At 41.2% G+C, this 72,089-nt stretch overlaps 1 protein-coding gene across 3 annotated transcripts; it reads left to right on the forward strand.

Moving 5' to 3' along the window:
• Positions 1-15,828: 15,828 nt before the first annotated feature.
• On the forward strand, positions 15,829-34,827 carry hic1 (hypermethylated in cancer 1). Of its 3 annotated transcripts, none has more exons than XM_034169155.1 (3): positions 15,829-16,051; positions 23,502-25,840; positions 34,818-34,827. In XM_034169155.1, the coding sequence occupies exon 2, from the start codon at positions 23,519-23,521 to the stop codon at positions 25,730-25,732; it is 2,214 nt and encodes a 737-aa protein (XP_034025046.1). In that variant the 5' UTR covers positions 15,829-16,051; positions 23,502-23,518; the 3' UTR covers positions 25,733-25,840; positions 34,818-34,827. The 3 variants fall into 3 exon arrangements, with proteins under 3 accessions (XP_034025046.1, XP_034025045.1, XP_034025044.1); XM_034169154.1 differs by lacking the exon at positions 15,829-16,051 and adding an exon at positions 16,510-17,364 and having other exon boundaries at positions 23,486-25,840; XM_034169153.1 differs by lacking the exon at positions 15,829-16,051 and adding an exon at positions 16,510-17,364.
• Positions 34,828-72,089: the final 37,262 nt, after the last annotated feature.

The raw sequence follows: 72,089 nt of genomic DNA on the forward strand, positions 1-72,089 counted from the left end.
ATGAGGAGAGACCAGGGAGCAGAGACCACGCATTGGACAACCATGTGCTCCACAGACGCACAAATGACTGCACTACACGTGCATGCATGCACGCACACACCCATGCATGCACGCACGCACGTGCTAATAGAGCAAGCAGAGCCTCCACTCTGGGATCAGATCCTTCTAAACACAGTTATTACTAAAACATGTATGTATTTCTATCCACAGCTTTCAGAACTAGAATGGCGCTCAAAGAGCACAAACACCTTCCTCAGGGAAACTGTCGTATCACCTTTACGAATTAGTATAGAGGAGGACATCAGATCTTTATGATGTCATGAGGCCAGAATGAAGATCAAAGGAACTTTGAGGCAAAGCAGCAGGAATGACCACTAATGTGCACAAAGTACAACACTGGAGACAAACAAACTTTTTTGTTGTTGTTATTTTAACTTTAAAAAGTTAGTATACGGACTATCTCAAAATTTGAAGTTGACTGAACTTGCAAAGATAAGCTGAAGTAACTTTCTGGAACACAATTCTTTTAATGTCATAATCACGAGGGGTTGATGTAGAGATCGACACTGAGTGACATGTAATTCAGGAAAACTAAAACAAAAACGTGTGCCCGCACATGAAAAATGCACCAGGTCATTTCTTTTCTCTTGCTGACGTTCTTTATTAATCACTTCAATTGCTCCAGGATATTTGGATCATCTCCATAATGTAATCAATTTGTAGTGCTGACGTCTGCCATTACAAAACAATAGAAAGTTAAAACAAAAGGTGAAAAACGGTCCAAAACGGTGTCGAGTTGAGCTCCCCGTAGCGTAAATCGACAGTTACGTGTGTCGAGATGAGTTCCCCCGTCAAAACAAGCTACCTATCGCGTTTCACTTTCATTCACTGAATATATGACTCTTGACAAAGTTAGCTTATTTTGACAGGCAAATAAATTCATAAATTGTTCATCAGAACGTAGTAATCTGTAAAATGTACTCATGACAAAAAGATAAGTATTCTTAACCTGGAGGCGCCTTTTTTTATTATTATTGCAACAATCGTTCATCACAATAATCCTCATTTATTTGCACCTCAATGTCCTTTGGACGTTATCGAACAGATAATTTATTTTATCATATACCTATAAATGATATGGCAATATGACTGGATAAAACACTAAAGAATAAATAGCAATACACCCTTTTTGCGGATGGGTAATATTTTTCATACCACCCGAGTAATCAGCCAATCCGGACAGCGGAGCGGCACCATGACGAAGAGGTGCGGTCAGAGGAACTGTGAAATACTGGTGAGTCAATATTAATAATTTCTTACATGTCCAACCTCGTAGGTTGATCGTTAAAATTAAATTCGTTAGTTCTAAAAGCCATAATTATTTATAGGAAAACGTTCTATTTTTTTCTACTAAGGTTTGAACTTTGAGTGTTTACACAGGAGAGAAAAGGGAGAAAATGTTAATTCCTGTTTAAGAAAAGTGTATAAAGTGTGTATTGAGGGGTTTTACAGCCTTAAAACATCTATAATAATTGTAAAAAAATAACGCTACTTCGCGGATTTCGCCTATCGCGGGTTATTTTTACAACGTAACTCCCGCGATAAATGAGGGACCACTGTATATGATAAAATCGTTATCAAGTTTTCACCAATGAATATGGCTTTTTACACCCTTCACCCTTATCCTGTGGATAAATGTATGGTTGTATCCTGTGGATAAATGTACATCCTCCTGTGGGTTCACCACCTGCAGAGGGGGCCATGGGGGTTGGGTGCAGAGAGGATTGCGTGGCGGTCGAGGGCAGGTGGCCCGGTGGCCCTGCGGCCCGGTCCATGCTCACAGCCCCTGTCTGTTGGGACGTGGAATGTCACCTCGCTGGGGGGGAAGGAGCCTGAGCTTGTGTGGGAGGTTGAGAGATACCGACTAGAGATAGTCGGGCTCACCTCCACGCACAGCTTGGGCTCTGGTACCCAACTCCTGGAGAGGGGCTGGACGCTTCATTTTTCTGGCGTTGCCCATAGGGAGAGGCGGAGAGCTGGGGTCGCATTGCTTATTGCTCCCCAGCTCAGTCGCCATGTGTTGGAGTTCACTCCAGTGAACGAGAGGGTCGCGTCCCTACGCCTTCGGGTCTGGGACAGGTCTCTCATCGTTGTCTCGGCCTACGGGCCGAGCAGCAGTGCAGAGTACCCGACCTTCCTGGAGTCCCTGGGAGGGGTACTAGATAGCACTCCGACTGGGGACTCCGTTGTTCTCCTGGGGGATTTCAACGCCCACGTGTGCGGCGACAGTGAGACCTGGAGGGGGGGTGATCGGGAAGCACGGCCTCCCTGATCTGAACCCGAGTGGTGTTCAGTTGTTGGACTTCTGTGCTAGTCACAGTTTGTCCATCAAGAACACCATGTTCGAGCACAAGGGTGTCCATAAGTGCATGTGGCACCAGGACACCCTGAGCCGGAGATCGATGATCGACTTTGTAGTCATATCATCTGACCTTTGGCCACATGTCTCAGACACTCAAGTGAAGAGAGGGGCAGAGCTGTCGACCGATCACCACCTGGTGGTGAGTTGGATCCGCTGGGAGGGGAGGAAGCCAGTCAGACCTGGCAGGCCCAAACGTGCTGGGAATGACTGGCGGAACCCTCTTCAACTCCCACCTCCGGGAGAGCTTCTCCCAGATCCCAGGGGAGGTTGGAGACATGGAGTCCGAGTGGACCATGTTCTCCACCTCCATTGTCGATGCGGCCGCTCGTAGCTGTGGTCACAAGGTCTCTGGTGCCTGTCGCGGCGGCAATCCCCAAACCCAGTGGTGGACACCGGAGGTAAGGGATGCCGTCAAGCTGAAGAAGGAGTCCTACTTATCTTTGTTGGTAGGTGGGACCCCAGAGGCAGCTGACAGGTACCGGCAGGCCAAACGTGCCGCAGCCCGTGCGGTCGCAGAGGCAAAAACTCGGGTCTGGGAGGAGTTCTGGGAGGCCATGGAGGAGGACTATCGGTCAGCCTCGACGAGATTCTGGCAAACCGCCCGACGCCTCAGGAGGTGGAAGCAGCTCTCCACCAGCACTGTTTACGGTGCGGGTGGGGAGCTGTTGACCCTGACTGGGGATGTTGTCGGGCGGTGGAAGGAGTACTTCGAGGATCTCCTCAATCCCGTCGTCACATCTTTCGAAGAGGAAGCAGAGACTGGGGACTCAGAAGCAGACTCATCCTTTACCCAGGCCGAAGTCACAGAGGTGGTTAGAAAGCTCCTCGGTGGCAAGGCTCCTGGGGTGGATGAAATCCGTCCTGAGTACCTTAAGTCTCTGGATGTTGTGGGACTGTCTTGGCTGACTCACCTCTGCAGCATCGCATGGCGATCGGGGACAGAGCCTCTGGATTGGCAGACCGGGGTGGTGGTCCCTCTGTTTAAGAAGGGGGACCGGAGGGTGTGTTCCAACTATAGAGGAATCACACTCCTCAGCCTCCCCGGTAAGGTCTATTCCAGAGTACTGGAGAGGAGAATTCGACCGATGGTCGAACCTCGGATTCAGGAGGAGCAGTGTGGTTTTTGTCCTGGTTGCGGCACACTGGACCAGCTCTACACGCTCCATCGGGTGCTCGAGGGTTCATGGGAGTTCACCCAACCAGTCCACATGTGTTTTGTGGATCTGGAGAAGGCGTTCGACCGTGTCCCTCAGGGCACCCTGTGGGGAGTGCTCCGGGAGTACGGGGTCCGGGGTCCTTTGCTAAGGGCTATCCGGTGTCACGGTCTGAGATTACCACCAGTCTGAATTTACCAGGTAAAATGAGACTGTAGCAGCCACAGTCTGAACTTACCACCAGTCTGATTTTACCATCTTGGTATATTGAGACTTGTGTGTTACTGACCCTGGTCCAAATTTGCCAAGCAATTCCACAAGAAGTAAACAAAAAGATATGTACTTACTGTATTCATCCCAAACATGCTTCTTGGACTGGTTCCTGATGTTGCGATGGTCCTTTTTGTCTGTATCACTGGAGTACTTCCCAGTCTGTAGGAAGACTATCAGTTGGGACATTTTTTTCCTGAATGTTGAAAATCGCTGGTTTCGCTCTTCTTTGGGGTGTGCGTTTTCCTGACATTCATTTTGAGGCTCAGAAACAAGTGATTCCTCCTCCATATTGAAGATCGCCGCAAGAAATGGTAATAAAAAAAAAATCGATCACAAATATAGTCCCACTTCAAATTTTCTGAATCAAAAGTGTGTGTTTCAAAATACGTCTGCTCGGTTGAAGATCGCAGCAAGAAATGGTAATTCTAGACCTTCCGGAAGTTGACTGCGAAAAAAAATAGATTTGCGCATGCGCGTGGTAAAATGAGACCGGCGCAAACTCAGACCATGACACTGGTCTCTGTACGACCACAGCAGGAGCTTGGTTTGCATTGCCAGTAGTAAGTCAAACCTGTTTCCAGTGCACAGGCTGCCCTTTGTCACCGGTTCTTTTCATTATTTTTATGGACAGAATTTCTAGGCGCAGCCAGGGTGTAGAGGGGGTCTGGTTTGGGAACCACAGAATCTCGTCTCTGCTGTTTGCGGACGATGTGGTTCTGTTGGCTTCGTCAAATCAGGACCTTCAGCGTGCACTGGGGCAGTTTGCAGCCGAGTGTGAAGCATCCGGGATGAAAATCAGCACCTCCAAATCCCTGGCCATGGTTCTCGACCGGAAAAAGGTGCTTTGCCCTCTTCAGGTTGGTGGAGTGTCCATGCCTCAAGTGGAGGAGTTTAAGTATCTTGGGGTCTTGTTCACGAGTGAGGGATGGATGGAGCGTGAGATCGATAGACGGATCGGTGCAGCATCTGCAGTGATGCGGTCGTTGTATTGGACCGTCGTGGTGAAGAGAGAGCTGAGTAGGGGGGCAAAGCTCTCGATTTATCAAACGATCTACGTTCCGATCTTCACCTATGGTCATGAGATTTGGCTCATGACCGAAAGAACGAGATCGCGAGTACAAGCGGCTGAGATGAGTTTCCTCCGCAGGGTGGCTGGGCGCTCCCTTAGAGATAGGGTGAGGAGCTCGGTCACTCGGGAGGAGCTCGGAGTCGAGCCGCTGCTCCTCCGTGTCGAAAGGAGTCAGTTGAGGTGGCTCGGGCATCTTTTCCGGATGCCCCCTGGACGCCTTGCTGGAGAGGTGTTCCGGGCATGTCCCATTGGGAGGAGGCCCCGGGGAAGACCCAGGATACGCTGGAGGGACTACATCTCTTGGCTGGCTTGGGAACGCCTTGGGGTTCCCCCGGAGGAGCTGGGGGAGGTGTGTGTGGATCGGGAGGTCTGGGCGGCTTTGCTTGAGCTGCTGACCCCGCGACCCGACTCCGGATAAAGTGGAAGAAAATGGATGGATGGAAGGTATGTTATGTGTCGACGCGGATTGAGGAGCGGACCTGCGTCTGACTGAACCCAGCGCTAAAATAACCAGAAAGCGTTCCAATAACAAAACAATTTATTTTCCCCCTTTTGTGCAATACTCGGTGTACAAACATAAAGCGCGTCTGTCTGGCAGAGTGAAGGACGGCGCGCTCTCCAGCACCCAAAGGGATCGAAGCCCGGCACCTCTGGACCCACGTTCACCGCCAAACACCCCCCAGGTGAACACGACAAACCGACTCTGTGAAGGATAGAAAAGGTGAGGTAAGTCAGCAGCTACAACTAATATCCTTCAAAGGCACACACTATCAGCAACACATTCAGGTCTGAATTTAAGCTTTATGTAAATGAGCAGCTTCTCACAACAGGTGGAGGACCATCTGTCTGCACGCCACGGCCGTGAGAAGCAAGCTGCACAACTCTCATCAATATTCACATATACTGCGTAACAAAATACCAAATTACTGTTAACAATTATTCAGACAATCAAATCACCTCTGATGTGTGCTGACAGCATGTGTCCCTCACCCGTCCTCCCTCATAGGCACGATGTGTCAAACCCAGGCGCGGTCCTCAGCGTCTCCCAAACGAACATCACAAGGTCGAGTTCCCGGCAATTCTGCTCGAATCACACATGGCTTAAATGCAGAACGCCATCTCATTATCTGCTTCAGCTGAAAGTCTTTAAGGTTGCACGTGAGCATCATCCACAGGTGCTGCATATCACGTTGATGAGGGTGAAGGACTCTTCTGCCAGCACCTTCTCCACAGACAATAAATCAGTTTGCATACCACCTGGAGAGCAAAGAAAAGAAAAGAACACCAAAATGTCCAGCCAAACCCCCCAACACACAACAGTACCCCCCCCTTTAACGGGAAGCCTCCCGGCGACCGAACAGACCAGGTCCAAGAACAGCACCTCCCTCCGGGGTCCTCGTCAGGAAGCAGACGGCGTAACGCTCCCAAGGTCCACCGCAGACAGCAGGACAGGGTACCACAGCTGGAAGGCTGGCTGGCATCAACAAAAACCCCAAAACAGTCCCAAGTACAACCCAACATACAAGAAAAACATAAAACCCACCCAAAACCACCCCAGGGGACCGTCCCATCCAACCCCGGGAAGAAAAGAAAAACTCCCAAATGCAAAAACCCAACACAGCCCCACAAACACAATACAAACATAAATGCACAAAGAAAAATAACAAACAATCCCCCCAGAACAACTTGCAGAGCCCAACACCTCCCAGAAGGCCATACCCCAGCCTATCGGGAAGGGTGGAACTACCGAAATGATGAACGGCAACAGATCAGCCCACCCCTCTGACTGAGGTATGTTCCCGCTGCACCACACCCCGGCAACACCAATGACGAACGGTACAAAGGCCCACCGAGGCTGGAGTGGAACCGGGCCCTAACCAAACCAAAAAAAAAAACCCCTGACAAACCCCCCTAGGTGCAGAGGTCTTCTGAGAACGCTCAGCGTGACCAACCTGCACCACCCCACAACCCACAAGACGAACGGTCTTGGGGCGAGTGAGGTTGGGGTTAGGGAAGCAAGGAAATAAAAAATAACAAAACAAAACGACCCCAGACCCAAACAGAAAATATCTAAGTACAAATAATAAAAACCAACGATCAACTGAGTCCAGCCGAGCTCCGAACCGCATGTCGTTCACTCCACCAGAACCGCCTCTGAATCCTCAAACAATTTATAACCCCTTTCAAAAAAAACAAAACAGCCCAAATAATTTTTTTTTTTTTTTTTTTTTTTTTTTTATGTGCATTATTTTGCCTGTCCCAGAACACCTGGAGATACGTCACCACTATTTTTCTTGACACTTATGTGACGGGGCAATATAGCGGCTTCAGCTCGTCCGAGCTGCATGGGCTCATCCGCAAGAGGAGCCAGAGGTCCCGTCGGAGGAGTCTCAGTGGGGCGAAGAAGAGGCAGCCCAGATCTGTGTCGGGGAAAGCCCCGAGACGAGAAACCCCGCTCTGATGGCCGCCCTCTCTCACGTCCATGCTCCTTTATCCGATCATCTAGACGAATCACCTAAGATATTAGCTCATCTAAGTCGTTTGGTTCGTCACGGACTGCTAGCTTGTCTTTTAATGCATCATTTAAACCATCCACAAACACTCCTCTTACAGCTGCGGCATTCCAACCGGACTGAGCAGAAAAAATTCGGAAATCCACGGAATACTCCGCCGCACTCCGCCTCCCCTGCCTGAGATTCAGCAACCGTTGAGCAACGGTATGAGCAAAAACCAGAGAACATTGCATCAAAAACGGAGCACAGGCTTCAACGATTCCCGCATAAGGCTCCGGATAACAAACAATCGGTTTGGAAGCCGAATCTCTGGGTGACGGAGTTATCTGCACCGGTATCGATGGTGCCGCAGCTGGAGCAGCAGGAAGCAGAACGGCTTGCGCTGCAAGCTCTGTAACGCGGGCATCTGTTTGTTTAATTTGGTTTGCGAGATGCTGTAATTGCTCCCATATTTTCTCCAAGTGTTCTTGAACTCTTTCGGCAAATGGAACCGCCTCTGCCGCTGGGTCCATTTTAGAATGGCCGGGAACTACTGTTATGTGTCGACGCGGGTTGAGGAGCGGACCTGCGTCTGACTGAACCCAGCGCTAAAATAACCAGAAAGCGGTTCCAATAACAAAACAATTTATTTTCCCCCTTTTGTGCAATACTCGGTGTAAAAACATAAAGCGCGTCTGTCTGGCGGAGTGAAGGACGGCGCGCTCTCCAGCGCCCAAAGGGATCGAAGCCCGGCACCTCTGGACCCACGTTCACCGCCAAACACCCCCCAGGTGGACACGACAAACCGACTCTGTGAAGGATAGAAAAGGTGAGGTAAGTCAGCAGCTACAACTAATATCCTTCAAAGGCACACACTATCAGCAACACATTCAGGTCTGAATTTAAGCTTTATGTAAATGAGCAGCTTCTCACAACAGGTGGAGGACCATCTGTCCGCACGCCACGGCCGTGAGAAGCAAGCTGCACAACTCTCATCAATATTCACATATACTGCGTAACAAAATGCCAAATTACTGTTAACAATTATTCAGACAATCAAATCACCTCTGATGTGTGCTGACAGCATGTGTCCCTCACCCATCCTCCTTCACAGGCACGATGTGTCAAACCCAGGCGCGGTCCTCAGCGTCTCCCAAACGAACATCACAAGGTCGAGTTCCCGGCAATTCTGCTCGAATCACACATGGCTTAAATGCAGAACGCCATCTCATTATCTGCTTCAGCTGAAAGTCTTTAAGGTTGCACGTGAGCATCATCCACAGGTGCTGCATATCACGTTGATGAGGGTGAAGGACTCTTCTGCCAGCACCTTCTCCACAGACAATAAATCAGTCTGCATACCACCTGGAGAGCAAAGAAAAGAAAAGAACACCAAAATGTCCAGCCAAACCCCCCAACACACAACAAGGTATATGATAAAATCGTTATCAAGTTGTTTTATCAATGAATATGGCTATGAATATGAATATGACCATATTCATTGGTGAACAACTTGATAACTACACAATAAATATATTAGTTTTAGCCTACAATAAAATGTGCTGTTGTGATTCTGACATTTTAAAGCGTTTTGAAACTTGTACACAGTTTTTATTAATCATTGTGATATTATCGTTAATTTGCAATTACTATGTCCAAGGTAATCATGACAGAAAAAAAATCAATATCATCCCATGTGTAGCATACAAATTGATAAATTACAGTGTACACTTAAACGACATTTTGTTAAAACAGCTAATACGGGTTGTAGCTCAACTCAACAGGTGAGGTGTGAAAGCACATGTGCCCAAATACGAAAACCAACAACTAGCACAACAGCTTTTTTTGTTGTGGTGGCTGTTGCTTAATTAAGATTTTTTTTGAACAGTTCGTCACAAATCAGACTTTGTTCTTGGGGAAGTAAGGTCACTACTGAAACGTTTTTTTGTGGACAGCTTTAATTTTGCTTGAACACTCCGGTTATGCCCAAATTATTGCCAAAAACCTTAAACATTTATTAAACCCTGGTATATTTGGTCTCAATCAAAACAAGTGCTGAATCAATTCTGTTCATGCTGATTTAATGCAGCAAAAATGTGCACGTTATCATGCCAGGGCCACAAAATTACCACACCTGTATTTGCTTGTTCCTGTTTTACTTTCCTCTTTGGTTTTTCAGGCATCAGGATGAATTTTTACAAAACAAATCACAAGATCTTGGCCTCAAATATATGATAATCAGTCACATTGATTGATTATAGTTATTGACAGCTGGTGGGACCATAGTGATCAGGCGGTTTTGGCACATCCAGTGGGGTTGACGTGCACTGTTTGACCCGCCCTGGATGAACTGGAATAGTGAGGAAACACCCAACCAAAGCTCACGCCTTGCACAGTAAAAAGCCCTAAAGCTGAGCTGCTCATTACCATGAATTAAGACACGCCCATGTCCCAGTATGGAATCTACCATTCAGTTATTGGTGGCAAAGTGGGCAAAATGTTTGGTTTGGTGGGGCGGCGACTGTAAGCATCTGGACATATATGCGGCCATGTCTGCTGCAAAGAGACTGATGAGGGGAAAAGAGAGCATGAGAGTGCAGGGGCAGTGCCATTTTCTTGGTTTTGTTTTATGACATCAACATAAGACTGCAGGCTGCTTTATTGGAAAAAAAAACCTCTCTGAAATTGGAAAAACATCCTTTGCAGTATGATAAAAATGGCACCACAACATAAAAATCCAATAGTGGATTGCACAGAGAAAGAACTTAGACCCTTAAATATAAGATCTAAACCATCACTTTTACAGCCAGGTGGGGATTGATCCAAGAGCATGTCCAAGTCTGTGACTCAAGCTCAAACAAATAAACCTACATAAGGTGGAAGGAGTGTGTCAGAGTACAATGAATCTGTGTGCTGAAAGAAAATTAGTGAGGGAAGCCACCAAGATATCCATGATGCATTCACACGAAGGTTGGAAAACTGAATGATTGCTACCTGCAGCAGCAGACAACAGATGATGAATGCAGACAACGCAACTTTGCAGTGTTAATTAAGTGGACAATAAATGGACATGGCATAATACCATTTTTTTAAATTATACGTATGTCCAACAATATCTCTGCAACATTTGGTGCTTTCACCAAAAACATTTTGCAATCATTTCACAAATCTGCCCCACTGCTGAGGTCAGGATGTCTGAGTCAGCCTCAGTCTGCTGTAGGAGTTCATTAAATGTTATTATTTTACATTTCTTGGTTTTATGAGGCAAATTGAGATGGAACATATGATAGAATGAAACAAAGAAAACACAACAAAAAGGAGAGAAAATGATATGAGTTATACACATATATGAATACGCTGCACACAAACCACAATACACATATGACACTGCTCTGGTGCAGATTGTTATTCTGAAACTGGAAAGTTGGGGCATGAAATAACACGTACTTGTGTGTGTCAAAAGTCACTAAATCCCATTTGCAAGCTGGAGTCCCACCTCCAATAAAGAACAATGTTCTCTGGTATTCTGCCTTGAGTATTGTTTGAAAATTGCTTGTTGCACTTCATATTTTTAAGTTCTATGAAGTTGAATACTGCCAGTTGAATCAAATGAAATATGAGTTCAATGAGTCAATTTTTTTACATTTATCTGCATTCAAAAGCTACAAATAGATTATATTATATTATATAGAACTTTATTGATCCCTTGGGAAGACTCTGTCAGTCAATTGAGGTTCCAGCAGCATTGAATAGCAGCACACAGGGTAAGAAGCACACAGAGTATCTAAAATGAAAAAAAGAAAAAACAATTTGCAAATATAAATACAAATACACAATCTAAATACCAGACATACCGATCAATACTGGTTTACTGGCTGCTACTGTTCCTCTCATTCTCATCCCCGGCCTCTGTCTTCTTGTTATAACACTAACTTCACATATTTGAGTTCTAATAAGTTGTCATTTTTGAGAATATAAACCTACATCAATTTTTTTTAGTTCAGTCATCTTGCAAACTTACTGGGGTTTGTAGTGCAGACTGCCAACGTTCCAAAGATGCGACGGTGTGGACACCACCACAAGGCGAGTGGTAAAGAAAGAGACCAAGTAGTACATGGTGCAGAAGTAATGTGACTTAGCAAGAAGAGACAAGTGCTGTCAAGACCAAAACAAATGGCAACAACATCCTGTCCAATGTCAGAAGGCACACGAGGAACTAAGGCTGTGTCTCAAATCAGGGTTGTGTTCTATGAATATCTGACCTTCAAAGACTGTGTAGGCCAAACCCACCCTTTCGAAATGAGATGGTTGAGTCCACAGAACATTTTGTGATTGCATCATTAGCTTATCCCACCCCTATCCCGAGTGACCTAACAACTGAGACAACTGCATTTTACAAGCTAGTGTAAGTTGTGTTGTAAATAGCGCAGGGGGCCTAACCCACACTTTAGTATCCACTTTTCAATACTTATTTATACTTTACTTACAAACATTACATATTTGTACTTGAACATATGGCATTCAAAATAGTCCTTTTGTTTATTTTTTAATTTACCAACCATTTTGTCTTAAAAATCACTTGGGATTGTTTTGGCCATGATGGATGTGACCATTGTAGCCTTTGTTTTTGGGGGTAAAGAAGGCTGCATTCATCAGCCACATTCCAAGGAGTCTTCGAAATGAGACACTCTAGCTGCACTACTATGATCCATGTGGAGGATGAAGGATGCGGCCCCTGAATTGTCCATCATAGACCATTGTTGAGGATAAATAAACCACCGGTTTGTTCTTGCATCTGTGACAAGCAGACAAAGTTGAGCATTTTTGGACTTTTGATGGCAGGTACCATCCTGATGTGCAGAAGGTGCTCCTCTCACAGCCAGCAGGGAACAAATTTTCCATCATCTTCTCATGGAAAACAATAGAACATCTGGTTTACCGTCTGCTGCACATGTATGTGGCAGCTTGAAGGGGTAACAAGCTCCAGTGGCTGTGATTAGAGAGACAAAACAACAACCATTGTCTGCTGCTTCACCAGTCACAGCTCCATGGAAGACACATGGAATCCTGCTTCAGGTTTGCCAGAAGGTGCACTGCAGAGCCTGGAAACGAGGTGAGGTTTTTTTTATTTTATTTTATTGGCACTGTAGGTAAGTCAGAGGGCAGCAGTTTAGAAAAGTTGCACTTGAATGACACTGATGTCTGTTTTATGGCGTTAAGATGACTTTTCGATTGCTCTGTGTATTGTCCGGTCCTGAGCTGACAGCTGTGAACTCCCTGGCAGATGGAAACGGAGCAATAACAATATGATTGGAGTAGTCGTCATTCAGAAAATTGAAACGAGGTGGTTTGGGACCTCAGAGAGCCACAGAACCTGCAGCGTGTCTGCTCGCAGATGTCTGAAGAAGTGTTCATCCCCTCACTTTGTTTCGGAGATATATGCCATGTGTAAATCCTGCAGCGCTTGGACAAAAGGTGGGAAAGGTGTGTGATTTAGAGGGTGACGGCAGAATACTTGGCCTGCCTTATCTCCAGCTCTGGATCCTTTCTGGGATGGGCGCCGTGCGTTCCAGCTTTAATCCAACCTTTCAGTGCAAGCAGCAAATTGGAGGTTTTTCTTTTTTTTTCTTTTTCTCAGTTCATTTAAAGTTCAGCATTTCAGGTTTGTGCGCTCCAGATTATGGTATTTTATATTGTGTTTTGACTGGCTTAATTCGGGTCTCTGGAGGCTGATTGATTAGGCCGATAAAGTCGGTCCAAGCGCACAACATCTGCAACCAGACACACAAAGAAATACAGATGAAACACCGCTAGTCTCCGGCTTGTCGGATGTTCACATCTTGTGAATTCATCAAACTATGATTCGAGCAGCGTTTGTGTCTTTGTTTCTGTCCTCCTCTCAGGTCCTTTGTTCGATTTACATCGACTTTGGTATGTGGGTGAACACCAACCCTGGAATTACCTTAAAAGAGGTTTGTTTTCCAAAGGTCAAGGTTATTGAGGTCAAAAGTGTATGATTTTTCACTTGATGTCTCCTAACTTGGCACACATATGTAGATGAGCTCCAGAGTTGCCCAGCGAAGCCAAAATTGACAAATGTCAATCACTGGGAGTCAATGTCACTGGGATCAAAGGTAAAAAAAAAGGAAAGAAGAAAAAAAAAATCAAACTGACTTGTACCAAACGTGGCACAGGTATGGAGGTGGATTCTGAAATCACCCAGGAATAATACAAGTGGACAGAGGTCAATTATTGGGGTCAAGGTATCTGAGGTCAGTGGTCTCCAAAAACCAAAACAGTTTGCACCAAACTTGGCACACATATGTAGATGGGTTTTGGAATTGAACTGGCAAGGCCAAATTTGCCACAGGTCAATAATTGGGGTCAAAAAGCAAAGCTGGAGTTTTGACTCCTATTTGCATCAGAAATGGTGCACATATAGGGGCAGGTTGACCAGCAAGATCAAAATTGCCAAAGGTCAATCATTTGGACCAAGGTCATGTGTCTGCCTGTCTGTTTGTTGACCTACTCCTCCCAGGTCCTTCAGCTGATTTCAACGATTTTCATGCTCATGGGTACTAGTAGCTTTTATTGTGATGATGTCACACACCGTTTGTACAATGTGACGACATTTGTGATTTCCTGGATACAAAAACTGTTTTTGGAACACAAACTGATGCACGCTGTCGCATCCTTGATTGATTGTATCTGTCGTCCTGCACAGGTTGTCGACTTCTGTCTGTGAGGTTATCAACAGTTCATCGTGGAAACCTGGAAATGAGACACAATACCTCCGTCCAGTCCACCGGGATCTGACTGCTCGCACCGCGACAAGTAATGAAACACCAGCGCCTTGAACTTGGAGTATTTTAAAAGTCAGATCCTGCTTCATGAGATTATCAGATGTTGTGACAAAAAAGAGCTCCCCCCCCCCTCGCCCACATGCACACCTCACCCCTATCTCCTGAAAAAAAAAAAGCTTGTTTGTAATGGTGCACTGTTCATGAACTGGAGATTGTAATAAGTTAAATGTAGCTGTGAGTTTGTTTTAATGGAGCCATGGACATGCAGTCAATCAGTGTTCGCAGATTAGATTAGATTAGATTAGATTACATAGAACTTTATTAATCCTATGGGAAGACCCCCTCAGTTAAATTGAGGTTCCAGCACCATTGTATAGCAGCACACAGGGTAAGAAGCACAGAGTATCAAAAGTAAAAAAAACAAACAAAAAAAAACGCAAAATGTAAATACAAATATAAATACCAGAAATACTGTCTGCTACTGGTTACCACTGTGTGTGTGTGTGTGTGTGTGTGTGTGTGTGGAGGTGGTGATGGTTCACCAAACAAACAAACTCATTATTGAGCATTATTGCAAACATTACCTCCTTGGTCCATAAGTGCAACATTAAATACTGTAAAATCAACAAGAGGACTCCAAGTACATACTTTAGAAAAGGCCAAAGTTGTTTTGCTAAAATACATATAGCATGAACATGAATGGACGACAACAACAATAAAAAGAAAAAAAAGCTGCACTCAGATCCATATCACCTCAAAATAATATTAATAATATTAATGTATACTTATATACAGACAGGATTTCATAAAAAACTGTGAAAGAATAAGACAAAAAAAATATCAAACCATATAAAATTAGTACTTAACAGTAATTAACAATGGAAAAAATACAGAAAACTCATAGTTACAGTAATAACATACAAATTATTATAGATAGCGGAGAACAGAAAAAAGCATTTGTCATAACAATAACAATAATCATCATTTTATTTATAAAACACTTTTATGGCATGCTTAAAAACTGCTGTACATTTGAATCTCTGGAATGGAACTGCAGTTCCTGTCTATGAAATGCCCATGAGCAAGGCACTAATGTCCACATTGCTCACGTTAATCAGGTCATTGTTGCATGTAGGTAAGTTTGTTGGGGCCAAAGTGTCTACAAAATACACAAATAGAAAATAGATGTAGTTCTTAACCAGGGGCCTTTTAACCAAATCGTATTATAATCCATTGATAACAAACAAGCAAACCACAAAAAAAAGATCAATAATAATAGTAAAAATAATAACAAAAATTAAAGGTTATCTATCTATCTATCTATCTATCTATCTATCTATCTATCTATCTATCTATCTATCTATCTATCTATCTATCTATCTATCTATCTATCTATCTATCTATCTATCTATCTATCTATCTATCTATCTATCTATCTATCTATCTATCTATCTATCTATCTATCTATCTATCTATCTATCTATCTATCTATCTATCATATTTTAGAGAAATCGTAACGAATATGCTGTGAATTTGTATCTTTATTTTATTTTTTTCACTGAGCTGTATGATGTGGTTCTTCAGTGAGGGCGCTTTACAACCATCCCACCGTGAGGTGTCGCTGTGCGCGTAAAGTCTCCGCCGGCAGCTTCGGTCCGACCCGGAGTCCGTCACAGTGAGAAGTGTCAGATAGTTTGGATAAGTGGTGAGAAACCCAGCGGATGGAAGAGGGCGAAAGCGGAGGAAAAGCCGCCAGAGAGGAGCGACGGCGGAGCGCAGCGCAGCGCGGAGGTCTTTACGCGCAGACACGCGGCCGCGGCACCAGACATGAGTCCGAGGTGAGTGCGTGTGCGTGACGGACGGCACACCGGGTTACTGCCCGGTTTCAGCACGTTCAGCGTGTGATGACGACACAGCATCACACCCGGAGATGATCGCAGCGTCTCCGCTCCGGAGGACCACATTTTACGCGCAAAGACAGAAATGACACTGAGACTCATATCGGAAAGAAAACGTTTCTAAATATTGACAATAGATTTTGGAGCAGCAGAAAATGGGACATATTAAATATTAAATCAACTTTTTATATATAAAAAGAGAGCACGTTCCTCCTGAAAAAAAAATAATAATCAAAAATGTATATTTAGTGGAATGTCAGCCTCCAGATGTTTTTCTGCACATCAGGTGTTCTGAGAGAGAGAGAGAGAGAGAAAGTGTGTGTGTGTGTGTGTGTGTGTGTGTGTGTGTGTGTGTGTGTGTGTGTGTGTGTGTGTGTGTGTGTGTGTGTGTGTGTGTGTGTGAGAGAGAGAGAGAGATTTGAAAAAGGTTTAAAGTGGCTCTCAGTTTCCACTTAGATAATTTGAGGGTTTCACAGAGTGAATTGGGGGCCTCTTACACAGCTCCAGATGTTCACAGTGGAGGTCCTGAGGAAAAGTGAGACGCAGCATGTCCGCTTTTACAATGCACTTCATTAAAATCGACACACAGACCTGCTGAAAAGTGTGGCGACTCACACATTCTGATTTCATTTTCACCCCAGGAAGAAGAAGAAGAAAATATATTAAAATGAAATGAGTTGCTGCGTGGATTTCATTCGTACAGGTAGATTATTAAAATATTAGAAATAAGAAAAAGCTGCCTGTCTCTTTAAGACGATGTGTTGCGAAGTTCAAGTCGGGGTCACTTCAAGTTCTTGCCCTCGATTTTACCTTTTAGTTTTATTATAGACTGACATCACACGGGGCGCTAAAACGCTTAAAGCGCGCAGGGGGCACCATTATCATCCCGGTGCGCGTTATTGCGCACGATTCTAAAATAACCAAGGATATAAAAAAAGGGAAAAAAAAAACAGGAAACTGATGCGTGTATTTTTATAGGAGGAGGAGAAAGAGAGAGAGAGAGAGAGAGAGAGAGAGAGAGAGAGAGAGAGAGAGAAGTGGGAGGGAGGACGGACTTCAGGAGCGACAAGAAATTCATATCAATTAATAATAATCCTAAAAAAAAAAGGAGCTGGCAGACGCGCGCGGAAAACTGGCATGGTTTTTGGAGGCTGGCAGTCCAAAGCTGAGACGTCAGATATGAGTCGTGCAGACTGCGGAGATGATCATTAAAGGAGACTTAGATCGGATGGCAGAAGACATCGGGCATGCAGGTAAGCGCGCACATGATGGAACGGTGACACTTTTGGTTTTACGCACTGAAACCACTAAAGCGCGCACTGCCACAAACGAAAGGATGGCATTTATGGTTTTACACGTTAAAATTTCGCACTGCTAAAAACGAAAGGATGGCATTCATGGTTTTACGCACTAAAATGCTCACTATCTTTAAATAAAATGATGGCATTTTAAAGTTTTACGCACCAAACTGCACATTGCCACAAACGAGAGAATTTAATTTTACACATCAAAATCGGCACAGCTAAAGAGCCCCCCCCCCACCACGTTTAGATTTGCTGCGCATTTTAGTGTTCAGAGTTCAATTTCATATTTTCAATGTTTAATCTGAGTAGATTTATTCTACATTAAATCATAAGATAGCTTTAAAAATAAAGATAATCAAAGTCACTAAGATGATGCTAAATGTTTGTGCAAAGTTTGATGTTTGACCATAATTTTAAAACGTTTCTTGAACTCATTTTAACTGGAAAAGAATGAACATTTAGAGACAAGGAACTTCAGCCTCCTCAGTAATTCTATAATAACTTTTAAAGGGAAGTAACCCCCTCTTTTCAAATAAAACAGACGTGTTGTGTGTGTATGTATGTGTGAGACATTGATAGTGTCACTGCCCCAGCGACTAAGAATATTTGGAGGCAGATTTTGTAACTTGATTCTTTCAGAGCTGTGTGATACACCTTGTGCTTACACGCACAATGAGCTGAAAATGGTCTGTTTCTTGGGATGATTAATTGAGATTTTGCAGGAGATGAAATGATGCGTGTACGCCACAAAAATCAGTAAAACTGATCCAAAACAGCAGCAACATACAAACATCACATCCTGGAAAATAGAGAGAAAATAGACAGCTGTCCTAATTTTATATCTTACCAAATGTTTTATTAATTTAAAATATAAAGGGATTGCAGTTCCAAGAAAAGTGGCACAAGTACACAGATATGTAATGTTTTTAAATATTTGCATACATTAAATGTGGTATTTTGGAATATAAGTGATCACTTTCATCTTAAAAGGGCTGTGTTCATTCTGTTAACATTAAGAAGCAGTGTTGTAACTCTGCGGGTATTTTTAAATGTGTGATCAATTTCAGATGCATCGAAGCAGGAAACAGATTCTTTGCTGACCTCACCAAAACTCATCAACAGTGTAAAAGCTTTTCGAACTTAAAAGTAACCCACACAGTCTGCTATTTCACAGCTGTAGAGATCCTCAAGCCTGCAGTCCAGCCTTTGTGAATCACAAAAATATGACATGGACATTTAGTGGAAATAAAGTGATATGCACAAAATAAAAGTCATTAAATTTATTCTGGCTTTGCCTCATAAATTGCACGGGGATTTCATGGCTCCTAAAATAAACAAGGCTGCACGAACATGGGCGGTGAGTTGAAATGACATAAAATAAAATGTCAGAAGAGCATCTGAAGTGAATGTGTTTATGTGAGGGGGGTAGAACGTTTAGTCTCCTGGTGTACAGAAACCACAAAAGTGACAAAACACAGGAAGAATCAATATTAATCACATGCAAATAACCAAATGCAGTAGAAGCCTCTAAGTTTACAGCGCACGTTGGAAAAAAGCAGGTTATCGCACATCCCAGAGGGACTGAGTTTGATTATTTCATTTAGCGTGTTTCACAAATCATCGTGTGCATGGCAGCGTTTCAGATTTCTGACGACTGAGTGAAAACCTGCAGCTCCTCTGATAAGGAGACTGTGATGATGCTTTTGTGCAGCATCAATCCCAAAAATCAGTTTGATCTTTGCGCAGGTGCACATACCAGAGACAAAAATTTCATTTTGCTTTTTTCCTCCCCCCCGCTCTTGTTGCACAAATGCATTCATAAAAATGACAACCTGTCAGAAAAGTGGATTCAGATGTTTTCTGGGCTCAGTAATGAAGACCAGTCTTTGTGGATCAGTACAGTAGGCTGACGTCTCTGAGCAGAAAGCATCGCTCGAGGAGCTTCTACCTCTGTTGTGTGTTTGTCGTGTGTCGCTGCACTCAGGCACGTAACCTCCTTCAAGGAAAGTCTGCAAAAGTTCAGTAACGTGTGGAAACTACTTGGCCTGTGCTCTATATCTTCTTTTTTTTCCAACACGTTTGATGTGACCGACTTTGAAATTTATAGTACAACACGACGTCTGTCACACTGAGAGACAAACCAGAAGTGGAAACAGTTTAAGTGACAACCTGTAATGTGAAGAAGAGCAAAACCTGCAAGATAAACATTACATTGAAAAAAAAGTCTGTTGGATTTGCATAATTTAAATATGTATGTTGGTTGCATATGATCAGAATGTGTCAAAATGACATAATTTTCTTATGTGTCTAATTGAGAGAAGTCGTCATTCATACATTCTAAAGTTTTGCAACTGATGTACATATTTATGTTTCCTTTTTTCAGTGTGCACTTTTTATTCTATACATACAAGATCTTAAATTACAGGTGTAGAAATTATTAATATTTATATTTTAGATTAATTGTTACCTCATGTCAGATGTGAGCGTTTAATTGTTTGTGTTGTGTATCATTGTGCATTTGATGCCTTTAATTCCTGCAGTTGTGCAAAGAAAATGATTTGAAGGTTGTGTTCGGGGAAACTGTAAAGGTTATTTATAAAAAAAATTCTGTTTTCCCCCCCCCCAAAAAAAAAAAAAAAAAAATTCAATAAAAATAAAAATGCAATCATAAAAATAATCAGGTGAATTGACAATGATGTTTCAGCCGCGCTCAGAAATCCTAGATGAGTTATTTCCAGAAGAAGAGAGGATGTGAGTTCTTGTCCCCAGTTTGAGGTTGTTCTTAGTCTGAAGTTACATTTTGGCCTTCAGCTCCAGCGACACTTTTCTTCGGCTCTTATAGATCTGCTGTTTGAAATGCACGGCTGAAGTGAGTGTGCCGAGGAGTAACGGCAGAATTTCTCAGCCTATCTGCACCTTTTTTTCCACATTTCCTCATCGCTTTATCTCTGCTAGAAAAAAACAAGAAGTGTACAAGCTTGTATCAGGAAGTTTGTGATGCTACAGCTGATACGGCCACTCTGTGACACTTTGGGGTCGCTTCATTAAAGACGTTACGCGTTTGACACTTTGGTCCTTTTGCTTTGATACTTCACTGTGTATGAATTTGTGCGTTGCTGTATTGAACGATCTCATTTTGATTTACATCCTCTTGCGCTCAGCGTTCCTTATATGACTGCAGGGAGGAACGGGGAGTTTTTTTTGGACATGTCCTTTCCCCCCACAGCTTCATACCTGCTGCTCGTCACACTTGTGAAACATCCATCCTGCTGTGTTTAAAGCTCTGCTCCTGGAATACATTCACACAGTTTTTTTTTTTTTTTTGTGGACGTAGCAGATGCTTTTAAATAAAGTCACTCACAGTAGTTAATCAGGGCATCAAACTTAAAAAAGTGTGTATCTGTGGTTCCCCGAATTTTTCTCTGCAGAGTTTCTGCAGAGGAAATGAAAGCATAGACGTGAACATCTGATAATGACAAAATCGTTTATATTGGTCACCTCAAAAGTTAATTTTTATTCACAGGCTTTTCTGTGACCTTCCCACACACAAGTTCTGCAATGTACAAGTGTTTTATATTTTCTTAAAAAATGCAAATCAGATTGTTTTACACTGAGGAAAATAAATTCAACAAGAATTTATGGACAAATATAAGAATTTAGAAAAATCTGAATGGCTTGTTCACACTGGTGTTTGATAGCATGAATGTGCAGACAAAAAAGAAGGAAGAAACAAAAAAAATCTACTCCCCCCCAAAACCCCAACTTATTTAGCAAATAATCACCTCAGCAATGACACTGTGAGTGCATCTGATCCCATCAGCTCTCAGAAATGAAGCAGAGTAGGTTCTGATTAGTATTTGGCTCGGAGACCACTTTGGAAGAGCTGGAGCTGTGAGCAGGTTTCTCTTAAGTACAACTGGAGTTCAATCAGGAAGACTATGCGGTGTAAAGCTTGTGCCAAATTCTAGTGAGGATCTGTATTGGATCTACTGTGGCAACCCTGAGGGCAGCTAAAAGGCAAATAAATTTAAAACACACACACACACACACACACACACACACACACACACACACACACACACACACACACACACACACACACACACACACACACACACACACATATATATATATATATATAATTTTGGTCACTGTAGATATGAATGTACTTATCATTTCAAACTAAAATGATTTGGAATTTTGTTCCAGCATGTAAGTTCCATCCAACATGTCAGGCCTGGCAGCATGCACTGGTGTTGTGTGTCAATGCATCTACCACACTACAGGGCCACCATGGATGGCAACCACCCAGGCAGACACTTGGTCCATTCCCATCTCTGTCCATTTGCATCTCCTGTAGCCAGGTGAAACGTGGGCGTCCCCGTGGTCAAATTCCACATGTGTTATAAACTTCCTCCGTCTTCCATGTAGAGTTCTGATTGGATTCGCGTCAGTGAGCAGGTTACACATAGTTGGATAAATATGGCCTGAAAGGGTCGTGTGAAAAAGAAATTAAAAAACAAGACAGAAAATTAAAGAACTGTGATTTTTATGGAAAAATAGACCCTTCTTCATGATTTCTCAAGCTCAAAACTGCTGGTGTTATTTTGAAACAACACCATTGGGCTTGGATTTTGGGGGTGCATTTAGCGCTTGAGCAGTTTTAGAGGACAGTTGTTTTATGTGAGTTATTCTTGTGTGGGAAAGTTTTACTAACCAGCATTTCACCTGCTAAAAAAACTCCCACAAATTAATTGTGTGCAAAGACTTTGTTTTCTTCCATAAACAGACAGAGAAGGTCAGAGATGATCTGATTGAAAATGCCAAGAGTAGGATTAGGTTATGGTTATGGTTATGGTTAGGGTTAGGGTTGGGGTAGGAGTAGGATTAGTAATAGTGAGTTAAAAAAAAAAAACCCGTCACAAAAATTTGAGTAATTTCGTGATGGGAGGATAAAAAAAAACAGTTAGACTGGGCTGTTTATCTATAAAACAAGAAACGTGTGTGTGTGTGTGTGTGTGTGTGGGTATATGGCTTGCATATCTTTCTGATTGTTTGTCAGATCAACCTCATCTTTTGGATATGGCTTGCGCATGGCACGATGATGTGTATCCTTAATTATGAAAAATTTGGGGATTAACGTTCAAAACCTTTATTTTGACATTGTAACATTAGTCCTTCCAAGATGGCGCCCTCCATGGTGTCTGTGTCCTGCAAAACCTCAGTTTGTGTACGGATTTCCGTCAAAATTTAATTCTATGTTCCATTTCTTCTTTTATGGTAGTTTATGGTTTAATGGCAGCTGGCATCCTTATTGTTGTGTTGCTGCCACCTGTTGCATCGGTCCATTATAGCAGCACTAAATCCTCTGGATGACTCCAGTCGTGTCTTTCAAGTATAATACTTCCTACAGAAACTTTTTTCCAGCTTTACAATTGAGGGAAAATTAAAGCACTGTGCTAGGTACTGTATATTTTTTGGTTATGATTTTTATTATTTATATTACAACTGGTGGCATTTGAAAGCACTGCATTCTGGTGATGACATTTCACACTTTATTTAGAATTCAGTTGGTCTCATGGTGGTATTTGGCATTATTATGTGGTACTGATCTGGTGATGGTCTTTTTTTAATTTAATTTTATCTCACAATTTTCATTAGGAATTCAAACTTCCTTCGGGCACTGCACTAGTGGATTACCATCAGAAATTCATTCTGACTGCCTCTTTGGTTGACTGGTGTAGGCAAAAATGTATTTGGCCTTTTTTTACACTCTGTAAGTGTATTTTACTTTCTTGAACATTCTTTAGAGTTTTTGTTTTTATTCTGTGCTTCTATTTTTTGCCATTTTTGTAATCCGAACAGTCAAATAGGCATTTTGAAGTGTAGCAGCCGTCCGTGTTGTAGTGCAGAAAATATGAAAGATATTTATTGTTTTGTGAGATGAGAACCTGCCCAACGGGTGGTGTGTGTGTGTGTGTGTGTGTTGCGGGGTTAGTGCATCCATCCATCCATCCACTACAGTCATTATAGTATGATGACACATTGACTGCTGCCTGACTCTTTGCAGCTTTCTGTTCTTTCAGGTGGCGGACTGAAGACGATGCTGGATGCCATGGAAGTTCCAAGTCATGCTAGGGATCTCCTCCTGCAGCTCAACAGCCAGCGCACCAAGGGCTTCCTGTGTGATGTCATTATTGTGGTGCAGAACGCGCTCTTCAGAGCTCACAAGAACATTCTGGCTGCCAGCAGCCTCTACTTGAAGTCTCTGGTGGTCCATGACAATCTCATTAACCTCGACCACGAGATGGTGAGTCCAGGAGTCTTCAGAGTCATTTTGGACTATATCTACACAGGCCGTCTTACTGAGGGAGACCCCACCTCACCCACTGAGCCCAATCTAGGGGCTGTCTTGGCAGCGGCCAGCTACCTACAGCTTCTCGATTTAGTGGCTTTGTGCAAGAAGAAGTTGAAAAGAAATGGAAAGTACCCTCTACGTCCAACTCCTGCATTTCTACCCTATGCAAAGATGGGGCCCAATAGTATAGGTTTAGGGAGTGGCGGCAGGTATAGAATTTCTACTCCTGTTATTCAGTCCTGCCCTCCAGGAGGAATTGTAAATAGCCATACAACTAGGGCACCACCACTAGAGGATCTAGTTCCTCACCGACTGGCCATTCATGCAGGTGAACTCTATGCACCCACTTCCTCTCAGGGCTCTCAGGTGTTCCCGTCCCCGCAGGCAGCACTGTCTGCCCAGCTAGGCCTGCGTTCATCCCACTCTGAGAGAAACTGCTCTCCCATCTTTGGCCTTGATCTGTCCAAGAAAAGCCCCCCCTCCCAGTCCCATCTGGCAAACACTCACAATGATGAGGAACGAGACGGGACTCTGAGTGGCCATGCCAGTCCCATGAATGGACCCAATGGAAGGGCCTTCCCTGCAGAGAAAATGGAGTCAACTGATCAGGCAAGCTCTGTCACACCTCCCCCTTTCCACCACCTCAACCAGACCCTTGGCTCTCACCACCCCCACCTTCATCGCTCAGGCTCCCAAGGCACTGACCGTTATCCGTGCCCACCCAGTCCTGAAACCCCAACGGAAACTGGAGAGGCAGGCCGAGAAATTGGTAACATCTACCGTTGGGTGAAACATGAGCCGTTACCATATCCACCTGAAGAGGAAGACGAGGATGAAGATGAGGAAGAAGTTGGTGAAAATGGAGACCAAGAGGGCCACCACCAGCATCACAACCACCACAAGGCTGGGGAGGAGAGTGAAGGAGTGGACGACAAGAGCGGTTCAGGCACTGAGGAGACGGGCAGCAGCGAAGGTCGGCCATCTCCTACTGGACCAATGGGGAGATTCCATATGCCATATGAGCCAGAAAGCTTTGGAGAAAACCTATACGTCTGCATCCCCTGTGACAAAGGCTTTCCAAGCTCTGAGCAGCTCAAAGCACACGTGGAGACAGAGACACACACGGAAGAAGAGCTGTATGTTAACTCTGGTGGGGAAATGGGAAACAACAATAACGGCAACGCCAAAAACATCAACAGCAATACTAATGGTTATGGGAGCCTAAACAGCAGCAATGCTCTGAATAGTCTGTCCCACTTGGACAGCAAGACCAACCAGGGACTGAGTTCAGGTGGCCTTGGAGAGATGATCCGACCCTACCGCTGTTCCAGTTGCGAGAAATCCTACAAAGACCCAGCCACTTTGCGCCAACATGAAAAAACCCACTGGCTGACCCGGCCTTACCCATGCAGCATCTGTGGCAAGAAGTTCACGCAGCGTGGCACCATGACTCGCCATATGCGTAGCCACCTGGGACTAAAGCCTTTCGCCTGCGATGCATGTGGCATGCGCTTCACTCGGCAGTACCGTCTCACTGAGCATATGCGTATCCACTCCGGGGAGAAGCCTTACGAATGTCAGGTGTGCGGAGGAAAGTTTGCTCAGCAGCGCAACCTCATCAGCCACATGAAGATGCACAGCAGCGGAGGGACAGCGGGGGGCCTGACGACAGATGGTAAACTGAAGTTGGACTTTGCAGAGGGCATCTATCCTTTGACTAAGTACACAGCAGAGCATTTGGGGCTGAAGCAGGAGAAGGCCAGCGAGCTTCTACTCCAAGCCCAACAGCACCTGGTAGCCGAGGTTAAGGCCATGGAAAGCCTCTACCCACTGTCCAAACTGGCCTCGGAGCACCTCGGGCTCACGCACGACAAGATGGATGTCCTGGGACAACCCCTTCCCCCTCCTACACAGGCTCTTACTGACACCCGCACCATCGAGCGCTACTCGCCAAGTTAAGACCACATGACCTGCGTAATTGGGCAGCCGTGCACCCAATCTGCAGTATCCTGATGCCACTCACCTCAGCTCAGTATCTCCTCTGCACCTCAAACTCAGGCCATGTGGGTTAGGGTTAGGGTTAGACTTTTAAGTGCCTTTCTTTGCATCCAGTGTATCTTAAAGTCCTCCTCTGTAAAGGAATTTTGTAATATTTTGTGACCAAGGGACACTATTTATGTACAGTGTATGCAAACAAACATAAAAAAAATCCAGCTTTTGAGCCAAAGCAACAAATTGAAACAACCAAAAACGAAAATTGTTCTATTTATTTTTGTATTGTAGTGAAATCCAAAGAAAAACTGTTGCAAGGAAATGTTGCAATCCGACCCTAAACCTGTGTACTATTATATATCACCTGTGTACAAAAAAAGGAAAAAAGCACATAAGGATAAGTTTCAGGGTTTGCGTCCAGACCTGAGCGGACCTTTTACCAAAATGAATAATCCAACTCTTCTGGACTGTAAAAATAATGGGAGGATTTTTCATCTTCTTGTTCTTTTATATATATATTTTTTGTCCCCGTGTTTGGGGTACTGGACGTTTTGTGTATCTCACTCTCCAGCTCTCTCTTCTCCTCCTCATGTTCCTGCTTCAGAATTCTCAAGGAAAAGACTGAACAGTCGGAGCAAGTGCTTCAGCATTTGGGTAACGTCTCAACTTTTCTTTTCAAACGCACTCCTTTAAATGCATTTGTAGTTAATGGCTCATACGCTGTGACAGTAATTGGTAATTTAATCTGCTTTCTGAGCACCATTCCCGAGCTCGGTTTCTTTGTATTCCGACTATCATCCCAGAGCTTCCAGTTGTTATTGCGCAGCAGCGAGCTCTGCCCTGTGAGCTCATATCTGGGACATGATCACACATACCCAACTGATGACACACTAATGCCTGTTCTCCATGAGCGCGGCTTCATCTCGTGGTGGAGCTGAAGAATGGGTGTTGCCTCTGAAGTTGTGTAATAGCGTTGTAGACGCAGGAGGAAAATTCAGAGTGTGAGAGTGAGCCAGGGGCCAAGTCAGAATTAATGACACGGGAATTTGTCATTTAGTGTCAGGATGATTTGCTTCATTTGCTTCATTCATGGCGGACGGCTGATAAATTGTGACTCGACAGTAGTTGGACGTGTCGCACGCTGTGACCTTTCCACTGTGTGACCTCCCCCAGTTTGACTCGACCGTTCCTTATTATTATCATCAATCCATCAACAAATGTGTTTTGACGAGTCATCATTACCATACATTCATTGCTCCCCTCATCAGAATTCCAATTTTTGGTGTTTAAACTGACATCACAGATGGCACAGAGTGACTCGGCACATTCTGAATGATCTCTTCAGAAATCTATAATTCAGCTGTGACTCATCAAAAAGCTGACATTCTTTCGGCAATGACACAATTCCAATGGATTAGCAGTAGCGGTTAGCGGCATCCATGTTTTATATATATATATAAAATTCAGAAAACAACAAAAATTTAAAAGGCTCAGTCAGTGAATTAATGGTGAACTTCACCGCAGCGACACATGAAGAAGGAACCTGTGCACATTTAATATCTCAACTGGCTAGGGAATAAGCTAATAGCGGTTAGCAACAAAATCATTAGCAGTGTAATGTGACTACCTTTGCATTTTAGATATCTTAAATTGTATTTCAAAAAGCCAGAGATCTCTGCACATATATTCTGACACCAGAAAGTGACAGCTGACGATATCTCCAAAGTAAAGTACATCATGTTGGAACACCACTATGTCTTTGTAGATATCTTAAAAAGTAGTCGCTAGCGTGAACTAAAACTCAAGATAGCACTACTTTACACTCAAAATCTGAAACGTCGAGTTTAATGAAATTCATTTTGTCAAGTTCCACAAAATTGTACTTCAGTCAGACAGCTCATGTTGAAGAGTATATATACATAGAAGAACATAGTTGAGTTTCTGTGTGTGTGTATATATATATATATATATATATATATATATATATATATATATATATATATATATATATATATATATATATATATATATATATATATATATATATATAAATACACATATATTTCCCCAGGTGAGCCCACAGGTAGATGCCGGGGTGGAGGTGGGGCTGAGCGGCAGCAGTGATGTGGATGCAGCAGTAGCAGTGTTTGACAGGCAGAGGGGCAGCTGGGAAATTCACATCTTAAATAGCCCGCCCAATTTGGAGGGAGTGTTTAGTGGATTCTGTAGACAGTGTTTTTGTTGGAGGTATGTAGTAATTATGTGGAGTGAGGTATGTCAATATGGAGTAAGTAACACAAGTTGTCCGCCTGAACTGGCTCACAGGTTCACCTCATCAAGGTTAATTAAAAGTAAAAATATTAAGTTGATTGAACTAAATGAACTTGTATTATACTCAAAAAAAACGATCCTCACAAAGATGTGCATTTTAAGTAAACTGAACACAAAAGGTTAATGTAAAGTGGACAACCCACCTCATTCCATTCTTTGAGTGTATTTTTTTAAACGCATCATAAATTCAGTTTGACATTTCAGCACCAGCGTGATTAATACAAATTTCCAAAAACACCTACGAAATCATAAACCGAGAGAAATCAAAAAGGTCTAACTGGAATTATGAGCAGTTTGAACTGTTACTGTTACAATTTTAACCTGCAGTAACTTCACTGGAGATATCTGAAAAGAGAAATGTCACATCATCTAAATTGAATTTCTGATAAATTAAGATTTTGAGCAGTCACACAGTGAATAAGCGTTAACACCACTTGCCTTATCCTCTGTAGTCTGGTGTGATGACAGGCCGGCGTGTGTCTGCCGAACACACACACACACACACACACACGTTTACGCCCCCTGACACGCGGCGAGCTGCTAATCTGTCAGTGATACGAACATGACAGACTCTCGGCGGCGTCTTTGGAGGCACCAGCTGCTGTGCTGCTCTAATCCCTGTGAAATCTCACTTTCTCCTGGACAGTTTGCACTGTTGGCCTGCCTGATGTCCCATTTCATGCCTGCCATCTTGCCCCTCTGATCCCCTTTATTAACATCGTATCCGAGCCGAGCAAATGTCTCCCGGCTTTTGCACTCCCTCCACTCTGCTTCTACCAAACAGAAACAAGAACGACATATTTCTGTGTTGGCCGACCAGCAGTTCCTCCAGCTTCAAAACAAAAGAGCACTTAAAGGTTTGTGGTTTGAAGGCACAATTTTGACTTTGAGTGCTCATTCCAAAGAACACGTGGGCCTTTTTCTTTTTCTTTTTTCCCGCTCTTGCTGGTCCTGATTCAGTGCCACTATCGTGCCAGTGCCAACCTCAGTGGGTGAATGTGAAGACTAAAGCCATAAATACACTGTGATCGTAACAGCTTACAAACACAATGTGCCTTATTTTGGGGATTGTTTTTAAAATGCAACATTTATGTCTGTAGCAGATGATCATATCAAACATGTTTTTTTTCTTACTGAAAGCAGTGCATGTGAAACTGGTGCTTACCTCAAGACTGAACCCAGCATAGGGGCACTAATATTTAGTAAATTTCTTTTAAAAAAGGCAAAATTACACATACAATTTTTTGTTTTGTTTTGTTTTTACGGGGCGCTTGTCCTGAGTTAAACCTGTGGTCGTGTTTGTGTCTATGTATTTGTTGTTACAGTCTTATGGTGGACAGATATTAAGATTTGTTTTTTTTTTTTTTTTTTTTGTATTTTACTCTGGAGAATCCAGGTTCTGTTGTTGTCAATCTGAAAAATTCCTTTTTTTTGTTTTTTTTTTTTTGAAAATCACGAGGCAAAGTCATTTTTGGTTGCGACTTAATCTGGTTTTACACTGAAAAACAAGAATTGTTCTATCAACTTAAAAAAAGTGCTTCAGTTGGTAACACTCACATAAATTAAGTTTAGCCAAATTAATTTAAGTAGTATTTATTATGCCAACTTGTTAATTTAGTTTAGACAAATTTATTTCACTGGAGTGTTCACAGCTGAAAAAATTTCTTTAGTTTTGATCTTTTTCCAGTGTGCATGAAAGCATTTGTCTTTGCTTTCAAGAACACATGATGTCTAGTGAACATACGTGGTGTTTGGTAGCAGTTTTAAGGTGCACGTCAGTGGCTTTAACGGGTGAACATTAAATGTGCTCTTACACATTCTAACTCTTTGCTGCATTTTATGCACACGTGCAAACATGCGGGCAGTTGGCTTGTTTTGGATGCTGCTATGAATTAATTTATTTGTAGTTCTCTCTTTAAAAAAAATGCAGAAATTGAATCTTGAGTCACAAGACCAAGGAGGAGTCGTGAGCATTTTTTTTTTTTAGCCCTAACCCCGTTCTGTACAAACAGTCTGAAACTGACTTTAAGGAACGTCCTCCGCACAAACTATTCCAAACAGGATCGACGAGTTTGCTTCCTGCAGGGAGTTGCCTGGTTTAATTTGGACCTCGTATCATGAGGCTTATATACATTTAGTGCACGTGACACCTACATGCAAATAAAAATTTACATAACTAAATAAAAACTACTGCATGTTCATCTCTGAAATTTTAAATTAAGAAAGATACATGTGAGGACTAGTGAATCGGCTTCTTTTAACACGAACTAATAAATCAGAGAATAAAAGAAAAGACAGGAAAGAAAATGGGTTCTTTCTCTGTAAAATTAAGTCAAAAACAAATTTTATCTTGCAAAACGTTTTCCATTTTTCTGGTTTGTTTCTTAAATTGATCTAAAATCGGCATACAAAAGTGAGTAAGAACAAGTAGCACATGCGCTTGTTAATGTTTATTTAGTAACATTCAGACAGGGCTTTATTTTTTAATTTTCCTTGTGACCAAATAATTTTTTTCAACTATCCAAAGGTTGTGTTGATGGAAAATTTTGGGAACCCCTAGATTATTCTAACATTTAATTTATATTTTATTTTTTTACTTTCTGTTACTGCTACTTCAGTCAATCAAAAGTTTCACCTTGTATTTTCTATTTTAACAACTTTATTGTCATTTTAAAGTCTGGAAATTAGTTTTATGGCTACTTACTTTTGCTCAGTCTGGCACACGCCACCTGATACCTCCTATATATATTTCACCAGTTGAAATAGTTCCTGCTGCTAAAAGTTCCCGAGGTACTGAAAAGGCTCCAGTGGTGCCGACAGCCCTGTTCACTATTCACACTCTAAAAAATCTGCTCTGCATCGCACAATCGCAATAATATTTCCATTGTAACCCCAAATGTGTGCCAGGACAAAGATACTGGAGGGCTCTTGAGCTTGTACAGGCTTAATTTGATGAAGGTGTAGGACAGACAGTAAGTGAGGGACGGGACAGGGGAAGCATTAGTTTGTCTGTTTTTGTGTGCCCATGCTATTTGAGTGTATGACGGCTTGTTAATGCACGCTTTGGGAATAGAGTTGGTGTGAAGGAGAAGAGCTGAGGAGCAGGATGTGAACTTTTGGCTGCTGTGCTGCGCTGAGCCGGATGTGCGGTGTGTTTCTGCTCAGATAGACACAGAGAACAGGGCGGGAGAGGAGCAGGGAGCACACAGCAGGGTGGACGCGAGCCATTGTCTCAGTATGAAAGCCTGTTCTTACTTCTAAAATGCTCTATTCGGAAAACAAGTAGACTGCATCTTCTCTTTTCCTTCCCCTGTTTTCTCTCTGGGAATAGACCTCTGCTCAGTGTCACAGTGATACTGCACTGTGGCTTTCAGGGCTGCACGGCGAGGAAGCCTTTCTGACTTTTTGGTACACGCTCAGCTGAATGTTAATTGCAGGAAAAAAATTGCACATAAGTTCAATGTTAAAAAATATGCAATGCTTTCTGCATTGTTGAATTATTGTTTTTAACTGTTATCAGCTATTCACAAATAGAAAATGTAGTCATTTCTTTCCCTCGTTAGACTAAGGTGCAAATCTCAAAGATGGATTTCCAGTGTGATTTTCTTTTTTAGGGAATGCATTTAAAAAAAATTCTATAGGCAGTTTCTATTGCAGCTTTTTCACAAAAATTGTTTACGAAATTTTTGAAAAAGTTTGTTACAAAAATCAGATGCAAATGAAGCAATCTTCCAAGCCACGCCCACTGCCCTTTTGATTGGCCTGTTCAAATGTGAGCTGTGTGATTGATCTTCAGTAATGCGGGAAATCAAGACTGTCCTTTTGAGTCAGATTCTTGGATTCAGCTAAGTGTGATTAATCCTGAGCCCCATAGGGTTTTTGAAGGAGGGCAGTCATAATACTGTGGGGGTGTAAAAAGGGTGCAATCAAAGTGAAACATCCCTGAAAATATAATCACGTGAAAAGGTGTGTGCACTATGAAATTTTCAAAAGTTGAAGCAGGGCTGATTCCCGACATGCAATGACGTTTTAGGGCCACATAGAATTTTTTTTTAGACTTTGAGAATAAAGTTGTAATATTACGAGCATAAAGTCGTAATATTATGAGAATAAAGTCATAATTTTGAGACTTTGAGATAAAGTTGTAATATTATGAGAATAAAGTCATAATTTTACGAGAAAAAAGTTGTAATATTACGAGAATAAAGTCGTAATTTTATGAGAATAATGTCGTAATATTATGAGAATAAAGTCATAATATAATATTTCAACTTTTTTCGTAATATTATGACTTTTTTCTCGTAAAATTACGACTTTATTCTCGTAATATTACAACTTTTTTCTCGTAATATTACGACTTTATTCTCGTAATATTACGACTTTTTTCTCGTAAAATTACGACTTTATTCTCGTAATATTATGACTTTATTCTCATAATATTCTGACTTTTTTCTCTTAAAATTACGACTTTATTCTTGTAAAGTCCAAAAAAAAAGAAAAGAAATTCAATGTGGCCCTAAAACTCCGTTGTACCGACAGCATCATTAGAAAAGACCAAAAAAAAACAAACAAAAAAAACAAAGACATTATAAACATTCTGTTTTTGTTTTTCTTAAAGCCTGATTTATTCAATTAAATATGAACGGAGTTGTTTTATTTTCCCGCTGAAGGTGCTCACACTGGAGGCTTTTTAGGAAGTATCACTTTTTAAATGCCTTTCATATAAACCACCAACCAAGAAATGTGTCACTGCAGCTAAAGTGGTTTGAGCAGAGTAATAAAATTAGACACATAACAAAATTAAAAATCAAAAATTAAAAAAAAAATTAAAAATTAAAAAAAGTAAAAATACACATTAACCCATACAAATGAAAAGCCATCAAATGAGTACAAAATAAATTAAAAATAGATGTTTAACTGTTCCATCTTGATGTTTTTCAGCTTTTGCCATCTTGTAAAAAAGTTCTTGTGGCCTTATGTAAGGCCAGAAATGATCAAGATTTATTGTTAAAAAAGGGAACTGTGCCTTTAATTGGCTGCCACTGCCACCTTTGTGGCATGTTGAATTGTTCTAATCTAATATTAAACCTGTTTAGCATTTATTTTTCAACATCACAAATACTGAAAACAAAAATAACATTTTTTTTTTCCATTTTCACAGCCTTCTGTATTGAGTAAAGTGTCTTACCAACTTTGACTTTGCCCCGTTAGGAAATCCATGATTTCCATTATCTAATGTACATTTTTTTCCTAGTTACTTCTTTATAAAAAGAAGATCAAGTCAAATACTTTTATAATTAAGCCTTTTCGGGTATTAAAATCAAAGACTGAGTATTAAGTGCCTGCAGCTGAAAGTTCCTGAGTCAGCAGTAATTTGTGCAGGTTGGTGTGTGCACCTGTCCATCCATGTTTCTGGATGGACAGGACACTTTCAAGAGCCTTTATTACAAGCAGCTGCTTTAAATTGGTTTCCACCAAACTGCACTTTTCTGGAAAAATCATTGCATTGTGATCCCCCCCACACACACACACTTTCTTTATTTTATGATCCCCCAAAAGTCCCACAAGTGCCTTTCCTCTGGCATATTGCTTCCTTCATTCTCCTCGGTTTTCTCCCTCCAGTTCAGAGTTTGGCCACGTTTCCCCCCCTCTGCCCTTTTAGTTCCGATTGCAGCTCACGTTTTTCCTGAACTTCCACACTTTTTAACACTCAACACAAACCGCTAACCCTCGGCGCCCACCCTCTCCCCCCGATCCACTTTCTTCCAGCTGTTTTTCATGCCGAAGAAGACAGTTGTCTAAATGTTTATGTGAAGAGCTACTTTCTTTTTCTTTAAGCCATGATCGGTTTGCAAAATGAACTTTGTGGCATGTGTTAAAAATACAACAGATGATGGGCCAAATAAAAAGCCTGACATCGTTATTGTATTCTGCACCTCCAGCCAAGAAAAGGCTCACACATCCAGATTAAAGACAGCATATTGCTGCAGAGGAAATGCAGAATAATGCAAGGGGAAATGTTGAGGGGAAAATATGTGCAGAAAGATGCCAGTAAAGTAAACATGTATGAAATTGCACAATTGAGCCGGGTCACGGCTGCACCAGCCAAGTCATGCTCTGAAAGGGAGAGAACAAGAGGGAAAGGTTTAGACAAAAGGAACTGGAGACGGAGTGAAAAATGACGATACCTTGACAGTTACGACCTTCAGGAAATGACAACTGGCTGCTTTGCATATTTTTTCTTTTTTTCCAGCTTAATCCAGAGTGACACTTTTTAAAAAAAATCCTTAATTTAATGTTCTTTGATTTTTGCCTCTTTGGTTTCTGTTTTCATGATTATGTCAGATGTGACAAGCCCCCTGACTAGTCAGCATGACTAACATTCTACAATAAGCAAATATACTCCAACAGTTCACCTCAAAATGTGCACTTGTTTTATTTTTTTTTTACTTTAAAATACACAAGATGGCCTAAGTGGAGTTTGGAAAAAACATTACTTTGGAACCATTAAGGAAGATGAAATTGTATGTCATTCACTCACACATATGCATATGCTGTGTTCAACTCAGAAGTCAGGAGTGGGAATGACATCATTTTCAGATTCTTTGCACTTTATTAAATATAGATGTCTCTATATAAATGAATGTTTTCTGGATTTGCCCATCTTATTAAATTCATAGCCTAAGTGTTTCACACAAACCTGAGTTCAGTGTTTCTTCAGACTGCTAATGTTAGCAGGTTTGAGAGCCTCTAACCTCTATTAATGAGTTTTTTAGTTAACTAACAGTTTCAGGATTACATTTGTTTAAAAACATAACAACACAAGCAACAATTATTGTTCGCTATACCTTAAATTTGGTGTAAAAAAGACTATTAGTTACTTGAAGCAAGCTAGTTAGCTTACTCTTTCTCTAATTGTCACTATTGTGAAAAGATTTGAAAGCTGTTAATAACTGCTTTTGTTAGTCAACTAGTTAGCTAACTGCTTTTATTAGCTAATTAGAGCTTCATTTTAAAAAACGCTAAGTAATACAGTATAATTTGTTAGCTAAGTCAGTGTTTCTTTAGTGTTCAATGTCAAAAACTTTGAGAGCTGCTAATGACAGTAACTATTACTGTAATGAGCTTTTTGGAGTGAACTCGTTAAGACATTGTTTAATGTTCATTATTGTTAAAATATTTAAAAATAGTCTATCTAAAAATAGTCATTATTATGGTAAGAAACATGTAGCTAGCTCAATGTTTCCTCAACCAGCATTAGTGTTAAAATGACAATGGATAAAAAATAGCTATTATTTTTTATCAAACCTGTTAGCTAACAACTAAAATTTAAAGCGGAAAATGATAGTAAATACTGCTGTCATGAGCATGTTGGTGACATAGTTTTTCAGTTTATATTGTTGCATACTTGTTAGCAAAACCAATGTTTCTTCAGTCAGTGTTAGTGTTAAAACATCACAGTCATTGACAATAGCAACTGTGCCTGTAATAAAGTTGTTGGGTAAATAAATGTTTCTTCAAATTGCAAATTATAAAAATATTTGAGACAAGCCAACAGTTTTTGCTAGCACAATAATTTCTTCAATATTTGCTGATGTTAAAGCAATTGACATTGGCACCAGATTTTTGTTGCAAGTTTAATATATAACTAGTCTGACAGGATGATTAGTAATTAATCACAAATGATTAACATCAGTAGTTCATTAAACAAGTTACCGATGTGTTCACCCTCAGATTATACTGTAGGCGTAACTAAGAATCTGCCTGTACGTGATAAAATAGTAATTTGAGAATAAAGATGTGCTAATTTATCATTGTTGGCACTATGGACGGCCATGTTGAAAGTGACATCACACTGAACTCAGGATTCGGAAACCATGCTAGAGTTACCCAGTCAGATTTCTGGTGTTAGGGGGAGTTCTCTTACTTTTTTCCAGTCAGTCAAGTCAGAAATTCCAAGCTCCCGCTTCAATTTGAACACAGTAATGCATACAGCTGGATGGCAGACTGCCTTTTCAGATTAGGTCAGATTTAATTAGGTTGCCCTGTTCTTTTTGGAGTGTCGTTTCTTGTAGAAGAAGTCATTAAAAAATGTGATGTTACTGACAGCTTCCACCCAGCGTACAGTACACTGGAACCTGTGCCAGAACATTACAAAGCCCTAAGGTCCACACACAGACACACAAACTCACAATAACAACTATTTTGGTTTTGGAAAAAGGTTATGTGCAGAAATGATGGTGATGGATTACGATCTAATGAATGCAATTGATGTTTCGAAGTGGTTGTACCCAACTGGCTGTGGTTGAAGGACAAGAAAGTTCAGTGCAGCACAGAGCAGACTGCCACGCAGACAGTGGTAATGAATGGGGGGAAAAAGGATGACGGAACACATACATTACAGTTTTATGATGAAAATGAGATTTTGCATGGGAAAACAGGATCTAATTTCAACAGGCATAAAAAAGCAGTAGCCTATGAAACATAAATAATGTGCAGTGTTTCACTTTGTGGTCTTTGCCAGTGCTGCCTTGAAACAAAAGTTGAAAGTAATTATAAGCAATACATTAAACCAAACAGTATTTTTTTTTCCATTTGTCAATTTTGAACTCTGCTTTAGTGAAATGAATGTATTTATTGCATGTCAAAATGTTTTATAATTAATTTTTATGTAAATTGCAATTGTGGGATTTAAAAAAAAATCATTTAATTATGTTGTCTTGTTAAATCATATTGATAAGGCTTTTATTTTTTAAAAAGCCAATGTGAAAAAAAAATGTCATGTTTGTGTTTGTTATTATACTCAAAATCAACTTGGCAATAAAGTGAATTTCATTATGGTTTCACAAGAAAATGTGTCAGTTATTTGGGGTGCTTTGGAAGTATAATTTACTGTACCGTGCGTACATGGTGCGTGCAAAAATGTTAGACACAATCAAATGTTGATTCAAAAATCTCGTGTTTAATGTTGATTTTCTTCATCAGGGTCTAAAAAACAATCTAATTTGATATGCCAGAATGTTAATTTGAAGGTCAATTTGGGATTAATAAAGAAACTAATCAATGATGATAATGATAATGTTACCAAAAAAAAAACAAAAAAACCCTTGATTTCTTCACAGGTGCACTTGCCAGTGGATTAAAAACACATTAAAAGCCATTAAATATCACTAAATACATAAAGAACATGTAAACATGAAAAACCTTATTAAATACAACCCATTTTTTAAATAAGTTTGAGGTGAACAGTTAAATCACTGTTTTATCATCAAGATGAAGGCATCCTTTCTTTATATGTATGAATAAATATTTAATGGTTTTTCAGTGCGTAAATGTTAAAGTTGAAGATGTAATTAACATTGAAAAATTTTGAAATTACATTAATGGATTGCCCCACTTACAAATTTTGCACTTCAAAAATCCACTGTGGGTTTGACACATTCATTGTGTGTAAAATGAGTTTCATATTAAGAGAAAAATGAAGAAGAAGAAGAAGAAGAAAATAAATAAAAAGACCACAATTGAGACCATTTCACAGCAGTGATAACCGCAAATTGCACAGGTTCTGTTCATTTTCCGAAAATACCTTCAGCTTTAGATTCTCCCATATGGAGACATGTGAGTGCCTCATTTAAAACAGGGAATTTCAGATGAATCTCATACATCACACACAAAGTCCAGACGCAAAGACCAACAGATCCATTACTCTGTCAGCAGAAGAAAAAGCTGCCAGGCAGCCGTGCACATACATGCTTTTTCACTGTGAAAATCACCTTATTATCACCAGTGCTGAAGAACTCATAGTGTCTTCCAGATGGTTGATATGAATCAAGAGATCTGCCACAAATTACTTTCTGACATTAAACAAATGAGTGTTCCTGTTCTCAGGTACTGTAAATCATGAGTGTGCCTGAAGTACACATGCTTGCTGCGAGGTCACCAGGTGTAATGACAAATCATCCACTTTATGCTGTTTACCCAGAGGGTGACATCCATCATGTTACTGGTTCATTGTGTTCCAGATCGGAGACTTCTTTTGCTCTGGATTGCACTCATATTAGACCCATCAGTGCTCACGGCTCGTGCAGAGAAACCAGGAGCTTACTGGCAGCTCTCTTGGCTCCATCCTGCCACTCCGCGGCATCGCTTATTAAATGGCAAAGGTCTGAGGTGTCCAGTGTCAGGCAGTGGGTGCCCTCATTCAGCCTGATAATGTCATCAGGGACAGTCAGCCCCAACCCCCAGAACCACCACTGCACCTTCTGACCGACATGCACTTTTCTGTAAGTACAAATTCAAAGAAACAGAAAGCTGAGAGGAGGGATTATTATGTTTACATCTATGCACTTAATTGCCACGGGGGACACGCCCCCTCTACCATGCAAAAGAGTGAATTTTCTTATACCCCCCCCCCAAATTTGTCATTGTCGATTATCATTAGAGTGGGATGGATGGGGGCAGCAATGGTTGACTGGTACTTAGTGTACCTTGTGGTGTACCACAAAAGAAGATGATGGTCCATGAGCACACGTGTGTATTTACACACACACACAGCTCTCGAGAGCTGTGCTGATGAGTTGCAGGTTCGAGATGAAGTATCGTATTACTGTAAAAATACTTGCAAAAAACACTGTTGGCAACATATTCGTTTGTCTGGAGTGAGTCAAGAATTTGTGTATTACTTGGCTGGCAGCCACCATCCATATTGCTCGGTGTTATCCAGAGGTCCCTTACACCCAGTGTTCTGTCGAGATGAGGTGCGTCGTTGAGATGAGGGTCCTCGCGTAACTGCATATGTGTGCACTGAAAAAATTACTTGACAAAGTTTGCTTATTTTGATGGGCAAGTAAATGTATAAATTGTTCATCCGAACGTAGTAATGTATAAAATCTACTTACTATAAAACAATAACTATTGTTAACCTGGAGTTAGCTTATTTCGACAGGCAAAATATACATATACATACATTTACGCTCCTAACGTAAAATACAGAAAATGTTTTAGTTACTAGGCTATAAATACACTGAATACAATTAATAATAAAAAAAACTTTGATGGAAAAAACGAAAACAAAATGCACATGCGCAGTTGTATGTCGAGCGAGTTACATCATCTCCACATGCGCAGTTGTATGTCGAGCGAGTTACATCATCTCCACATGTGCAGTTGCGCGAGGCACCTCATCTCGACGGGTGACGTCTTCAAGTCTGGTGTACAGCGATGTGAGCATGTACACACATACGCAGTAACATGACGCACCTCATCTCGACGGGACACCGGCACAAAACAGCGCAGGGAAAAAAGCGCAAGTGGCTTTGCTAGTTTCCAGCTGATGTGCTTGTCATTTTCACACCCAGCAGACATGTTATTTAAATAGCAAATGGACGTGTTAATTGTGAAATAATTGCCCTCAGATGTATCACACTTAAATATGCATAAACCTTAATGTTCCTAGGTATACCACAGAGTGTTTGTTTTGAACTACAAGTGTTTTCAGTGGAATCAAGGGCATACATACGCATATGCTCATAAAAAAAAAATCACTAGGGCTGGAAAAGGTGTTTCTTTGTGTCTGTGTTCACATATATGAATTAAAAACTATTAGTCTGTCAATATTCCGTACACCATGATTTGGGACACATCGATGCCAATGCTGTCTATTCGGTTTTATATACAGGAATTAGTCTTGCAACAGATTGGCAGGAAGGTGAGAGAAGAGAGAAGGCAGAGAAAAGTCAGCCGTTTGAATATATTCTAAAATAAAAAAGACAGTTAAAGATTGACAGCTGCCTTTTGTGCAACTGTCAGTTCAGCTTCACTTCAATTTACTTACATATTATTTATGTACAGTATTTATATGGCACCAAATCACAACATAATTCATCCCCCAAGGTGTTTCACAGGAGTAAGGTCTAACCTGACCAACCCCACAGAGAAACACACATGGCAACAGCAGGAAGGAAACACTCCCTTGGGCATTTTTAGATTGTAGGAAGAAACCTCAAGCAGACCAGACATGGAGGAGTGACTATCTGCTTTGGTCATACCACCAATGGAAAAACAAATCAATAAAATACAACAGAGACATGTCCAACATGTCAAACAGAGATAATGCAACCAAGGATCCAGGCTCTTGTGAGTTTCAGTGGTTAGAGTGAACAGCCTGTCCAATGGAAAAGTGGCAAAGGCCCTGGACCCACCAAGTGTGGGAGTGAGAAGTAACTCCAACAACACGAGTTATCTTAACGAGGGTGGGCAACTTTTTGCAACGATGCTCATTGTTATGGCTTGTTTGAGGAGGGAACCCAAAAAAATTTGATTCTCGACAATCGAGACATCAAAATGTCAAGGGAACGTTAGCTGGAGCCGATAAGCAACGTTTTGAAGTAGCAGGTGGAAAAAATTGCCTATAGTGTAGTGCAACTCAACTCCACTGCAGGAAATATATTTCTTCTGTGGTTGCGTGTGACACACACACACACACACACACACACACACACACACACACACACACACACACACACACACACACACACACACACACACACACACACACACACACACACACACACACACACACACACACACACACAGGTGAAAACTAAATTTGATGTACTTCAGAGATGATCTGAATAAAATAAGACATTTTCAAAGTCATTGCCTTTTTCAGTAATTATGTTAATATTTCTACATAGTGATGGTGAGAAGTCAAATGCTCACATTTGTACTCATAGTCATCTGCAGAAAAATGTGGTATTGGGTCATTCCAAAAGTCAGAGTGTCAGTCTGACTCAGTATTCACATATCATTTTAGAATTTTTACACCTGAGACACGATAAATCTCAACATTTTGGCTTATATGCCTGATCCTAAAATTAAAAAAGTAATTCCCCTTCATTAATCTCTGTCAGTCTACATGTAAAACTCTATATTAGAGCTTTCTGTCCAACTGTCTCCAAGTAGATCTCCAAGATTCAAACTGGAACCAGAGGTTGTCTGCACGTCATAAGATATGGAGGTGAAGATGGGGTGGATGGAGATGAATGAGCTGCTGCACTAAACTGCTTCACCTCAGAGAGCTGCTGCTGGAGCTGCTGCTGCTGCTATAAATTATCTGCTTACAGTCTTTGACGCAAAAGCGTGTTTCCTTGTCAGAAAACCTCTCACTTCTGTCCTCAACTGAGTCTGCCATTTAAATAGCAATGCACAAGGTTCAAGTCCACACCTCTCATCTCATGTTATCTCCAAAACACCTTGACTTATTGCAGCCCCTTAGTGTCCTACACCTCGATTTGTGCTCTGATTACGCAACTTGCAAACAGCGAACTGGAGTTGGACACGGCCCAAACGCACTTGCACCTGCACTTCAACTGTGCATAGATCAGCAAATCAGGGACTGATGAATGTAGAGCAGGAAAAGCTAATGGCTATAAATTTTTAGAAAAATGCAACACCAGATTATCCTCCTAATCAATTCACACTTATTTATATAGCTCCAAATCATAACACGAGTCACCCCAAAGTGCTTCATAAGGGCAGGGTCAAAATCACACCTAATTAGGTGACCAGGCCTCAGTAAAACTAAGACTAAGACAATTCAAAAATTTAAAAGACAAAAAGTTCATCAGGTATATAGTAAAGGAAACATACAAGTATTTAACCTCGACTTAACCAAATCCACAGAATCCAATTATCTTATCTCAATTACCAAGCTCTTCCACAACCAAGGTTGTTGTCGTCCATTCAGCTGCTCCCGTTTTGTGTTCTGGGTCGCCACAGCGGATACAGCCAGATCCGCATTGGTAGTTGGCACAAGTTTTACGCCGGATGCCTTCCTGACGCAACTCCAGTTTTACCTGGAGAAACACACACAGCCGCTGGTGGTCCAAAGAGGTCTCCCATCCAAGTACTAACCAGGTCCCGCACTGCTTAGCCTCTGAGATCTGACGGGATCAGACTGACACAGAGCAGATCGGCTGCCTTCCACAACCAAGGTGCACAATAAGAAAAGGCTCTGTGACCAGCTGACTTCTTTTTCACTTTTGGAACACACAACAGTCTTTTGTCTTGAGAATGCAAAGTGCAGGCTGGTACATAAGGTGGAAGTAGATCAGCCAATTCATATTTAGACCAAAGCATAAATAAATAAATCAGTAAATCTACATGAGTAATTGTCAACCTTCAGGTGCAGGCCTCTGAAATAAATCTGTTGTCTGAAAGAAGTGCAGCTAATGCAGTCAGTCTAATGTCATGGTTGATGGTAGTAATGTTTGCAATGAAAATGTTTTATGGCACCAAAACAGATGAAAAACACCCCCCCGACCCACTGACCAAAGGTGTGATAAAATATTTGCAATATGGGGTTGTCATTTCTGGCATGAACCAAAGCACCTGGGCAAAACGTGTGTTCAGTCTTAGATGGTCCATTAGTACAATTAACCACAGAGTAAGTCATAGTGTCTCAGATATTTATTATAAAATATGATCAGTAAGGACAAATGTGGTCAAGTTCACAGCAGCTAGCAGCCTATGCTAGCATGGCCGTTGACCTACCAGCACACTAGCTGACTCAAAGTGACCATGCCCTTAAATAGGGCATCGTAGTCTGAGGGTGGGTGCTAAAGGGGTAAAATATGACGCATTTCCGGGGTACCAACCGTGCCATTTATCAATGGGCTTTTTGGCAAATTACATGCAAACAAAGTGGAAATGCAAAGACAAAGTGACAATGCATTAGGAAAGTGGACATCTGTTGCGGTTTTGAGCCAAACGCGTCGAGTCGGTTTTGCAGGCGAGAGAATGGAGCTACTCTGGTTAGCGGTGTAGGCTAACACTTACCAGCATGACGTCTCCCATCTGCCTCGTCTTCTCTCCTCCACTGGGAACCAAAAAAAAAAAAAAAACTTTTCACGATTGCTTCAGTGATTTCAGCTGAAAACCAAACAGTACACCATTTTTCGTGTGAAGTTATGCTGTGTATATATTGCACAACGGAGTGGAGGTCATGTAAGTGGTCAAATCCCGAGATATGATCATGCAGGGTGAACTAGACTGCGGTGTCCTATTATTCATAATTTTATAGCATAAACTGATGAGTGGTAGAAAAAAAAGATCCACCCCTCCGATGTAGTTGTTACAGAAGTGGAACTAGATATACAGACCAAAACTGTTTTTGTCCCAGTCTGTATTTCTGCTGTAAGTTGGAGATTTTAACATGGGGGTTTACGGGGAGTAACTCCCTTTTGGAGCCAACCTCAAGTGGCCCTTCAAGGAACTGCAAGTTTTGGCACTTCCCCACTGGCTTCATTTATCTGCACTGGAGTTGCCACTTGGTATCAACATATCGCTTTTTGCTAATCTTTATAAATTTCAGCCCCGTTATTCACTTGCTTTATCCTCTGTAACAAACCAAGCATCAAGTGTGAGTGAAAGCACAACCTCCTTATCGGAGCTGAAAGCGTCTGAAAGGAATCCTGATGACTTTGGTCGGAGAGGTGTGAGAAAATGTTCCATTGTTGACTGTAGCTGTGTATCTGCAGATAGACACGCTGTAACTCACTCCATGTTTTAGTGTCTCTGTCCTCCTCTGCCTAACCTCTGTCAGGCTTTGCTATTTGGACTTCCAGTGAATTGAAAACATCTGGGTCAGGGACTACCCAGAGCACATTATGCCCAGTTCTTCAATGAATTCCCATCTACCTCTCCCCTCTCCTCCTTTGTCCAGTGTGCTCCCTTGCTCCCTGTCCTCATTTAAGGTGGGGCCGTGCAGCTGAAACAAAAGAAAAACAGCTTGTATGAGAACATGCTTCTCACCCACATATGGTCGTCTCTCCTTCTCCTCTTTTCTGTGAATTTGTTTCCCAACCCAACTCCCTGGTGATCCTCTGGTGTTATGGCTGGTTCTGCGTTTGACAAGCTGAAAAAGGCTGAGATATAACGCAGCTGAGCTCTGCAGGAAAGTATGCATACATACTTCAGTAACGTGTCAGCGTGCTGGCTTTGCCCTGATACCAAACCTACTTCACCTGCTGCGGTCGACGGGGTGAAGGCAAAAACAGCCACAGACCAGAGCTGGGATTCTATTTATTTATTTTTATAGACCAATTCTTAACCAGAGTTGCTAAGAGACTATTTGCAGCCACTCGAGGCATTTTAGCAGATGAATCACAAAGCAGAACAATGCACAACGCCATTTTCACGACTTGCAAACTCTCCCACCAAATGTGAATTGACATCTAGTTTTGCAACTTTTGTGTTGAAACATGCTTGATATGTAATATGCAACAGTGAGCATGAAATCTGCATTTCTTTATTTTTTGATGGCAAAGTTCCAGTTTTTTGTGCAATAATGAGGGTGTAAATGCCGGGGTTGGAGATGGGGTTAGGGTTGGGGTTGGGACGAAGAACCATTAGTTGACTAATACAATCGGATACTAGTCATAATCTTGAAAATCAACGAATAATGTGAAATCTATAAAGTTACAAATGGACTTTAATTAAAAAGAAAACACAACAACTATAGAAGTTCAAGTTGAAAACATGTTATTAACACAGAGAATGGCATACAAACTATATTTGTGCAACTACTGGATGTAAGATACTATTTCAGTTAATGGAATTGGTGGCTGCTTGTGTTTTGCTCTGATGGAACTGAGGTGGATGAGCAGCAAATTAAATTATTCAAAAATTATTTCAAGCTGATTTTTTCTTTTTTTTTTTTTTTACAGATTTACCCATTAAATTGTCAGAAACTACTGCTATATGAATTTCTCGAATAGCTCACTAGCTATGAATGAGGCCAACAAGCAGTTGGCATTTGTCATTTGATAGGCATTTCAGGGCATGGCCAGCTCATTTTTACATCATGCTACTGTGCACAGTATTTAATGATTGATTATGAAGGACAGGAAAACCTGACACTGTCACGCTTGACTGCTTATGGAACCAAAGTTCACTTAATTTGTTTCATTTTTGGGTGATCGCGCTTTTGCTGTAATTGGCTCCAAACTACGGAACAGGTAAATGGCGATTATACTTCGTAGTGCTGTGAAATTTTGTTTTTATGTTTTTTTTTTTAATTCTATTGTATCTTTGCATTTATTCTTGTGAATTATTTTCCTTGATTTCACTGTAAAGCACATTGGTCACTTTTTGGTTGCTGCAAAGGGCATAACTAAATGTTGATTGATTGATTCAGTTCACAGAGGGGGTCTGAGACACACTTTGTCCCCTGTTTACAATGGGGTACTCAGGTCAAAGCAGTTTCAGTCTTTTGTTCATGGTAATAAGTCATTTACATCATCAAGAGACTCGTCAGGAGAGGCGTCAGTCCCATCGTTAGGAGAGACAGCTACCCTGTCATTAGGAGGGTGCTAACTAGAGCACAATAGGTGCTAATTAAAGCTATTGTTTAGTCACTAGCCAATAGCAGTCTGCCTCTCAGTAGGAGGGGTGTGGTTAGGTTTAAAACTCCGGCTTTTGTGGCTTCGGTTTGTTCTTCTCTACAAGAGTCAAGACAGAAGTCAGACTACCAGAGCAAGAATTTTAGCTGAGGAAGCTTCTGCGATTTGAAGTGAAACATCCTCGCGTCAAGCAACCCAGTCCAGTCGAAGATTCAAGCTTCTCTACTCAGTTCACAGTATTGTTCCAATTGCCCAAGCAGAGGGTCACCCCTTTGAGTCTGGTCTGCTTGAGGTTTCTTCTTCAGAGGGAATTTTTCCTTACCACTGTTCCTCTGGGGGTTGTTAAGGTTAGACCTTACTTGTGTGAAGTGCCTTGAGGCAACTTTGTTGTGATTTGGCGCTATATAAAAAAATAAATTGAAATTGAATGTTCCTGTATTGCTAGTTAGCATGCTAACACCGCTGTAAGATCACTTCAAATGTATTTTCTGGTTACAGAAGCAGCATTTTTCGATTTAGAAGTGTCTATTTGTCACTAACATTTACAAAATGTGAGGATAAAATAATTGATATATATATATAATTGATATAATAATTGATCAACATATTGATTTATTCTGCCTTACAGAAACCTGGTTACAGCAGGATGAATATGTTAGTTTAAATGAGTCAACACCCCCGAGTCACACTAACTGTCAGAATGCTCGTAGCACGGGCCGGGGCGGAGGATTAGCAGCAATCTTCCATTCCAGCTTATTAATTAATCAAAAACCCAGACAGAGCTTTAATTCATTTGAAAGCTTGACTCTTAGTCTTGTCCATCCAAATTGGAAGTCCCAAAAAACAGTTTTATTTGTTATTATCTATCGTCCACCTGGTCGTTACTGTGAGTTTCTCTGTGAATTTTCAGACCTTTTGTCTGACTTAGTGCTTAGCTCAGATAAGATAATTATAGTGGGCAATTTTAACATCCACACAGATGCTGAGAATGACAGCCTCAACACTGCATTTAATCTATTATTAGACTCTATTGGCTTTGCTCAAAAAGTAAATGAGTCCACCCACCACTTTAATCATATCTTAGATCTTGTTCTGACTTATGGTATGGAAATAGAAGACTTAACAGTATTCCCTGAAAACTCCCTTCTGTCTGATCATTTCTTAATAACATTTACATTTACTCTGATGGACTACCCAGCAGTGGGGAATAAGTTTCATTACACTAGAAGTCTTTCAGAAAGCGCTGTAACTAGGTTTAAGGATATGATTCCTTCTTTATGTTCTCTAATGCCATATACCAACACAGTGCAGAGTAGCTACCTAAACTCTGTAAGTGAGATAGAGTATCTCGTCAATAGTTTTACATCCTCATTGAAGACAACTTTGGATGCTGTAGCTCCTTTAAAAAAGAGAGCTTTAAATCAGAAGTGCCTGACTCCGTGGTATAACTCACAAACTCGTAGCTTAAAGCAGATAACCCGTAAGTTGGAGAGGAAATGGCGTCTCACTAATTTAGAAGATCTTCACTTAGAACAACCCCAGGTTTCTTTTCAGCACTGTAGCCAGGCTGACAAAGAGTCAGAGCTCTATTGAGCTCAGTATTCCATTAACTTTAACTAGTAATGACTTCATGACTTTCTTTGCTAACAAAATTTTAACTATTAGAGAAAAAATTACTCATAACCATCCCAAAGACGTATCGTTATCTTTGGCTGCTTTCAGTGATGCCGGTATTTGGTTAGACTCTTTCTCTCCGATTGTTCTGTCTGAGTTATTTTCATTAGTTACTTCATCCAAACCATCAACATGTTTATTAGACCCCATTCCTACCAGGCTGCTCAAGGAAGCCCTACCATTATTTAATGCTTCGATCTTAAATATGATCAATCTATCTTTGTTAGTTGGCTATGTACCACAGGCTTTTAAGGTGGCAGTAATTAAACCATTACTTAAAAAGCCATCACTTGACCCAGCTATCTTAGTTAATTATAGGCCAATCCCCAACCTTCCTTTTCTCTCAAAAATTCTTGAAAGGGTAGTTGTAAAACAGCTAACTGATCATCTGCAGAGGAATGGTCTATTTGAAGAGTTTCAGTCAGGTTTTAGAATTCATCATAGTACAGAAACAGCATTAGTGAAGGTTACAAATAATCTTCTTATGGCCTCGGACAGTGGACTCATCTCTGTGCTTGTTCTGTTAGACCTCAGTGCTGCTTTTGATACTGTTGACCATAAAATTTTATTACAGAGATTAGAGCATGCCATAGGTATTAAAGGCACTGCGCTGCGGTGGTTTGAATCATATTTGTCTAATAGATTACAATTTGTTCATGTAAATGGGGAATCTTCTTCACAGACTAAAGTTAATTATGGAGTTCCACAAGGTTCTGTGCTAGGACCAATTTTATTCACTTTATACATGCTTCCCTTAGGCAGTATTATTAGACGGTATTGCTTAAATTTTCATTGTTACGCAGATGATACCCAGCTTTATCTATCCATGAAGCCAGAGGACACACACCAATTAGCTAAACTGCAGGATTGTCTTACAGACATAAAGACATGGATGACCTCTAATTTCCTGCTTTTAAACTCAGATAAAACTGAAGTTATTGTACTTGGCCCCACAAATCTTAGAAACATGGTGTCTAACCAGATCCTTACTCTGGATGGCATTACCCTGACCTCTAGTAATACTGTGAGAAATCTTGGAGTCATTTTTGATCAGGATATGTCATTCAAAGCGCATATTAAACAAATATGTAGGACTGCTTTTTTGCATTTACGCAATATCTCTAAAATCAGAAAGGTCTTGTCTCAGAGTGATGCTGAAAAACTAATTCATGCATTTATTTCCTCTAGGCTGGACTATTGTAATTCATTATTATCAGGTTGTCCTAAAAGTTCCCTAAAAAGCCTTCAGTTAATTCAAAATGCTGCAGCTAGAGTACTGACGGGGACTAGAAGGAGAGAGCATATCTCACCCATATTGGCCTCTCTTCATTGGCTTCCTGTTAATTCTAGAATAGAATTTAAAATTCTTCTTCTTACTTATAAGGTTTTGAATAATCAGGTCCCATCTTATCTTAGGGACCTCGTAGTACCATATCACCCCAATAGAGCGCTTCGCTCTCAGACTGCAGGCTTACTTGTAGTTCCTAGGGTTTGTAAGAGTCGAATGGGAGGCAGAGCCTTCAGCTTTCAGGCTCCTCTCCTGTGGAACCAGCTCCCAATTCAGATCAGGGAGACAGACACCCTCTCTACTTTTAAGATTAGGCTTGAAACTTTCCTTTTTGCTAAAGCTTATAGTTAGGGCTGGATCAGGTGACCCTGAACCATCCCTTAGTTATGCTGCTATAGACGTAGACTGCTGGGGGGTTCCCATGATGCACTGTTTCTTTCTCTTTTTGCTCTGTATGCACCACTCTGCATTTAATCATTAGTGATCGATCTCTGCTCCCCTCCACAGTATGTCTTTTTCCTGGTTCTCTCCCTCAGCCCCAACCAGTCCCAGCAGAAGACTGCCCCTTCCTGAGCCTGGTTCTGCTGGAGGTTTCTTTCTGTTAAAAGGGAGTTTTTCCTTCCCACTGTAGCCAAGTGCTTGCTCACAGGGGGTCGTTTTGACCGTTGGGGTTTTACATAATTATTGTATGGCCTTGCCTTACAATATAAAGCGCCTTGGGGCAACTGTTTGTTGTGATTTGGCGCTATATAAAAAAATTGATTGATTGATTGATTGATAAAATACCAAACATATTAGATTTACACAGAAATAAGCTGTTTTGGAGCATTTTCAGCCATCTTGGTGTATTTTGTTTGAGCGAGCAGCCAGCCTGACGTCACATCGTGTTTTTACTCAGATTGGCAGTCACCGTGTTGCATCGTTCAGCATTTGCATAAAATAGACTTCTCATCTATTTTGCCCCATTTAGCTGTCGGCATAGCAATTATTGTCTGTTGTCACTGCAAAACACACATGATGACTGAATATGAATGGCAAGTCGTCACTTTGCCGCTGTCGCTTGTAGGTAATATGACCGTAGGCTATGTTCTGTGGTATCCACATGACTGGCACCGTCGCAGAATGTGGCTGGCTGGGATAATTATTCATACATACACACTTTAGCTTGATTTATTTGTGTATTTCATCAATTTTTTTGTTTTAATTCTTGTTTTTACCTTGGTTGTTTTTAGCTGTTTGTTTTTAACAGCTTGTTGTTTGCCTCGTCTGTCTGTCTCGTGTCCTTGTGTGTAGCAGCTTTATTTTTCTCATATACCAAAGCGTTTCCTCTGACACACTGGAGAAACTTCATTTCTCTTTTTTCTGTATCTCTGTCTATAACATCAGTAAATGCAGAAACAAAATAATGACAAAACAGACACTTCAAAGTGCTACACAGGGGTAGAGTCTAAAGTTTAAACCTTATCAACAACTCCATCAAGTTTCAATTGTCTGGTAATTAGGGTTAATACAACACAGAATAAACAGAATCTGCAAAATGCCCAATGTCCAAAGTCCCATAGTCAGTCTTGATCTTAGGAGAGGCTTTAGGCATGATGAGGAGAGATGGTCAGCTGTCCCACCTACTGACAGGAGGGGCAGAGGTTTAGTGATTACAGTGGTCTGTGTGTGTTTGTCTGTCTGTCTCAGAACAGGACATGTCCAGAACTGGTGAATGGACCATGACAAAATTTGGTAAGATGATATTTGAGTCAAGGAAGCGTAGATGAAAATGAATCAATAATCTCTATTTCTTCAGTCCACCCGGGCGCAAATGGGGACCATCCTTTGCTGTGGAGGTAACCTGTGTCAAACTGGTCCAAAAGGAATCATAGACTCTCTTCTGCTTCATGCTACAGAGAATCCAGAGATAATCACCAGGACCAACGGGCCTTAGGGCCTGTAACGGACTTCATCATGTCTTTTAGATTCATGCAGAGCAGGTGGCTCTGTGGCACAGAAGCTGGACTACCAACCTAAAGACCAGGGCTCGATTCCAGGTGCGAGATTCATGCTAATTGTCTTTGTTCTTAGAGAAGACAGTTGATTTGTGTCATTTCAGTCCCCCCCAGCAGTAAATGGGTACCGGCCCTGGCTGGGGAAGTACAGATAGACATCCTGTCCAGGTAGAGTCCTCGACACGCTACAGTATCTGTAGATACAAACTGAAGAGCTTCAGGGCCTGCAAAGGACTCTCTCTCTCTCTCTCTCTCTCTCTCTCTCTCTTTATATATATTTGCAACACATTTTCTCCTTTTATCATTTTCTTAACTGCTTTTGCTTTATGACATCACAAAGATCTGAAATCAGAATTCTGTCTTCCATCTATCAGTTGGTCGATGTAATAACACTTGACTATTATCACACCGATGGAGCGCTAATCAGCACTTGTGTGCACGGGGCACTGCTAAAGATTATTCCTACAAAAAGACGTGGAAAACATGTTTAGAGACAAGCAACAGCAGGCACCAGGATCCTGCAATTAGCAACAAGACTACACAAACACTTTGACTGGGCTGGTAGTCTATTTTGTTTTGCATGTTTGAAGATGCCAACATGGCTCAGAATAGGTTGTTCGATCATCCTCACCCATGTCTATCAGAAATTTCGGAACTGAATATACAGTAGTGTTTGCAGTGTTATTGATGGAAGTGCTTGCAGACTCACTCACTCACTCACTCACTCACATGCCCTGATAATCACAGGCAACACGGTGTATTTGACATATGTCAGTTTATAATGCATGCGATTACATCCTGATTTTAAGTTTTATTTCAGTGTGACTGTAAAAATAAAGCTGATATGAGACCTAAAAATATCAGGATGGTATTTTATTGTAAAGATGAAGTGAGACGGGAGGAGAGATGATGATATTGTGAAGTGCTTCAGTCATGAGACATATGAAGAGGAAGAAGTGTTGCTTCAGCTGTCAAGGGTGACAAACTGCGTGTACGGTGTGGCAGTGTGTGTGTGTGTGTGTGTGTGTGTGTGTGTGTGCGTGTGTGCCAGCGCAATTTCCTGCGTGCAGATTGACTAACATGTGGGCACCTGCCCTGACAAATCCACCCATCCTGTTTCTCTCAGCTCACACAATGCTAAAGCATTTTTATGCACATGAGAAACAGGCAAATAAGACACAGCAGACACACACAGGCACACGCACACAACAACAAAAATCACATAAGCTGACCTCAGATAAGATTTCCACAAACTTTCCGACTGGTCCGTAGAGAATTCTAAGCACTGGTGCAAGATGTTCAAGAATTAGTCATTCAGACAGCAAACCAAAACGGGGACTTCACAATATAAATTTTAAATATCTAGTGTGGGGGAGTAACATGTCCACACAAGCCTGGACAGAACAGAGGCAGACGGCCAGCCTGTCTGTGTGACACCCACAAGCAGGTAATAATCAGATCTTTATCTACAGGCGTCAAACTGATTCCAGAAAGGACCAAGAGGGCGCAGGTTTTCTTTGTAACCACCCACTCCACCAGGTGATTTCATTGATGAACTCATCCCATCTGCTCAAAGTGATGTTAATCAGTGAAATCTCCTGGCGGACTTGGCAGTTACAAAGAAACCCTGCAGCCTCTTGGCCCTTTCTGGAATCAGACTGATACCTATTAGGGGAAGTGCGGAAAGGATTTTAATACTGAAGGCCCGGAGGGAGAAAGCTTGATAATCTAATGAGCTGGCATGCAAACAAAAGGTTTGCAGCCCAGTTCAGAAGGTGATGTGCAAAATGGGTGCAAAAACACACACATAACACATTAACCCAGACACACATTAACAATTGTTGCCGAAGTGCATCACAGTCATTTTCTACTTACAATAAAAAATCTCAAAGGTACTACTGCAACTTTTTCCACTTATATATAAAAAAAAATCTGGACATAAATGGGTTAAGGCTGTTAATAACACATTGATATATACCTTTTAAAAGTTAAACTGAAAATTACCCCAAAATAGCCATTTATGTAAGACCATACAGTGTTGTACCATGTGCAATAAACTCCCAAACTATAAAATTTAGCCCTAAAAACTATATATATATTCTGAATCCTCATGACATGGGGAACAAACTGGTACCATTTTTTAAAAAGTTGAACTGAAAATTACCCCCAAAATAGCTGGCTGTGGGTATGACCAGGCAGATTCAAATTTCCAGCCCTGTATATGTGTTGGCCATCTCTGTTTATTTAATCCCTTATATATACAGGGTTGGGAGGGTTACTTTAAAAATGTATTCCAATACAGTTACTAGTTACCTGTTGAAAAATGTAATCAGTAACGTAATCCAAGTACCATAATATTAAAGTAATGTAATTTGATTACTTTCAATTACTTCTGGATTACTCCAATATCAGATATGCTAATACGGACAAAAGAAACAAAATATAAATAGTCTTGACTACATAGTACAGTTTATTAAGCAAAAATAAAACTGTTTCTTTTACATTTGGGGTTTTCATGTATCCCATAATCCCTTGCATGCCAGAGTCGCTGCAGTCAAAACAACATAGAATCCACACGATGACAATTGTAAATGAATATTATAGTACAAAAATCTCATTTTTTATGCTTTTCATCACATTAATAAGAGACTGCTGCATGATACCCTGAAAACTTGCTAAAATAATTATAACAAAAAATCTGTGTCTGCTACATTTAATCTGCGTGGAATTTAATAAACGCAAATGGAATTTCAGACATATTATATATTAGTCTGGAACAAAGAGGACAAACAGTGTTATAAAGAACAATAATGAAGACGTTAAAGAGCAAACTTCACTTTCTCCCAGAACGACATGATCAGGAAGCGAGCGGAGCTCACAGCAGCTCCCATTGAAAATAACGGAGAGACAGACTGTGATTCTCGCATGTTTATATACGAGTAAAACAAATGCAATAACAATGTCTATAAGCCCAGAGAATATATTCATGAGAGTTTTAGGCACAATATAAAAATAGTTTTATGTTGCGATGTTAATTGTGTTGTCCGTGTGCAGCAGTTAAAGTTTAGCGTGATCAGAGCGTCTCAATGCAGTTCTCAATGTTACTGAGATTTCGCAGCGTGGCGACCTCTCCGGGGTTTTGCAGGATTTGAAACCTGAAAAGCCTCAATGGCATGCTCTGTTTTACTTCACATTATGAATTAAGAGCACCTACAATATTGTTTTAAACACACCCAGTGTTCACCTGCTAAATTTTCAACAAAAAATGCCAAACAAATGAAGGATAATGAAAACTCAGGCGGTGTGCGGATGAATTTGTAATTAAAAGTGGCCTGCAGAACAATATAAAAAACAAAAAAAAAAAGTCTACTACTTGTTCAGTAAATTCGCACCATGTTTAACATATCAGTCCACTTATTGAACTTTCAAAATAAGAACAAAAGCATAATGAAAACCATTAAGTAAATACTGTCAGTAAGGAGGCGTGATCTCCATTTTAATTCCGAGCAAGTTAGTGATTTGCGTGAATAGAAGTTCAAGAAATAGGTGGAATACGCCGTAAAGCTGCACATGTTGGAGAAGCTGCGCAAACGGAGAAACAAGGGAGACAATATTTCCTTCCATAAGTAAGTGGTTTTGGTTATTCTTGTCACTTTGTCCATGATATTTGGATGATAAACAGCTGTACGAGGTCTGTCCATAAAGTATCGTACCTTTTTATTTTTTCAAAAACTATATGGATTTCATTCATATGTTTTTACGTCAGACATGCTTGAACCCTCGTGCGCATGCGTGAGTTTTTCCACGCCTGTCGGTGACATCATTCGCCTGTCAGCACGCCTTGTGGAAGGAGTGGTCCCGCCCCCTCGTCGGATTTTCATTGTCTGGAAATGGCGGAATGAAAAGGACTTTTTTCAGAATTTTTTCAGAAGCTGTTAGAGACTGGCACCTAGAAACCATTCGAAAAATTTATCTGGCTTTCAGTGAAAATTTTACGGGCTTCACAGAGAATAAGGACTTTAACTACAGGTTTAAGGACCCCTTTAAGGACGAGCTGTGACGATGCGGCACAAACCACTGGATCATTTCTAAGCTGATGGCTCTGTGGATACGAGACCGTCATGTGCTCTTTCTCTGGTTATCACAAGACCTGGACATCAGCCATTTTCCGGCAGATTTCACTTTTAACAAGAGATTTTGTCATGGAAAGCCGCGCGGAGGCTTCGCGCGTCACGACCGATTCGCTGATGAAGCAAGACAAAGGAACACCTCCGTTTCGGAGTGTTAGAGGACAAGTTGGGGCATGTCTATCTCGGCTTTCAGTGCTTACCAGTCGAGTGAGTATAAAAGAACTTGTGGAGAGTATATATATATACAAGGTCTGTTAGAAAAGTATCGGACCTTTTTCTGTTTTGCAAAAACCTGATGGATTTGAATCACGCACGTGTGCTTGTGTGAGCAAACCTTGAACCTTCGTACGCATGTGTGAACTTTTCCACGCCTGTCGGTTGCATCATTTTCTGGTAAGCAGCCTTTGTGTGAGGTGTGTGTCGTGCGCTCGGCGTTTTTTCTTTCCAAGGAAAAAGACGGAACGACTGGAGCAGCGCCGCATCAAATTTTGCCAGAAACTGGGCGACAGCCAGGTGGAAACCATTCGGATGATTCAGATGGCTTTCGGTGACTTTTCAGTCGTGTGACTATCCGAGAAATTGTGGAAGAGGTGAGCATGTCACAGCATGTCCTGCGAGACTTCAACACGGAGGCGCTTCTGCTCCGCCATCAGAAGCTTCAGGAAAGAATTTCGCCGCTACTCTTTTCATGGCAAAATCTTCTTTCACAGTGGAATGTACCGAAAAAGTGCTGATGTCCACCTCTTCCACAATTTCTCGGATAGTCACACGACAGTCCCACATCACCACAGCATTCACTTTGGAATGATCCGGTCATTTCAGCATGTTGATGGCCGACCGGAGCGCAGCTCGCTCTCCACCGTTGTGCGGCCGTCTTTAAACCAGTTGTACCGCTCCTTAATCTGTGTGACGCCCATAGGATCGTCACCAAAAGCCGTCTGAATCATCCGAATGGTTTCCACCTGGCTGTCGCCCAGTTTCTGGCAAAATTTGATGTGGCGCTGCTCCAGTCGTTCCGTCTTTTTCCTTGGAATGAAAAAACACCGAGTGCATGACACACAACCTCACACAAAGGCTGCTTACCAGGAAATGATGCAATCGACAGGCATGGAAAAGTTCACGCATGCGCATGAAGGTTCAAGGTTGGCTCATGCAAACACACGTGATTCAAATCCATCAGGTTTTTGAAAAAAATAAAAAGGTCTGATACTTTTCTAACAGACCTCGTATGTACATTTATAAATCAAGGGGAAAGTCTACAAGACAGTAGTGAGACCACTTATGTTGTACGGCTTAGAGACGGTGGCACTAACAAAAAGACAGGAGGCAGAGCTGGAGGTGGCAGAGCTGAAGATGTTGATATTCTCTTTGGGAGTGACAAGAATGGACAAGATTAGGAATGCACATATCAGAGGAACAGTTCAGGTGGGACGGTTTGGAGACAAAGTCAGAGAAGGAGATTGAGATGGTTTTGACATGTGCAGAGGAGGGACCCAGGGTATATAGGGAGAAGGATGCTGAGGATGGAGCCACCAGGCAGGAGGAGAAGAGGGAGGCCAAAGAGGAGGTTTATGGATGTGCTGAGAGAGGACATGCAGGTGGTTAGTGTGACAGAGGAAGATACTGTCTTATCATTAATTTAAACTGTTTGTGTTTGCTTTGTAATTTCTTTTTTCGACTGTGTTTTACCTTTTTATTGTGCTTTTCTTGTTTTTAATTTTGATTTTAGATTAATTTGTGTTGTTGTGAATTGTGTGAAGCGCCTTGGGGCGACTTTGTCGTGAGTTGGAGCTATATAAATTAATAAATTGAAATTGATACAGAGGACAGAGCGAGATGGAAACAATTGATCTGCTGTGGCCACAAAAGGGAGCAGCAGATATAAAACATCAAATGAAGTCATAAAATAAATAACCTTTACAATTTCTCAGAACAAACAGACATCTTCAGATTGATTTGTCCAATGGACTAAAATAAATAAATAAATAAATAACATCCAAAGCTATTTAATTGTTTCTTTGCAGTAACCAAAACCAATTTATCTGAAATTTAGTTCTTCACCTTTGCTGTTTAAACCGTTCATGAACTGGTTTCGGACCTGTTTAATGTGACGTTAAAGCTCTTTAAATCAGTATATCCTTGGTCTGGAACAGGTGAAAATCTTGAAATGAATTAATCGATTGTTTTTCTGTCGGCGGATTATCGGCTGCAGCCGTGACACAGATGGGCTTTGAGACATTACTCCTGTGGCAGAAGTGTGACCTTAAATAATTTACTGAGTGTGACTTCATGTGCGAGCGTTGGCAGTGTGTTCTGTTCTGTGTACACAATGTGTGAAGGTGAGTGTTGGATGTGAGACATTGACACTATTGTGTTTGATGGCGTGCACTCAGCCAAAGAGTCTTATAAAACTGTGCACGTGTGTCTGTGAACAGAGAAAGTCAGTGAGCTGTTGAGGACACAGTGTCCATTACCTCCTCAGTGTGGAGTTACGTACTTAAAAGCACTCCATTAGTATTCTGTTCACTTTGACAAGGGTGATAAATTACCAAGTGCTTCATCACTTTCACTTTGTGTATGTGTGCGGAGCTGTGGTGGACGAGTGGAGGAATCTGAAAGTGCAAAGAGAGCAGCACTTTTGGAAAGTTCATTCTAAGTTGCTATCTCTCTCTCTCTACAGTATATATATATATATATATATATATATATATATATATATATATATATATATATATATATATATATATATATATATATATATATACACACACACACACAGACATACAGTAATGTGCAAATAATTCAGGGACATTTAATGCATAAAAGATGCATTAAACATTATGAAATGTGTAATAATTTCAACTTTAGTGATAATTGGTATGAAAATTGAGTTCTATTTACATGTGATTTTTCAGTATATAAGTCATATCAGCATAAAAGTTGCACGACCTCAAAAATTATTTTAAGAGCAACACAAATTAAAGGATGAGTAATTGCGTTTTACAATCATTTTAAGATTGCATGACCATTTACAACTGTGTTTGTGTGGTATTCTATACTGGCCAATACATTTATTTTGATTTTATTCTCATTATTGTGGAATAAAGAAAAAGATAGCTCAGATATTCACTTTTATTGGAAGTGATTTTGTGTTGACATGCCATTAAAAAAGGTGGGGAGGGGCAATTACAACCTCCAGTGTTCTTGAATATGATGCCACAAGCACATATCTTTGGGCGGTTGTGTCCATTCCTCTTTGCAGCACCTCTCAAGCTCCATCCGGTTGGATGGGGAGCGTTGGTGCACAGACATTTTCAGATCTCTCCAGAGATGTTCAGTCAGATTCAGGTCTGGGCTCTGGCTGCGCCACTCAAGGACATTCTCAGAGTTGTCCTGAAACCACTCCTTTGATATCTTGGCTGTGTACTTAGGATCATGGTCCTGCTAAAAAGTGAACCGTCGCCCCAGTCTGAGGTCAAGAGCGCTCTGGAGCAGGTTTTCATCCAGGATGTCTCTGTACATTGCTGCATTTATCTTTCCCTCAATCCTGACTAGTCTCCCAGTTCCCCACAGCATGATGCTGTCACCACCATGCTTCACTGTAGGGATGGTGCCTGGTTTCCTCCAAACATGACGCCTGGCATTCACACCAAAGACTTCAATCTTTGTCTCATCAGACCAGAGATCTTTGTTTCTCATGGTATGAGAGTCCTTCAGGTGCCTTTTGGCAAACTCCAGGTGGGCTGTCATGTGCCTTTTACTAAGGAGTAGCTTCTATCTGGCCACTCAACCATATGGGCCTGATTGGCTGCAGAGATGGTTGTCCTACTGGAAGGTTCTCTTCTCTCTACAGAGGAATGCTGGAGCTCTAACATCGGGTTCTTGATCACCTCCCTGACTGAGGCCTTTCTCCCTGGTCACTCAGTTCAGACAGGTGGCCAGGTCTAAGAAGAGTCCTGGTGGATCTGAACATATTCCATTTACAGATGATGGAGGCCACTGTGCTCATTAGGTCCTTCAAAGCAGCAGAAATGTTTCTGTACCCTTCCCCAGATTCGTGCTTCAAGACAATCCTGTCTTTGAGGTCTACAGATGATTCCTTTGACTTCATGGTGGTTGGTTTGTACTCTGACATGCACTGTCAACTGTGGGACCTTATATGTAGACAGGTGTGTGTCTTTCCAAATCATGTCCAATCAACTGAATTTACCCCAGGGGGACTCCAGTTAAACTGTAGAAACATCTCAAGGAGGATCAGTGGAACCATGATGCACCTGATCTCAATTTTGAGCTTCATGGCAAAGGCTGAATACTTATATACATGTGATTTCTTAGTTTTTTTTTTTAATTTTTTTTTAATAAATTTGCAATAGTCTCAAAAACATTTTTCATGTTGTCATTATGGGGTAATGTGTGTAGAATTTTGAGGGAAAAAAAAAGAATTTTTGCACAGACACACCCCCAACCCTAACCTTAACCATAACCACCCCAACCCCCTGCTTCACTTTTAATTTTGTGTAGCCATCACGGAATGAATTAGAATGAATTTTTGCTGCCGTGATGAAAATGAGGCACTTTTTGTCACAGTATCACAAACCAAGAGATTAATGTATATTTCGTGCTGCTGAATCATAACATAAATGGTAAATGGACTGCCTTTATATAGCACTTTTCCATCTGCATCAGATGCTTAAAGCGCTTGGCAAATAATGCCTCACATTCACCCTGATGTCAGGGTGCTGCCTACAAGGCGCCCACTACACATTGGGAGCAACTAGGGGATTAAGGACCTTGCCCATGGGCCTTTGGTGATTTTCCAGTCAGGCTGGGATTTGAACCAAGGATCTTCTGGTCTCAAGCCCAATGCCTTAACCAGTAGACCATCACCTCCCATGCCGTGAAGTGCCATGCCATGAGACCAGGTTGCATTTTTCACATATGTGTGGCCATGCTAGGTGCAATGCATATAGAGATGACTTTCTTCAAAGTAGTGGGAGACCTGCTTGCAGACACTGGATGGACCACAGTGATCTCCTCTGCTGGTATTGAAACTGGTGGTGTTGCTGACTCACTTCTGAAAGCAGCACACCTGACTAGGGCACGTCATGCCCACCCCATCACTGCAGCTGCTCTCTACTGCCTACAGCGTCAGGCTTATCAGTGTCAGAATCCAACATCAACCAATGGTAACGTGACTGATTTCCAAGGGTCAAGAAGATGTGTGAAGATCATCCACAGTTCCATTTTTGGAACATGATGCATGAGCTGCAGCTTAGTGTACTTCAGTTTGTGCAGTCTATCCATGAGGGTGATTTCTGCGTGATTCCGGCTATGTGTGACGGGGGTATAACCCTACCTCTTCCCCTAACCCTAACCCTAACCCTCCCAGACCCCCTGCATCACTTTTCATTTTGTGCTCCCGTCATGGAACATATTCGAATGAATTTGTGTTACAAAAATGTGGCACTTTTCATGACAATATCACAAACCAATAGATTATTGTATATTTCGTGATGCTGAATCTCAAAATGCTGTGAGATATGGCAGCCCATTCCTGCATTTAAAGATGGCAACACGTTAAAAAAAAAGGATTAACCCATCGCTTTTATATCCAGTTTTGTTGAGTCAAGTCCGGGGTTGGACTCATCAACATTTCCAAGTCAATGATTATGTCTTGGACTTCATTTCCATCATCATTCAATCAAGTAGGCATTTCTTAAAAAGAACAGGCGAAATCTCGCCAGCAGTTTGCCAGAAGACACTTGATAAACCTGGGCCTGAAGATTCTTCCTAGTTCACCGGGGCTTTTGTTGCACAGCATGTTAAATGTGTTTGTATGGATGATCACTATGTATGCAAGCAAGATTTGTTTCATATGTCACTCTGGTATGAGTCACAGCTGGCTCATACCATTAAGAATATATACAATTTGGAATATTGCAGGAGCAATTTTCTTCCCCTTTTTGCAACGACAAGCAGAGCCAAGAGGACTGTGAAAGTAGAGAGTGAAGAAAACAACAAGCAGACGAATGAGGAAACAGACCGTGCTTCCTTGAGGAGATGTTCATGATAATTAGCAGTGATGGTATATGCAGGGTTTTATGAGTTGGGGGGTATATTGAGAAAATGGGAGTTACATGAATGTACACTTGCATATGTCTATGGGAAAGCTATGAATTTACATGCAGTGTGTGAAAGATAACAATACATTTGTGATAAACTGTTTCTAATGCGTTGTATCGTTGCCACACAACCCCCAAACTGAGACACTGCTTTTGGGCAGGCGAGGTCCTGCAGCCCCAGCAAGTGCCACAGAGTTACCCTCCTCTGTGGGAGAGGACGTACGCAGAGATCGGACCATGACACTGCATTACCAGGAGGAGAGAGGCAACACAATGAAGGAGAGCACCCAATTCACCCATTCACCCTACTGAGGTTTCAAATCCCGCAAAATCTCGCAAACTTCGAAGATGTCACCGCACTGCGAGACGTCAGTAACACTGAGAACTGCATTGAGACGCTCTGATCACGCTGCACTTTACCCGCTGCACACGGACAACAGCATTAACATCGCAACATAAAACTCTTTGTATATTGTGCCTAAAATTCTCTTGTGTATATTATCTGGGTTTTTAGATGTTGTTATTGTGTTTCTTTTATGTAAACATGCCAGAAGCTCAGGTTGTTCCTCCATTATTTTCAATGGGAATTGCTGTGAGCCGCCATCGCTTCTTGTTCATGTCGTTCTGGGGGAAAGTGAAGTTTGCTCTTTAACGCCCTGATTATTGTCCTTCACAGCACTGTTTGTCCAGTTTGTTCCAGAGTAATATATATAAAATTTATGAAATGTGGCCAGCGATCACCTTAGTATTTCTCTGTTTTTCTTGTTGATTAATGCTGGCAAATTATACAGTATTTTTGTCTTTTTTGTCTTAAGGTGCAGCTCCATCCAGAGATGGGAGTTGTATTCGTGTTGACGATCCTCCTGTCCTGTGCGCCAATAGCATTTCTTGTATATTCGTCCGCGAATTGTTCTGTGAATTGTTCTGTAATTTCTGTTTGTAGCATGGCCCAAGCAGAGGGTCACCCCTTTGAGTCTGGTCTGCTTGAGGTTTTTTCCTCAGAGGGGGTTTTTCCTTTACCACTCTTGCTCTGGGGGTTGGTAAGGTTAGACCTTACCTGTGTGAAGCGCTTTGAGGCAACTGTATTGTGATTTGGCGCTATATAAATGAAAATAAATTGAAAATTGAAATTGATGTGAGTGTGTCTGTGTGAATGGGTGAATGTGAGACATCCCTGTAAAGCACTTTGAGCATATGAGTCAGATATAAAAACTGCTATATAAATGCAGACCATTTACCAGGTCTGTTCATGGTCTTTCTCATCCACTGGTGTCCTGAACATGAAGGTACACAGCAAAATCACCAGTGTTAAATTAACAGTGCCTGTGTACCTATGGTCCCACAGTAGGACCATACGTACACTGGCAGTGTTAATTTAACACTGGTGATTTTGCTGTGTACCTTCATGCTGGATCATGCACAGACAAACATGCCCACACTGTGGTAGGTGATGGACCTTCACCACGCAAGTGATCCTCTTCAGCCAGATCTCCCAAAGTTACCCTTTGTTCTACAGAAAGTCACTCCAGTGGTACCCAAGGATCCTCCGAAGAGATTGAGCACCAAAGATATCTAGTCATCCATCACCTTTGGTTACTGGTTGCCATCCAAGTCTCACAACCATACAGTAAGACAGGAAGTAACTGGACCCCAAAGTCTGAGACCTTCATTCTCTTGTGCAAAGGTATTGGTATCGCTAAAAGTCTTGGTCCATCAACCATACGATTCCATAAGTTCTTTCTAGGGATCTCTCTGGTGTTGAGTGTGTGTCCAACTATAATGAAATGCAGACGACATATTTTGTTATTGTATCTACAATAACTAGTAAAGTATTTTCTTTACTTGAAGCAAATTAAATGTAATCTTTGAGTGACTGTGGTTTGCTCATAATCTGTTGTCACATGTTTATGTTGCTCATAATGTCTGTTTTAACCCGATGACCATGTTACCCAGACATCATCACTGAAAATGATCGACAGCAAAATCTCTGAAATGTCCACTGATGTTGTAAACGCAGAAGTGGCAGCGAGAGGTTACTGTTCTTTATGGGAAGTTGAGAAGACGAGGTGAGTGTGTCATCCAGCTGTAGATTAGAACCCCATTAGCTCCAGAGGCTGGTCTGCTGTTTGGACACGGTGTAAACACTCACAGAGGGATGGTCCCCGTCTCTGCGCTCAGCCTGCCGATAACACTCGCAGTCGCACTCACACAGACACACAACACGCCTGACGGCTCAGACTCAGTCTTCCATGTGCTGTACGAGTGAGCGCTCAGACCAACCACGTCCACGTGGAATCCCGTTTACTGTTCTCGCGCTCTCTGCCGACATCCTCACTTCCTGTAGCAGCCATGCCAGCTCGTTCTTTTCTTGTCTTCTCTCTTTCATTCCACAAATATTATCAGTTATCAAGTTGTTTCACCAATGAATATGGCTTTATACACCCTTCAGAAAACCATACAAGCCATATTCATTGGTGAAACAACTTGATAACGAGTTTATCATATACCCATAAATGATAAATGTTGTATGGTTTTCTGAAGGGTGTAAAGAGCCATATTCATTGGTGAAACAACTTGTAACGAGTTCATCATATACCGATAAATGATAAATGTTGTATGGTTTTCTGAAGGGTGTAAAAAGCCATATTCATTGGTGAAACAACTTGATAACGATTTTATCATATACCCATAAATGATAAATGTCATATGGTTTTCTGAATGGTGTAAAAACCCATATTCATTGGTGAAACAACTTGATAACGATTTTATCATATACCCATAAATGATAAATGTCATATGGTTTTCTGAATGGTGTAAAAACCCATATTCATTGGTGAAACAACTTGATAACGATTTTATCATATACCCATAAATGATAAATGTTGTATGGTTTTCTGAAGGGTGTAAAAAGCCATATTCATTGGTAAAACAACTTGATAACGATTTTATCATATAACGATAAATGATAAATGTCATATTGTTTTCTGAAGGATGTAAAAAGCCATATTCATTGGTGAAACAACTTGATAACGATTTTATCATATACCCATAAATGATAAATGTTGTATGGTTTTCTGAAGGATGTAAAAAGCCATATTCATTGGTGAAACAACTTGATAATTAGTTAGTTCCCCCTTGGCAGATCCCAAGCAGCCGGGAAAGCAGGCCGACTGGGTGACTGTGAGGAGGAAGCGTAGCCCTAAACAGAAGCCCCGTGTACACCGCCAACCCGTTCACATCTCTAACCGTTTTTCCCCACTCGACGACACACCCGCCAAGGATCAAACTCTGGTTATTGGCGACTCTGTTTTGAGAAATGTGAAGTTAGCGACACCAGCAACCATAGTCAATTGTCTTCCGGGGGCCAGAGCAGGCGACATTGAAGGAAATTTGAAACTGCTGGCTAAGGCTAAGCGTAAATTTGGTAAGATTGTAATTCACGTCGGCAGTAATGACACCCGGTTACGCCAATCGGAGGTCACTAAAATTAACATTAAATCGGTGTGTAACTTTGCAAAAACAATGTCGGACTTTGTAGTTTTCTCTGGGCCCCTCCCCAATCGGACCGGGAGTGACATGTTTAGCCGCATGTTCTCCTTGAATTGCTGGCTGTCTGAGTGGTGTCCAAAAAATGAGGTGGGCTTCATAGATAATTGGCAAAGCTTCTGGGGAAAACCTGGTCTTGTTAGGAGAGACGGCATCCATCCCACTTTGGATGGAGCAGCTCTCATTTCTAGAAATCTGGCCAATTTTCTTAAATCCTCTAAACTGTGACTATCCAGGGTTGGGACCAGGAAGCAGAGTTGTAGTCTTACACACCTCTCTGCAGCTTCTCTCCCCCTGCCATCCCCTCATTACCCCATCCCTGTAGAGACGGTGCCTGCTCCCAGACCACCAATAACCAGCAAAAATGTATTTAAGCATAAAAATTTAAAAAGAAAAAATAATATAGCACCTTCAACTGCACCACAGACTAAAACAGTTAAATGTGGTCTATTAAACATTAGGTCTCTCTCTTCTAAGTCCCTGTTGGTAAATGATATAATAATTGATCAACATATTGATTTATTCTGCCTAACAGAAACCTGGTTACAGCAGGATGAATATGTTAGTTTAAATGAGTCAACACCCCCGAGTCACACTAACTGTCAGAATGCTCGTAGCACGGGCCGGGGCGGAGGATTAGCAGCAATCTTCCATTCCAGCTTATTAATTAATCAAAAACCCAGACAGAGCTTTAATTCATTTGAAAGCTTGTCTCTTAGTCTTGTCCATCCAAATTGGAAGTCCCAAAAACCAGTTTATTTGTTATTATCTATTGTCCACCTGGTCGTTACTGTGAGTTTCTCTGTGAATTTTCAGACCTTTTGTCTGACTTAGTGCTTAGCTCAGATAAGATAATTATAGTGGGCGATTTTAACATCCACACAGATGCTGAGAATGACAGCCTCAACACTGCATTTAATCTATTATTAGACTCTATTGGCTTTGCTCAAAAAGTAAATGAGTCCACCCACCACTTTAATCATATCTTAGATCTTGTTCTGACTTATGGTATGGAAATAGAAGACTTAACAGTATTCCCTGAAAACTCCCTTCTGTCTGATCATTTCTTAATAACATTTACATTTACTCTGATGGACTACCCAGCAGTGGGGAATAAGTTTCATTACACTAGAAGTCTTTCAGAAAGCGCTGTAACTAGGTTTAAGGATATGATTCCTTCTTTATGTTCTCTAATGCCATATACCAACACAGTGCAGAGTAGCTACCTAAACTCTGTAAGGGAGATAGAGTATCTCGTCAATAGTTTTACATCCTCATTGAAGACAACTTTGGATGCTGTAGCTCCTCTGAAAAAGAGAGCTTTAAATCAGAAGTGTCTGACTCCGTGGTATAACTCACAAACTCATAGCTTAAAGCAGATAACCCGTAAGTTGGAGACGAAATGGCGTCTCACTAATTTAGAAGATCTTCACTTAGCCTGGGAAAAGAGTCTGTTGCTCTATAAAAAAGCCCTCCGTAAAGCTAGGACATCTTTCTACTCATCACTAATTGAAGAAAATAAGAACAACCCCAGGTTTGTTTTCAGCACTGTAGCCAGGCTGACAAAGAGTCAGAGCTCTATTGAGCTGAGTATTCCTTTAACTTTAACTAGTAATGACTTCATGACTTTCTTTGCTAACAAAATTTTAACTATTAGAGAAAAAATTACTCATAACCATCCCAAAGACATATCGTTATCTTTGGCTGCTTTCAGTGATGCCGGTATTTGGTTAGACTCTTTCTCTCCGATTGTTCTGTCTGAGTTATTTTCATTAGTTACTTCATCCAAACCATCAACATGTTTATTAGACCCCATTCCTACCAGGCTGCTCAAGGAAGCCCTACCATTATTTAATGCTTCGATCTTAAATATGATCAATCTATCTTTGTTAGTTGGCTATGTACCACAGGCTTTTAAGGTGGCAGTAATTAAACCATTACTTAAAAAGCCATCACTTGACCGAGCTATCTTAGCTAATTATAGGCCAATCTCCAACCTTCCTTTTCTCTCAAAAATTCTTGAAAGGGTAGTTGTAAAACAGCTAACTGATCATCTGCAGAGGAATGGTCTATTTGAAGAGTTTCAGTCAGGTTTTAGAATTCATCATAGTACAGAAACAGCATTAGTGAAGGTTACAAATGATCTTATGGCCTCGGACAGTGGACTCATCTCTGTGCTTGTTCTGTTAGACCTCAGTGCTGCTTTTGATACTGTTGACCATAAAATTTTATTACAGAGATTAGAGCATGCCATAGGTATTAAAGGCACTGCGCTGCGGTGGTTTGAATCATATTTGTCTAATAGATTACAATTTGTTCATGTAAATGGGGAATCTTCTTCACAGACTAAAGTTAATTATGGAGTTCCACAAGGTTCTGTGCTAGGACCAATTTTATTCACTTTATACATGCTTCCCTTAGGCAGTATTATTAGACGGTATTGCTTAAATTTTCATTGTTACACAGATGATACCCAGCTTTATCTATCCATGAAGCCAGAGGACACACACCAATTAGCTAAACTGCAGGATTGTCTTACAGACATAAAGACATGGATGACCTCTAATTTCCTGCTTTTAAACTCAGATAAAACTGAAGTTATTGTACTTGGCCCCACAAATCTTAGAAACATGGTGTCTAACCAGATCCTTACTCTGGATGGCATTACCCTGACCTCTAGTAATACTGTGAGAAATCTTGGAGTCATTTTTGATCAGGATATGTCATTCAAAGCGCATATTAAACAAATATGTAGGACTGCTTTTTTGCATTTACGCAATATCTCTAAAATCAGAAAGGTCTTGTCTCAGAGTGATGCTGAAAAACTAATTCATGCATTTATTTCCTCTAGGCTGGACTATTGTAATTCATTATTATCAGGTTGTCCTAAAAGTTCCCTAAAAAGCCTTCAGTTAATTCAAAATGCTGCAGCTAGAGTACTGACAGGGACTAGAAGGAGAAAGCATATCTCACCCATATTGGCCTCTCTTCATTGGCTTCCTGTTAATTCTAGAATAGAATTTAAAATTCTTCTTCTTACTTATAAGGTTTTGAATAATCAGGTCCCATCTTATCTTAGGGACCTCGTAGTACCATATCACCCCAATAGAGCGCTTCGCTCTCAGACTGCAGGCTTACTTGTAGTTCCTAGGGTTTGTAAGAGTAGAATGGGAGGCAGAGCCTTCAGCTTTCAGGCGCCTCTCCTGTGGAACCAGCTCCCAATTCAGATCAGGGAGACAGACACCCTCTCTACTTTTAAGATTAGGCTTAAAACTTTCCTTTTTGCTAAAGCTTATAGTTAGGGCTGGATCAGGTGACCCTGAACCATCCCTTAGTTATGCTGCTATAGACGTAGACTGCTGGGGTGTTCCCATGATGCACTGTTTCTTTCTCTTTTTGCTCTGTATGCACCACTCTGCATTTAATCATTAGTGATCGATCTCTGCTCCCCTCCACAGCATGTCTTTTTCCTGGTTCTCTCCCTCAGCCCCAACCAGTCCCAGCAGAAGACTGCCCCTCCCTGAGCCTGGTTCTGCTGGAGGTTTCTTCCTGTTAAAAGGGAGTTTTTCCTTCCCACTGTAGCCAAGTGCTTGCTCACAGGGGGTCGTTTTGACCGTTGGGGTTTTACATAATTATTGTATGGCCTTGCCTTACAATATAAAGCGCCTTGGGGCAACTGTTTGTTGTGATTTGGCGCTATATAAAAAAAATTGATTGATTGATTGATTGATAACGAGTTTATCATATACCCATAAGTGATAAATGTTGTATGGTTTTCTGAAGGGTGTAAAAAGCCATATTCATTGGTGAAACAACTTCAACTCAATCAATCAACTTTTTTCTTATATAGCGCCAAATCACAACAAACAGTTGCCCCAAGGCGCTCCATATTGCAAGGCAAGGCCATACAATAACCATGAAAAACCCCAACGGTCAAAACGACCCCCTATGAGCAAGCACTTGGCCACAGTGGGAAGGAAAAACTCCCTTTTAACAGGAAGAAACCTCCAGCAGAACCAGGCTCAGGGAGGGGCAGTCTTCTGCTGAGACTGGTTGGGGCTGAGGGAAAGAACCAGGAAAAAGACATGCCGAGAAGGGGGGCAGAGATCGATCACTAATGATTAAATGCAGAGTGATGCATACGGAGCAAAAAAAGAAAGAAACAGTGCATCATGGGAACCCCCCACAGTCTACGTCTAAAGCAACATAACCAAGGGATGGTCCAGGGTCACCCGATCCAGCCCTAACTATAAGCCTTTGCGAAAAGGAAAGTTTTAAGCCTAATCTTAAAAGTAGAGAGGGTATCTGTCTCCCTGATCTGAATTGGGAGCTGGTTCCACAGGAGAGGAGCCTGAAAGCTGAAGGCTCTGCCTCCCATTCTACTCTTACAAACCCTAGGAACCACAAGTAAGCCCGCAGTCTGAGAGCGAAGCGCTCTAATGGGGTAATATGGTACTATGAGGTCCCTAAGATAAGATGGGACCTGATTATTCAAAACCTTATAAGTAAGAAGAAGAATTTTAAATTCTATTCTAGAATTAACAGGAAGCCAATGAAGAGAGGCCAACACGGGTGAGATATGCTCTCTCCTGCTAGTCCCCGTCAGTACTCTAGCTGCAGCATTCTGAACCAACTGAAGGCTTTTTAGGGAACTTTTAGGACAACCTGATAATAATGAATTACAATAGTCCAGCCTAGAGGAAATAAATGCATGAATTAGTTTTTCAGCATCACTCTGAGACAAGACCTTTCTGATTTTAGAAATATTGCGTAAATGCAAAAAGGCAGTCCTACATATTTGTTTAATATGCGCTTTGAATGACATATCCTGATCAAAAATAACTCCAAGATTTCTCACAGTATTACTAGAGATCAGGGAAATGCCATCCAGAGTAACGATCTGGTTAGACACCATGCTTCTAAGATTTGTGGGGCCAAGTACAATAACTTCAGTTTTATCTGAGTTTAAAAGCAGGAAATTAGAGGTCATCCATGTCTTTATGTCTGTAAGACAATCCTGCAGTTTAGCTAATTGGTGTGTATCCTCTGGCTTCATGGATAGATAAAGCTGGGTATCATCTGCGTAACAATGAAAATTTAAGCAATACCGTCTAATAATACTGCCCAAGGGAAGCATGTATAAAGTGAATAAAATTGGTCCTAGCACAGAACCTTGTGGAACTCCATAATTAACTTTAGTCTGTGAAGAAGATTCCCCATTTACATGAACAAACTGTAATCTATTAGACAAATATGATTCAAACCACCGCAGCGCAATGCCTTTAATACCTATGACATGCTCTAATCTCTGTAATAAAATTTTATGGTCAACAGTATCAAAAGCAGCACTGAGGTCCAACAGAACAAGCACAGAGATAAGTCCACTGTCCGAAGCCATAAGAAGATCATTTGTAACCTTCACTAATGCTGTTTCTGTACTATGATGAATTCTAAAACCTGACTGAAACTCTTCAAATAGACCATTCCTCTGCAGGTGATCAGTTAGCTGTTTTACAACTACCCTCTCAAGAATCTTTGAGAGAAAAGGAAGGTTGGAGATTGGCCTATAATTAGCTAAGATAGCTGGGTCAAGTGATGGCTTTTTAAGTAATGGTTTAATTACTGCCACCTTAAAGGCCTGTGGTACATAACCAACTAACAAAGATAGATTGATCATATTTAAGATTGAAGCATTAAATAATGGTAGGACTTCCTTGAGCAGCCTGGCAGGAATGGGGTCTAATAAGCATGTTGATGGTTTGGATGAAGTAACTAATGAAAATAACTCAGGCAGAACAATCGGAGAGAAAGAGTCTAACCAAATACCGGCATCACTGAAAGCAGCCAAAGATAACGATACATCTTTGGGATGGTTATGAGTAATTTTTTCTCTAATAGTCAAAATTTTGTTAGCAAAGAAAGTCATGAAGTCATCACTAGTTAAAGTTAATGGAATACTCAGCTCAATAGAGCTCTGACTCTTTGTCAGCCTGGCTACAGTGCTGAAAAGAAACCTGGGGTTGTTCTTATTTTCTTCAATTAGTGATGAGTAGAAAGATGTCCTAGCTTCACGGAGGGCTTTCTTATAGAGCAACAAACTCTTTTTCCAGGCTAAGTGAAGATCTTCTAAATTAGTGAGACGCCATTTCCTCTCCAACTTACGGGTTATCTGCTTTAAGCTACGAGTTTGTGAGTTATACCACGGAGTCAGACACTTCTGATTTAAAGCTCTCTTTTTCAGAGGAGCTACAGCATCCAAAGTTGTCTTCAATGAGGATGTAAAACTATTGACGAGATACTCTAGCTCCCTTACAGAGTTTAGGTAGCTACTCTGCTCTGTGTTGGTATATGACATTAGAGAACATAAAGAAGGAATCATATCCTTAAACCTAGTTACAGCGCTTTCTGAAAGACTTCTAGTGTAATGAAACTTATTCCCCACTGCAGGGTAGTCCATCAGGGTAAATGTAAATGTTATTAAAAAATGATCAGACAGAAGGGAGTTTTCAGGGAATACTGTTAAGTCTTCTATTTCCATACCATAATTCAGAACAAGATCTAAAATATGATTAAAGTGGTGGGTGGACTCATTACTTTTTGAGCAAAGCCAATAGAGTCTAATAATAGATTAAATGCAGTGTTGAGGCTGTCATTCTCAGCATCTGTGTGGATGTTAAAATCGCCCACTATAATTATCTTATCTGAGCTAAGCACTAAGTCAGACAAACGGTCTGAAAATTCACAGAGAAACTCACAGTAACGACCAGGTGGACAATAGATAATAACAAATAAAACTGGTTTTTGGGACTTCCAATTTGGATGGACAAGACTAAGAGACAAGCTTTCAAATGAATTAAAGCTCTGTCTAGGTTTTTGATTAATTAATAAGCTGGAATGGAAGATTGCTGCTAATCCTCCGCCCCGGCCCGTGCTACGAGCATTCTGACAGTTAGTGTGACTCGGGGGTGTTGACTCATTTAAACTAACATATTCATCCTGCTGTAACCAAGTTTCTGTTAGGCAGAATAAATCAATATGTTGATCAATTATTATATCATTTACCAACAGGGACTTAGAAGAAAGAGACCTAATGTTTAATAGACCACATTTAACTGTTTTAGTCTGTGGTGCAATTGAAGGTGCTATATTATTTTTTCTTTTTGAATTTTTATGCTTAAATAGATTTTTGCTAGTTATTGGTGGTCTGGGAGCAGGCACCGTCTCTACGGGGATGGGGTAATAAGGGGATGGCAGGGGGAGAGAAGCTGCAGAGAGGTGTGTAAGACCACAGCTCTGCCTCCTGGTCCCCTTGTAACGAGTTCATCATATACCGATAAATGATAAATGTTGTATGGTTTTCTGAAGGGTGTAAAAAGCCATATTCATTGGTGAAACAACTTGATAATGATTTTATCATATACCCATAAATGATAAATGTCGTATGGTTTTCTGAAGGGTGTAAAAAGCCATATTCATTGGTAAAACAACTTGATAACGATTTTATCATATACCGATAAATGATAAATGTCATATTGTTTTCTGAAGGATGTAAAAAGCCATATTCATTGGTGAAACAACTTGATAACGATTTTATCATATACCCATAAATGATAAATGTTGTATGGTTTTCTGAAGGATGTAAAAAGCCATATGCATTGGTAAACAACTTGATAACGATTTTATCATATACTGATAAATGATAAATGTTGTATTGTTTTCTGAAAGGTGTAAAAAGCCATATTCATTGGTAAACAACTTGATAACGATTTTATCATATACTGATAAATGATATATGTTGTATGGTTTTCTGAAGGGTGTAAAAAGCCATATTCAT

This window comes from Thalassophryne amazonica, chromosome 4 (assembly GCF_902500255.1).
Source record: "Thalassophryne amazonica chromosome 4, fThaAma1.1, whole genome shotgun sequence".
Lineage (NCBI taxonomy): Eukaryota > Metazoa > Chordata > Actinopteri > Batrachoidiformes > Batrachoididae > Thalassophryne > Thalassophryne amazonica.

Coding starts and splice junctions, on each gene's coding strand:
- hic1 (XM_034169153.1), top strand. CDS start 17,313: ATGATCATTAAAGGAGACTTAGATCGGATGGCAGAAGACATCGGGCAT. Junction 17,365..23,501: donor AGAAGACATCGGGCATGCAG/GTAAGCGCGCAC, acceptor CTGTTCTTTCAG/GTGGCGGACTGAAGACGATG.